Source organism: Mustelus asterias, unplaced genomic scaffold (assembly GCF_964213995.1).
Source record: "Mustelus asterias unplaced genomic scaffold, sMusAst1.hap1.1 HAP1_SCAFFOLD_2457, whole genome shotgun sequence".
NCBI lineage: Eukaryota > Metazoa > Chordata > Chondrichthyes > Carcharhiniformes > Triakidae > Mustelus > Mustelus asterias.
This window is the reverse complement of record NW_027592402.1, coordinates 1-55,185: the sequence shown is the minus strand read 5'-3', so window position 1 is coordinate 55,185 and position 55,185 is coordinate 1. Positions and strand designations below refer to the sequence as shown.

Here is a 55,185-nt window from a genome sequence, read left to right as displayed (position 1 = left end):
AGAGAGAGGGAGGGAGAGAGAGGGAGGGAGAGAGGGGGGGAGAGAGGAGGGGGGAGAGAGGAGGGGGGAGAGAGGAGGGGATAAAGGTCAGTGGGGGAGGGAGAGACAGAAGCTGGCATGGTGGCGAGACAGATATGCGGTCAATTTGAGTGTAACCCATTGCTGGGATCAGCTTAACTCAATCCAGTTAATCCGGGAGGAGCGTGTCGGGGAGGTCAGTGAGGGTCAGTACCCCGGGGGGAACGGCAGCTGGCACTCATTCCCTGCCCGCTATCCTCACGGCTCCCCTCATTAGGCAGTGTGTGATGTGAACAGCGCCTTGTGCAGAGAGCGCTGACATTTAGCCAGTAATTAAAGGCTGACGTGGCTGTGAGTTCTCACCCCGTGTGTGTGAATCAATGCTGCTTTTATAATAACCGCTGCAGCTCAGTGCCACCGTCACTCTGGGCTGCTTTTATTGCCCGTGACAGTGGTGTTCACAATGATACAAAGACCCCGTGATTCACGGCACTGACTGTCCAGACCCCTGCTCACCCCGTCCTCAGTCCCTGCAGCTTCACACCCAGCTCTGTGTCTATATCGCCCCTCAGCGTTGCATCATTGAATCCCTGAAGTGCACGAAGCCATTCGGCCCATCCAGTCTGCACCGACAACAATCCCACCCAGGCCCTACCCCCCGTAACCCCACCTATTTACCCCGCTAATCATCCTGACACTAAGGGAGAATGTAGCACGGCCAATCCACCTAACCTGCACGTCTTGGGACACTAAGGGGCAATTTAGCACGGCCAATGCACCCTGACCAGCGCGTCTTTCGGACTGTGGGAGGAAACCGGAGCACCCGGAGGAAACCCACGCAGACACGGGGGGAGAACGTGCAGACTCCGCACAGACAGTGACCCGAGTTTGGAATCGAACCCGGGTCCCTGGCGCTGAGAGGCAGCAGTGCTAACCCACTGTGCCCCCGCGCCGCTCATAGACCAAGTTAGACATAGATCAATTGTCTATGTAACAGAGGAAAAACCTCTACCTTTAGCAATGGTGGTTGAGAGAGGGGAGAGGGGAGAGAGAGGGGGGGGGGGTGAACCTCTCTCTCTCTCTCTCCCTCTCTCGGTGTAAAAAAAAGAGGGAGAGAGGAGGGGGAGAGAGGCACGGTGGCACAGTGGTTAGCACTGCTGCTTCACAGCTCCAGGGACCTGGGTTCAATTCCCGGCTCGGGTCACTGTCTGTGTGGAGTTTGCACATTCTCCTCGTGTCTGCGTGGGTTTCCTCCGGGTGCTCCGGTTTCCTCCCACAGTCCAAAGATGTGCGGGTTAGGTTGATTGGCTATGCTAAAAATTGCCCTTAGTGTTCTGGGATGCATGGATTAGAGGGATTAGCGGGTAAATATGTAGGGATATGGGGGTAAGGGCCTGGGTGGGATTGTGGTCAGTGCAGACTCGATGGGCCGAATGGCCTCTTTCTGTACTGTAGGGTTTCTTTCTAGAGGAGGGGATAAAAGTCAGTGGGGAAGGGGAGCGACAGAAGCTGGCACGGTGGAGAGACAGGTATGCGGTCAACTTGAGTGTAACCCATTGCTGGGATCAGCTTAACTCAATCCAGTTAATTGATTAAATTAAATCCTCTCCCTCATAAAACATTCCGGACGGAGTTTGCACATTCTCCCCGTGTCTGCGTGGGTTTCCTCCGGGTGCTCCAGTTTCCTCTCACACTCCAAAGATGTGCGGGTTAGGTGGATTGGCCGTGCTAAATTGCCCCTCGTGTCTGGGAGATGAGCAGGGTAGATGCATAGGGTTATGGGGCGAGGGCCTGGGTTGGATGGTGGTCGTTGCAGACGAGATGAGAGGGGCCGAATGGCTCCCTTCTGCACTGTGGGGATTCTATGAACCTTTCCTCACTGACTCTTTACTCTCCGCGACCCCCCCCCCCTGCCCCACCAACAACACCTCCAGCTGTCTCCCTCACCCTCTTGCTGACCGGGAGGCTGGGGTGTGGGGCAAGGCTGCCAGTGAAGGAGACGGGGAAGGTCAGACAGCTCACAGGACATTGGGAATAGTCATTGCTTCGCCTGTGACAACACCCAGGCGTGCGACACTCCAGCTTGCATTAGTCGAATTAAACCCCTTCACGTCTCCTGCGTCTGAGTGATACCCAGACACAAATCATCCCGTCTGCATTCATTCCAAAAATCCCGCACCAAGACGCAGTGCCAAGGTTAGCGGATGTGAGGGGGGGAGGGGGGGGGGGGGGAAGAGGATGTGTAACAGGAGGAGGTCATCCAGCTCCCTCTCTCGGGCCTGTTACACAAGAACAGGAGGAGGCCATTCAGCCCCTCTTGAGCCTGTTACACAGGAACAGGAGGAGGCCCCATTCAACCCCTTCTCCAGCCTGTTACACAGGAACAGGAGGAGGCCCCATTCAACCCCTTCTCCAGCCTGTTACACAGGAACAGGAGGAGGCCCCATTCAACCCCTTCTCCAGCCTGTTACACAGGAACAGGAGGAGGCCATTCAGCCCCTTCTCCAGCCTGTTACACAGGAACAGGAGGAGGCCATTCAGCCCCTTCTCCAGCCTGTTACACAAGAACAGGAGGAGGCCATTCAGCCCCCATCTCCAGCCTGTTACACAGGAACAGGAGGAGGCCATTCAGCCCCTTCTCCAGCCTGTTACACAGGAACAGGAGGAGGCCATTCAGCCCCTTCTCCACCCTGTTACACAGGAACAGGAAGAGGCCATTCAGCCCCTTCTCCAGCCTGTTACACAGGAACAGGAGGAGGCCCCATTCAGCCCCTTCTCCAGCCTGTTACACAGGAACAGGAGGAGGCCATTCAGCCCCTTCTCCAGCCTGTTACACAGGAACAGGAAGAGGCCATTCAGCCCCTCAAGCTGAACACACAAGATGCTGAGGGGGTGTGGTGGGTGTTGGACAGGGCGGATCTGGAGAGAATGTTGTCTCTGTGGGAAAATTTAGAACGAGGGGGGTCGGTCATTGTTTAAAAATAAGGGGTGACCCATTTGAGACAGAAAGGAGGAGAATTTCTTTCTATCGGAGAGCGGTGAGTCTCTGGAACTCTGCTGCCACTCCTTCCGAGTGAGTGCGTCACTGACGGGGACGGGGGGGGGTGAAAGGTTATTGGGGGGGGGGTTTGCAGGAATGTGGGGCTGAGGTTACAATCAGATCCGCCATGGTCTTATTGAATGGGGGCGGGGGCAACAGCAGGGCTGGAAGGGCCGAACGATTCATATGCTCACGAGTAAGTACAAGGAGCACACTGCACGACTCGCAATTCCAAAACAGCTGCGCCCCTCCTCAGGCCAGACCCTTCCTCCCTCTCTCTCTCCCCCACTTCAAGCCCTGGATGTCCATTTGACGAAGGCGCGGGTTTTCCCGAGGCTTTTAGAACAAAGAAAATTACAGCACAGAAACAGGCCCTTCGGCCCTCCAAGCCTGCACCGACCATGCTACCTGTCTGAACTGAAACCCCCTCCCCTTCCGGGGACCGTATCCCTCTATTCCCATCCTATTCACGTATTTGTCCAGACACCCCTTAAAACTCACTATCGTATCCGCTTCCACTCCCTCCCCCGGCAGCGAGTTCCAGGCACCCACCACCCTCTGTGTAAAAAATCTGCCTCGTACATCTCCTTTAAACCTTGCCCCTCGCACCTTAAACCTGTGCCCCCCTAGTAATTGACTCTTCCACCCTGGGGAAAAAGCTTTGGGGTGGCACGGTGGTTAGCACTGCTGCCTCACAGCGCCAGGGGCCCGGGTTCGATTCCCGGCTCGGGTCACTGTCTGTGTGGAGTCTGCACGTTCTCCCAGTGTCTGCGTGGGTTTCCTCCGGGTGCTCCGGTTTCCTCCCACAGTCCGAAAGACGTGCTGGTTAGGGTGCATTGGCCGTGCTAAATTCTCCCTCAGTGTGACCCGAACAGGCGCTGGAGTGTGGAGACTGGGGGATTTTCACAGTAACTTCATTGCAGTGTTAATGTAAGACTTGTGACTAATAAGTACACTTTAACTTGTTAAGCTTCTGACTATCCACTCTGTCCATGCCCCTCATAATCTTGTAGACTTCTATCAGGTCTCCCGCTCAACCTCCGTCGTTCCAGTCAGAACAAACCAAGTTTCTCCAACCTCTCCTCATAGCTAAAGCCCTCCATACCAGGCAACATCCTGGTAAATCTTTTCTGTACCGTCTCCAAAGCCTCCACATCCTTCTGGTAGTGTGGCGACCAGAATTGAACACTATATTCCAAGTGTGGCCTAACTGAGGTTCTATAAAGCGTCAACATGACTTGCCAATTTTGACTCATCAGTAACCCCTGGCACACTCCCTCTCCCTGCCAACTGGCTTGGATGTGAGCCTTGAGTGAAGCATCTCTCCTCTGCAGTGACTCCATCAAACTTGCAAGTCTGGCCTCTCCAGCTCAACCTCAATTAACCAACCTTCAAGGACACCCGAGTGGCCAGCTCCTCATAAACCTCCCTCCTCACCACGGACAGACAGCGAGCTTCTCGGAATTAGAAAACACCTTTCCCTGTTGTTTTCTCAACACTTCCTTCCAACAAGGAGAGACTAAGTCCCTCAGGATTATATTCACTGGAGTTTAGAAGAGTGAGAGGGGATCTCATCGAAACTTATAAAATTCACACAGGGTTAGACAGCGTAGATTCAGAAAGAATGTTCCCGATGGTGGGGGGAGTCCAGAACTAGAATCGTAGAATTCCTACAGTGCAGAAGGAGGCCATTCGGCCCATCGAGTCTGCACCAACAACAATTCCATTCAGGCCCTATCCTGGTAACCCCTGCCAGTCCCCCTGACACTAAGGGGCAATTTAGCATGGCCATTCCCCCGAACCTACACATCTTTGGACACTAGGGGACAATTTAGCATGGCCAATCCCCCTAACCCGCACATCTTTGGACACTAAGGGGCAATTTAGCATGGCCAATCCACCTAACCTACACATCTTTGGTGTACCGCAGGGCTCTGTATTGGGACCTCTGCTGTTTGTGATTTATATAAATGATCTGGAAGAAGGAGTAACTGGGGTGATCAGTAAGTTTGCGGACGACACAAAACTGGCAGGACTTGCAGATAGTGAGGAACATTGTCAGAGGCTACAGAAGGATATAGATAGGCTGGAAATTTGGGCAAGGAAATGGCAGATGGAGTTCAATCCTGATAAATGCGAAGTGATGCATTTTGGTGGGAATAATGTAGGGAGGAGCTACACGATAAATGGAAGAACCATAAAGGGTGTAGAGACGCAGAGGGACCTGGGTGTGCAAGTCCACAGATCTTTGAAGGTGACGTCACAGGTGGAGAAGGTGGTGAAGAAGGCATATGGCATGCTTGCCTTTATAGGACGGGGCATAGAGTATAAAAGTTGGGGTCTGATGTTGCAGATGTATAGAACGTTGGTTCGGCCGCATTTGGAATACTGCGTCCAGTTCTGGTCGCCACACTACCAGAAGGATGTGGAGGCTTTGGAGAGAGTACAGAGGAGGTTTACCAGGATGTTGCCTGGTATGGAGGGGCTTGGTTATGAGGAGAGATTGGGGAAACTGGGGTTGTTCTCCTTGGAAAGACGGAGGATGAGGGGAGACTTAATAGAGGTGTATAAAATTATGAAAGGCAAAGATAGGGTGAACGGTGGGAAGCTTTTCCCCGGGTCGGTGGTGACGTTCACGAGGGGTCATAGGTTCAAGGTGAAGGGGGGGAGGTTTAACACAGATATCAGAAGGACATATTTCACACAGAGGGTCGTGGGGGCCTGGAATGGGTTGCCGGGCAAGGTGGTGGAGGCGGACACACTGGGAACGTTTAAGACTTATCTAGACAGCTATATGAACGGAGTGGGAATGGAGGGATACAAAAGAGTGGTCTAGTTTGGACCAGGGAGCGGCGCGGGCTAATTGTTCCTGGTTTCTCGTTTCAAGGCTTCATTCTATGATCATCTTGCTGGTGCCAGTACAGAGTGAGACTGCGGATAGTTGGGAACCTGTCTCGGGGGCAGGGAATTCATATGGTGTTCGTGGAAGTGGAAATGACTAGGGTTGGGAAGCATTTTGTGATCAGGGCCATTGTGATCTCCTGGACTCGTTTCGATCGCCTCAGGGGTCGGAGAGGAATTTCCCAGATTTTTTTCCCGCATATTGGCCCTGGGGTTTTCACTCTGGGTTTTCGCCTCTCCCTGGAGATCACATGGTCTGGAATGGGGGGGTGGGGGTGAGTTAATAGGTTGTAATGAACAAAGCATCGTAGCTGTGAGGGACAGCTCGGTGGATAGGATATTGGTATGTAGATAGGCTGGAAAATTGGGCGGGGATCCTGGATTCAGGATTCAATCCTGGACCGGGGAGCGGCGCGGGCTTGGAGGGCCGAAGGGCCTGTTCCTGTGCTGTATTGTTCTTTGTTCTTTGGACACTAATGGGCAATTTAGCATGGCCAATCCACCTAACCTGCACATCTTTGGACACTAGGGGACAATTTAGCATGGCCAATCCCCCTAACCCGCAAATCTTTTGACACTAAGGGGCAATTTAGCATGGCCAATCCACCTAACCTACACATCTTTGGACACTAATGGGCAATTTAGCATGGCCAATCCCCCTAACCTGCACATCTTTGGACACTAGGGGACAATTTAGCATGGCCAATCCCCCTAACCCGCACATCTTTGGACACTAAGGGGCAATTTAGCATGGCCAATCCACCTAACCTACACATCTTTGGACACTAATGGGCAATTTAGCGTGGCCAATCCACCTAACCTGCACATCTTTGGACACTAGGGGACAATTTAGCATGGCCAATCCCCCTAACCCGCACATCTTTGGACACTAAGGGGCAATTTAGCATGGCCAATCCACCTAACCTACACATCTTTGGACACTAAGGGGCAATTTAGCGTGGCCAATCCCCCTAACCCGCACATCTTTGGACACTAAGGGGCAATTTAGCATGGCCAATCCACCTAACCTACACATCTTTGGACACTAAGGGGCAATTTAACATGGCCAATCCCCCTAACCTGCACATCTTTGGACACTAAGGGGCAATTTAGCATGGCCAATCCACCTAACCTACACATCTTTGGACACTAAGGGACAATTTAGCACGGCCAATCCACCTAACCTGCACACCTACGCAGACACGGGGGGAACATGACACACAGTCACCCGAGGCTGGAATTGAACCCGGGTCGCTGGTGCTATGAGGCAGCAGTGCTAACCGCTGTGCCACCGGGTTGGGTTAGGTGGATTGGCCATGCTAAATTGTCCCTTAGTGTCGAAAGATGTGTCGGTTAGGTGGATTGGCCATGCTAAATTGTCCTTTAGTGTAAGTTAGATTAATTAGCTGTGGGAAATATGTGGGGTCACAGGGAGATCGCGGGGGAGAGGGCCTGGTTAAGATACTGTCAGAGGGTCAGTGCAGACTCAATGGGCCGAATGGCCTCCTCCTGCACGTAGGGGTTCGACAAGAACCTAACAGCGGGGCTCAAAGTCTGGACAAGTGTTGAAGAGCAGCGCGGGCCATTGGCAGCGCTGAAAAGGAGGGGAAAGCAGGAACCTTGAGGAGGTTTAATTTGTCTCTGATATAAAGAAAGGGCAGAGATAGCGGGAAAGCGAGGGGTTGGTTACGAATAACTCCCGGCTGATATCTCCCGGATCTGACTGACTCCCTCAGCGCTCCAGAGATTGCTGGACTGCAGCGGTGATGATAAGGTGGCAATGAAAGAAGATGCCTCGATGTTATCACGGCCTGCCCAGCTGCTTATTCATGGCGGTCCGGTCACAGAGAGAGAGGCGCAGCAACCCGCCGGTACGCTGAATTAAAGAGTCGCTCAGACTTTCTCCCCGCGTCTCAGCTGGAGTAGTTAATTTCCTGCTCGGCCGACAGACAGCGCAATGTCACAGACGGAAAAGATCTGGCAGCCGTTACCATGGTGACGCAAGGGCAATTTTACCTCCCGTATCTCGAGCTATTTGCAAATCCCACCCCCCCCCCCCCCTGCCTCTCAGTCCTTTTTCATAGAATTCATAGAAACCCTACAGCACAGAAAGAGGCCATTCGGCCCATCGAGTCTGCACCGACCACAATCCCACCCAGGCCCGACCCCCACATCCCTACATATTTACCCACTAATCCCTCTGACCTGCGCATCGCAGGACTCTAAGGGGCAATTTTTTTGTTAATTAGTTAATTAATTCAACCTAACCCGCACATCTTTGGACTGTGGGAGGAAACCGGAGCACCCGGAGGAAACCCACGCAGACACGAGGAGAATGTGCAAACTCCACACAGACAGTGACCCGAGCCGGGAATCGAACCCAGGTCCCTGGAGCTGTGAAGCAGCAATGCTAACCACTGTGCTACCGTGCCATCCTTTCTGTACGGTCCACCTCCCCCTCGCCGACAAGCTTCGACCTCCCCACTTGTGCCAACCCCCGACAATTTCACCGCCATTTGCCGAGTGCCGTCGAGGCAGTGGAAGCCCAGAGGGGCTGGGCCAAGGCACACAAAAGCCTGACTCCCGGGCCGGGGAAGAAGGAAAGGGAGAGTGGAGGGCAGGGGGGGGGACCGGAGGGGGGCGGGGGTGGGGGAATGGGCGCCAAGGGGAGGGGGGCGGGGTGGTGGGGGCGCCGAGGGGGAGGGGGCGGGGTGGGGAGGGCGCCGAGAGAGAGGGGGTGGGGTGGGGGACGGGGCACCGAGGGGAGGGGGCCGAGGGGGGTGGGGGGGGGGGGTGGTGGTGGCCCCCAGAGGGAGAGGGAGAGATAGAGGGAGGGGGTGGCCCCCAGAGAGGGAGAAGGAGGGATGGCCCCCAGAGAGGGAGGGGAGGCTCCCAGAGGGAGGGGAGAGGGAGAGATAGAGGGAGGGGGTGGCCCCCAGAGGGAGGGGGGGGGAGGGAGGGAGGGAGTGGCCCCCAGAGGGAGAGGGAGAGATAGAGGGAGGGGGTGGCCCCCAGAGAGGGAGAAGGAGGGATGGCCCCCAGAGAGGGAGGGGAGGCTCCCAGAGGGAGGGGAGAGGGAGAGATAGAGGGAGGGGGTGGCCCCCAGAGGGAGGGGGGGGGGGAGGGAGGGAGTGGCCCCCAGAGGGAGAGGGAGAGATAGAGGGAGGGGGTGGCCCCCAGAGAGGGAGAAGGAGGGATGGCCCCCAGAGAGGGAGGGGAGGCTCCCAGAGGGAGGGGAGAGGGAGAGATAGAGGGAGGGGGTGGCCCCCAGAGGGAGGGGGGGGGAGGGAGGGAGTGGCCCCCAGAGGAAGGGGGAGAGGGAGGGGGCGGCCCCCAGAGAGGGAGAGGGGGGGGGGGGGGGGGGGGGGGAGAGCCCAGACAGGGAGGGGGGAGAGAAAGAGAGAGAGGGGGAAGGGGAGGCACAAGATGGCAGGATAGGTTAACTGGCCCACAGAACCATCTTGTCTGCAGCAAATGAGCTGTTCTTTGTCGAGTGGCTGCTCCAGCCGTGCGGAAGTCTGAAACAGTGACCGAGGTGCGTTGTGACGAAGGGTCACCCACCCGGAACGCTAACTCCGCTTTCCCTCTCCCCGGACGCTGTCAGGGATTCCCAGCGTCCGCTGTCCACGTGGTGTGGGCTGAATATCGAGCAGGGCAGCGGGGGAGGACGTGGCCCCGCTCTTCACAGACACAGCGGGACCTCAACCGCTCAGCTGAACCGCGCCACGCGGGCCTCACCAACACGTCTCGGCCCAAACGGCAGTGCGGCACTCCCCCAGCACCGCACGGCGGGTTCGGCCCGGGTTCGGGGGCACAGTTCCCCCGAGTGGACTGGAGCAAGAACACAGCCAAGCTGTCACTTCCCGCTTCTCCCGCGCTCACTCAGAAACTACGGCAGCCAAATAATAATAAAACCGGGACTGGGGGAGACTTACTCAAGATGTTGAGAACGGAATCCTTGCGAAACATGACCAGGTTCCCCATCATGATGTGACAGACCAGCTCCTGAAGCTGCAACAGAAACAAGCAACACCTTTCATTTAATGTCACGATCCAAGCTCGATTTCATTCCTTATTGTCACGTGTACTGGGATACAGTGAAACGTATTGCGTATGGGGCGGCAGGGTGGCACGGTGGGTTAGCACTGCTGCCCCACAGCGCCAGGGACCCGGGTTCGATTCCCGGCTCAGGTCACTGTCTGTGTGGAGTCTGCACGTTCTCCCCGTGTCTGCGTGGGTTTCCTCCGGGTGCTCCGGTTTCCTCCCACAGTTCAAATATGTGCAGGTTAGGTGGATTGGCCGTGCTAAATTCTCCCTCAGTGTGACCCGAACAGGCACCAGAGCCAAAGTGAATGTGGGACTCGCTCCCACAGAGAGTGGGGGAGAATGGGGGACTCGCTCCTACGGGAGAGTGGGGGAGAATGGGAGACTCGCTCCCACGAGGGAGTGGGGGAGAATGTGGGACTCGCTCCCATGGGGGGAGTGGGGAGAGAATGTGGGACTCGCCCCCGCAGGGGGAGTGGGGGAGAATGTGGGACTCGCTCCCGCAGGGGGAGTGGGGGAGAATGTGGGACTCGCTCCCACAGGGTGTGGGGGAGAATGGGGGACTCGCTCCCACGGGGGGAGTGGGGGAGAATGCGGGACTCGCTCCCACGGGGGGAGTGGGGGAGAATGGGGGACTCGCTCCCACGAGGGAGTGGGGGAGAATGTGGGACTCGCTCCCACGGGGGGTGAATGTGGGACTCGCTCCCATGGGGAGAGTGGGGGAGAATGTGGGACTCGCTCCCACGGGGGGAGTGGGGGAGAATGTGGGACTCACTCCCACGGGGGGAGTGGGGGAGAATGGGGGACTCGCTCCCATGGGGGGAGTGGGGGAGAATGTGGGACTCGCTCCCACGGGGGGAGTGGGGGAGAATGCGGGACTCACTCCCATGGGGGGAGTGGGGAGAATGGGGGACTCGCTCCCACGGGGGGAGTGGGGGAGAATGTGGGACTCGCTCCCACGGGGGGAGTGGGGGAGAATGCGGGACTCGCTCCCATGGGGGGAGTGGGGGGAGAATGTGGGACTCGCTTCCACGGGGGTGGGGGGAGAATGCGGGACTCGCTTCCACGGGGGAGTGGGGGAGAATGTGAGACTCGCTCCTGCGGGGGTGGGGGAGACCAAATGACCTGTATCTCTGCTGTTGACTGGAGATAAATCTTGTCTAACAGTGGAACAGAAGCTGTGACGGTCACAGTATAAGTGACTGATGAACGGTGAGGTTCGACTAGACGGCTGCTAGAATTGACGATATCACAGAGCCAGCACTGATCCATCCCTCAAAAGGTCCTCAGATTTACAACTGGCACAGAAATTATTACTCATGTTGTACCAACATCTGAATTCGGAGGAGGCCATTCAGCCCCTCGAGCCCTGCTCGCTCCCCCACTCAGTGAGACCATGGCCGTTCTGATTGTTAAACTTTATTTATTTATTCGTCACGAGTCGGCTTACATTGACACTGCAATGAAGTTACTGTGAAAATCCCCTAGTCGCCACACTCCTGTTCGGGTAACACTGAGGGAGAATTTAGCATGGCCAATGCCCCCTAACCAGCACGTCTTTCGGACTGTGGGAGGAAACCGGAGCACCCGGAGGAAACCCACGCAGACACGGGGAGAACGTGCAGACTCCGCACAGACAGTGACCCGAGGCCGGGAATCGAGCCCAGGTCCCTGGCGCTGTGAGGCTGTAACCTCAACCCCACATTCCCACTGCCCTCGAATAATCTTTCACCCCCCCCCCCCCCCCCCCAACGTTAATCGAGAATCTATCTCCCTCTGCCTTAAAAATATTCAAAGACTCTCTGCTCCCACCCTCTTCTGGGGGGGAGGGGGGGGGAGGGGGGGGGGAGAGTTGCTTCCAAATTGCTTTCCAGCCAGTTCGCATTCCTGTCCAAATTCAAGACCTTTCATCCTGAAAGCACGAGTGCAAATAGCTTCAACGTATCCCCTCAGTAAGCTCAGTATTTACCATGTTATTGTGCTGGACAAACTCATTTGGAGGAGGGGTTGTTGATATGATTCCAGTTCATTGCTGGATTCTGGGACAATCCGGGCTATCGTTCTGGGAAACTCGCTGAGCGAGTCTCTGACACTCACCATCAGAGGAGGGTGAGACCAAGGGGGATGAGGAGTTGCACAGTCCGACATTCCTCAAACCACAGAACCCCTACAGGGAAGAAAGCAGCCACTCGGCCCATCGGGACTGCCCTATCCCCGTAAACGCCATACATTTCGCATGGGTAATCCACCATCTTGGGTGACTAAGGGGTAATTTAGCATGGCCAATCCACCTAACCCGCACATCATTGGACACTCAGGGGCAATTTAGCACAGCCAATCTACCCAACCTGCACATCATTAGACACTAAGGGGCAATTTAGCACAGCCAATCCACCTAACCTGCACATCTTTGGACACTAAGGGGCAATTTAGCATGGCCAATCCACCTAACCAGCACATCTTTAGACACTAAGGGGCAATTTAGCACGGCCAATCCACCTAACCTGCACATCTTTGGACACTAAGGGGCAATATAGCATGGCCAATCCACCTAGCCTGCACGTCTTTGGACACGAAGGGACAATTTAGCATGGCCAATCCACCTAACCTGCACATCTTTGGACACTAACGGGCAATTTAGCATGGCCAATCCACCTAACCTGCACATCTTTGGACACTAAGGGGCAATTTAGCACGGCCAATCCACCCAACCTGCACATCATTGGACACTAAGGGGCAATTTAGCATGGCCAATCCACCTAACCTGCACATCTTTGGACACTAACGGGCAATTTAGCACGGCCAATCCACCTAACCTGCACATCTTTGGACACTAAGGGACAATTTAGCATGGCCAATCCACCTAACCTGCACATGTGTGGGAGGAAACCGGAGCACCCGGAGGAAACCCATGCAGACACGGACAGGGAATCGAACCCGGGTCCCTGGTGCTGTGATGCAGCAGTGCTAACCCACTGTGCTGGCCGGCCGGCTATGATCGGCAACACTGGGGCTGAACAGAGTGAGGCAGCAGCTGTGGCAGCGTGCGTTTTCTTCCGACAGAGCGGAATTTCCAAGCCGCGGCCCGTGACGGTGAAGACTGCGTTTTGCACGGATGCTTGCGGCAGAGGTGGGTTAATGAAAGGGATTGCATTGAGGACGGGCAGAGAAAGGGATTTTAAAGCAGGAAATCTGAGCTGCCTGTCAGAGGGAAATAACAGCCCACCTCTGCCCTTGCTGGCTATCAAGCAGCTAATTAAATATTCTATAGCGTGGCACTGAGCCCTCACTCATTGCGATGCAGACGGATCTGACAGGTTTGCTGAGCTGAGCCTCTGTGGTATTTGCATTTAACCCCGTCAGTGCCTCTGAGCGTCCAAGACAAATTGGGAAGCAGGAGAAACCAGGGAAAAGCCGGAGGGGCAGCAGTGCTCCTCAAATCCGTATCCAAGGAAGGATGTGCCGGCCTTGGAAAGGGTCCAGAGGAGGTTCACAAGAATGATCCCTGGAATGAAGAGCTTGTCGTATGAGGAACGGTTGAGGACTCTGGGTCTGTACTCGATGGAGTTTAGAAGGATGAGGGGGGGATCTTATTGAAACTTACAGGATACTGCGAGGCCTGGATAGAGTGGACGCGGAGAGGATGTTTCCACTAGTAGAAGGATGTGGAGGCTTTGGAGAGGGGACAGAAAAGATTTACCAGGATGTTGCCTGGTATGGAGGGCATTGGCTATGAGGAGAGGTTGGAGAAACTTGGTTTGTTCTCACTGGAACGACGGAGGTTGAGGAGTGACCTGGTAGAAGTCTACAAGATTATGAGGGGCATGGACAGAGTGGATAGTCAGAAGCTTTTCCCCAGGGTGGAAGAGTCATTTACTAGGGGGCAGAGGTCTAAGGTGCGAGGGGCAAGGTTTAAAGGAGATGTACGAGGCAAGTTTTTTTACACAAGAACTTGGGTAAAGCAACAGCCACTGTGCAAACAGAAAGACCCACCCCCCTCCCCCACAGCAGCAATGAGATAACGAGCAAATGCTTTCCCGTCACCTCACTGGGGAGAGAGATGTTAAACCGTTCACCAGGAAACTCTGTGGGATCTTTCACATTGAGCTGCAAGGGGAGGCCAGGAAATCAGCTCGAAGTCCCATGTGTCATGGCATCACTCCAGGTTACTGGTGGGGATGGGTCTGTCACTGTGTAACACTGGGGTACAGTACTGGTGGGGACGGGTCTGTTGCTGTATAACACTGGGGTACAGTACTGGTGGGGATGGGTCTGTCACTGTGTAACACTGGGGTACAGTACTGGTGGGGACGGGTCTGACGCTGTATAACACTGGGGTAGAGTGCTGGTGGGGACGGGTCTGTCACTGTATAACACCGGGGTACAGTACTGGTGGGGGTGGGTCTATCACTGTGTAGCACTGGGGTACAGTACTGGTGGGGACGGGTCTATCACTGTATAACACTGGGGTACAGTACTGGTGGGGACGGGTCTGTCACTGTATAACACTGGGGTACAGTACTGGTGGGGACGGGTCTGTCACTGTATAACACTGGGGTACAGTACTGGTGGGGACGGGTCTGTCGCTGTATAACAATGGGGTACAGTACTGGTGGGGACGGGTCTGTCGCTGTATAACACTGGGGTACAGTACTGGTGGGGACGGGTCTGTCGCTGTATAACACTGGGGTACAGTACTGGTGGGGACGGGTCAGTCGCTGTATAACACTGGGGTACAGTACTGGTGGGGACGGGTCTGTCGCTGTATAACACTGGGGTACAGTACTGGTGGGAATGGGTCTGTCACTGTATAACACTGGGGTACAGTACTGGTCGGAATGGGTCTGTCACTGTATAACACTGGGGTACAGTACTGGTGGGGACGGGTCTGTCACTGTATAACACTGGGGTACAGTACTGGTGGGGACGGGTCTGTCGCTGTCTAACACTGGGGTACAGTACTGGTGGGGACGGGTCTGTCACTGTATAACACTGGGGTACAGTACTGGTCGGAATGGGTCTGTCACTGTATAACACTGGGGTACAGTACTGGTGGGGACGGGTCTGTCACTGTATAACACTGGGGTACAGTACTGGTGGGGACGGGTCTGTCGCTGTCTAACACTGGGGTACAGTACTGGTGGGGACGGGTCTGTCACTGTATAACACTGGGGTACAGTACTGGTGGGGATGGGTCTGTCACTGTATAACACTGGGGAACAGTACTGGTGGGGACGGGTCTGTCACTGTTTAACACTGGGGTACAGTACTGGTGGGGACGGGTCTGTCACTGTGTAACACTGGGTACAGTACTGGTGGGGATGGGTCTGTCACTGTATAACACGGGTACAGTACGGGTGGGGACGGGTCTGTCACTGTATAACACTGGGTACAGTACTGGTGGGGATGGGTCTGTCACTGTATAACACTGGGGTACAGTACTGGTGGGGACGGGTCTGTCACTGTATAACACTGGGGTACAGTACTGGTGGGGACGGGTCTGTCGCTGTATAACACTGGGGTACAGTACTCGTGGGGACGGGCCTGTCACTGTATAACACGGGTACAGTACTGGTGGGGACGGGTCTGTCACTGTATAACACTGGGGTACAGTACTGGTGGGACGGGTCTGTCACTGTATAACACTGAGGTACAGTACTCGTGGGGACGGGTCTGTCACTGTATAACACTGGGGTACAGTACTGGTGGGGACGGGTCTGTCGCTGTATAACACTGGGGTACAGTACTGGTGGGGACGGGTCTGTCACTGTATAACACTGGGGTACAGTACTCATGGGGACGGGTCTGTCACTGTATAACACTGGGGTACAGTACTGGTGGGGACGGGTCTGTCGCTGTATAACACTGGGGTAGAGTGCTGGTGGGGACGGGTCTGTCACTGTGTAACACCGGGGTACAGTACTGGTGGGGGTGGGTCTATCAGTGTGTAACACTGGGGTACAGTACTGGTGGGGACGGGTCTATCACTGTATAACACTGGGGTACAGTACTGGTGGGGACGGGTCTGTCACTGTATAACACTGGGGTACAGTACTGGTGGGGACGGGTCTGTCACTGTATAACACTGGGGTACAGTACTGGTGGGGACGGGTCTGTCGCTGTATAACAATGGGGTACAGTACTGGTGGGGACGGGTCTGTCGCTGTATAACACTGGGGTACAGTACTGGTGGGGACGGGTCTGTCGCTGTATAACACTGGGGTACAGTACTGGTGGGGACGGGTCTGTCGCTGTATAACACTGGGGTACAGTACTGGTGGGGACGGGTCTGTCGCTGTATAACACTGGGGTACAGTACTGGTGGGAATGGGTCTGTCACTGTATAACACTGGGGTACAGTACTGGTCGGAATGGGTCTGTCACTGTATAACACTGGGGTACAGTACTGGTGGGGACGGGTCTGTCACTGTATAACACTGGGGTACAGTACTGGTGGGGACGGGTCTGTCGCTGTATAACACGGGGGTACAGTACTGGTGGGGACGGGTCTGTCACTGTATAACACTGGGGTACAGTACTGGTGGGGACGGGTCTGTCGCTGTGTAACACTGGGGTACAGTACTGGTGGGGACGGGTCTGTCGCTGTGTAACACTGGGGTACAGTACTGGTGGGGACGGGTCTGTCACTGTATAACACTGGGGTACAGTACTGGTGGGGACGGGTCTGTCACTGTATAACACTGGGGTACAGTACTGGTGGGGATGGGTCTGTCACTGTATAACACTGGGGTACAGTACTGGTGGGGACGGGTCTGTCACTGTATAACACTGGGGTACAGTACTGGTGGGGACAGGTCTGTCGCTGTATAACACTGGGGTACAGTACTGGTGGGGACAGGTCTGTCACTGTATAACACTGGGGCACAGTACTGGTGGGGACGAGTCTGTCACTGTATAACACTGGGGTACAGTACTGGTGGGGACGGGTCTGTCACTATAACACTGGGGTACAGTACTGGTGGGGACAGGTCTGTCACTGTATACCACTGGGGTACAGTGCTGGTGGGGACGGGTCTGTCGCTGTATAACACTGGGGTACAGTACTGGTGGGGACGGATCTGTCACGCTATAACACTGGGGTACAGTACTGGTGGGGACGGATCTGTCACGCTATAACACTGGGGTACAGTACTGTGGGGACGGGTCTGTCACTGTATAACACCGGGGTACAGTACTGGTGGGGACGGGTCTGTCGCTGTATAACACTGGGGTACAGTACTGGTGGGGACGGGTCTGTCACTGTATAACACCGGGGTACAGTACTGGTGGGGACGGGTCTGTCGCTGTATAACACTGGGGTACAGTACTGGTGGGGACGGGTCTGTCACTGTATAACACTGGGATACAGTACTGGTGGGGACAGGTCTGTCACTGTATAACACTGGGGTACAGTACTGGTGGGGACGGGTCAGTCACTGTATAACACTGGGGTACAGTACTGGTGGGGACGGGTCTGTCGCTGTATAACACTGGGGTACAGTACTGGTGGGAATGGGTCTGTCACTGTATAACACTGGGGTACAGTACTGGTGGGGACGGGTCTGTCACAGTATAACACTGGGGTACAGTACTGGTGGGGACGGGTCTGTCGCTGTATAACACGGGGGTACAGTACTGGTGGGGACGGGTCTGTCACTGTATAACACTGGGGTACAGTACTGGTGGGGACGGGTCTGTCGCTGTGTAACACTGGGGTACAGTACTGGTGGGGACGGGTCTGTCGCTGTGTAACACTGGGGTACAGTACTGGTGGGGACGGGTCTGTCACTGTATAACACTGGGGTACAGTACTGGTGGGGACGGGTCTGTCACTGTATAACACTGGGGTACAGTACTGGTGGGGATGGGTCTGTCACTGTATAACACTGGGGTACAGTACTGGTGGGGACGGGTCTGTCACTGTATAACACTGGGGTACAGTACTGGTGGGGACGGGTCTGTCACTGTATAACGCTGGGGTACAGTACTGGTGGGGACGGGTCTGTCACTGTATAACACTGGGGTACAGTACTGGTGGGGACAGGTCTGTCGCTGTATAACACTGGGGTACAGTACTGGTGGGGACAGGTCTGTCACTGTATAACACTGGGGCACAGTACTGGTGGGGACGAGTCTGTCACTGTATAACACTGGGGTACAGTACTGGTGGGGACGGGTGTGTCGCTGTATAGCACTGGGGTACAGTACTGGTGGGGACGGGTGTGTCGCTGTATAACACTGGGGTACAGTACTGGTGGGGACGGGTGTGTCGCTGTATAGCAGTGGGGTACAGTACTGGTGGGGACGGGTCTGTCACTGTATAACACTGGGGTACAGTACTGGTGGGGACGGGTGTGTCGCTGTATAACACTGGGGTACAGTACGGGTGGGGACGGGTCTGTCACTGTATAACACTGGGTACAGTACTGGTGGGGATGGGTCTGTCACTGTATAACACTGGGGTACAGTACTGGTGGGGACGGGTCTGTCACTGTATAACACTGGGGTACAGTACTGGTGGGGACGGGTCTGTCGCTGTATAACACTGGGGTACAGTACTCGTGGGGACGGGCCTGTCACTGTATAACACGGGTACAGTACTGGTGGGGACGGGTCTGTCACTGTATAACACTGGGGTACAGTACTGGTGGGACGGGTCTGTCACTGTATAACACTGAGGTACAGTACTCGTGGGGACGGGTCTGTCACTGTATAACACTGGGGTACAGTACTGGTGGGGACGGGTCTGTCGCTGTATAACACTGGGGTACAGTACTGGTGGGGACGGGTCTGTCACTGTATAACACTGGGGTACAGTACTCATGGGGACGGGTCTGTCACTGTATAACACTGGGGTACAGTACTGGTGGGGACGGGTCTGTCGCTGTATAACACTGGGGTAGAGTGCTGGTGGGGACGGGTCTGTCACTGTGTAACACCGGGGTACAGTACTGGTGGGGGTGGGTCTATCACTGTGTAACACTGGGGTACAGTACTGGTGGGGACGGGTCTATCACTGAACAACACTGGGGTACAGTACTGGTGGGGACGGGTCTGTCACTGTATAACACTGGGGTACAGTACTGGTGGGGACGGGTCTGTCACTGTATAACACTGGGGTACAGTACTGGTGGGGACGGGTCTGTCGCTGTATAACAATGGGGTACAGTACTGGTGGGGACGGGTCTGTCGCTGTATAACACTGGGGTACAGTACTGGTGGGGACGGGTCTGTCGCTGTATAACACTGGGGTACAGTACTGGTGGGGACGGGTCTGTCGCTGTATAACACTGGGGTACAGTACTGGTGGGGACGGGTCTGTCGCTGTATAACACTGGGGTACAGTACTGGTGGGAATGGGTCTGTCACTGTATAACACTGGGGTACAGTACTGGTGGGGACGGGTCTGTCACAGTATAACACTGGGGTACAGTACTGGTGGGGACGGGTCTGTCGCTGTATAACACGGGGGTACAGTACTGGTGGGGACGGGTCTGTCACTGTATAACACTGGGGTACAGTACTGGTGGGGACGGGTCTGTCGCTGTGTAACACTGGGGTACAGTACTGGTGGGGACGGGTCTGTCGCTGTGTAACACTGGGGTACAGTACTGGTGGGGACGGGTCTGTCACTGTATAACACTGGGGTACAGTACTGGTGGGGACGGGTCTGTCACTGTATAACACTGGGGTACAGTACTGGTGGGGATGGGTCTGTCACTGTATAACACTGGGGTACAGTACTGGTGGGGACGGGTCTGTCACTGTATAACACTGGGGTACAGTACTGGTGGGGACGGGTCTGTCACTGTATAACGCTGGGGTACAGTACTGGTGGGGACGGGTCTGTCACTGTATAACACTGGGGTACAGTACTGGTGGGGACAGGTCTGTCGCTGTATAACACTGGGGTACAGTACTGGTGGGGACAGGTCTGTCACTGTATAACACTGGGGCACAGTACTGGTGGGGACGAGTCTGTCACTGTATAACACTGGGGTACAGTACTGGTGGGGACGGGTCTGTCACTATAACACTGGGGTACAGTACTGGTGGGGACAGGTCTGTCACTGTATACCACTGGGGTACAGTGCTGGTGGGGACGGGTCTGTCGCTGTATAACACTGGGGTACAGTACTGGTGGGGACGGATCTGTCACGCTATAACACTGGGGTACAGTACTGGTGGGGACGGATCTGTCACGCTATAACACTGGGGTACAGTACTGTGGGGACGGGTCTGTCACTGTATAACACCGGGGTACAGTACTGGTGGGGACGGGTCTGTCGCTGTATAACACTGGGGTACAGTACTGGTGGGGACGGGTCTGTCACTGTATAACACCGGGGTACAGTACTGGTGGGGACGGGTCTGTCGCTGTATAACACTGGGGTACAGTACTGGTGGGGACGTGTCTGTCACTGTATAACACTGGGATACAGTACTGGTGGGGACAGGTCTGTCACTGTATAACACTGGGGTACAGTACTGGTGGGGACGGGTCAGTCACTGTATAACACTGGGGTACAGCACTGGTGGGGACGGGTCTGTCACTCTATAACACTGGGGTGCAGTACTGGTGGGGACGGGTCTGTCACTGTATAACACAGGGGTACAGTACTGGTGGGGACGGGTCTGTTACTGTATAACACAGGGGTACAGTACTGGTGGGGACGGGTCTGTCGCTGTATAGCACTGGGATACAGTACTGGTGGGGGCGGGTCTGTCGCTGTATAACACTGGGGTACAGTACTGGTGGGGACGGGTCTGTCACTGTATAACACTGGGATACAGCACTGGTGGGGACGGGTCTGTCACTGTATAACACTGGGGTACAGCACTGGTGGGGACGGGTCTGTCACTGTATAACACAGGGGTACAGTACTGGTGGGGATGGGTCTGTCACTGTATAACACAGGGGTACAGTACTGGTGGGGACGGGTCTGTCGCTGTATAGCACTGGGGTACAGTACTGGTGTGGACGGGTCTGTCGCTGTATAGCACTGGGGTACAGTACTGGTGGGGACGGGTCTGTCGCTGTATAACACTGGGGTACAGTACTGGTGGGGAAGGGTCTGTCACTGTATAACACTGGGGTACAGTACTGGTGGGGATGGGTCTGTCGCTGTATAGCACTGGGATACAGTACTGGTGGGGACGGGTGTGTCGCTGTATAACACAGGTGTACAGTACTGGTGGGGATGGGTCTGTCGCTGTATAGCACTGGGATACAGTACTGGTGGGGACGGGTGTGTCGCTGTATAGCACTGGGGTACAGTACTGGTGGGGACGGGTGTGTCGCTGTATAGCAGTGGGGTACAGTACTGGTGGGGACGGGTCTGTCACTGTATAACACTGGGGTACAGTACTGGTGGGGACGGGTGTGTCGCTGTATAACACTGGGGTACAGTACTGGTGGGGACGGGTCTGTCACTGTATAACACTGGGGTACAGTACTGGTGGGGACGGATCTGTCACTGTATAACACTGGGGTACAGTACTGGTGGGGAATGGGTCTGTCGTTGTATAACACTGGGATACAGTACTGGTGGGGATGCGTCTGTCGCTGTATAACAGTGGGGTACAGTACTGGTGGGGACGGGTCTGTCGCTGTATAGCACTGGGGTACAGTACTGGTGGGGACGGGTGTGTCGCTGTATAACACTGGGGTACAGTACTGGTGGGGACGGGTCTGTCACTGTATAACACTGGGTTTTCAGTACTGGTGGGGACGGGTCTGTCGCTGTATAACACTGGGATACAGTACTGGTGGGGACGGGTGTGTCACTGTATAACACTGGGATACAGTACTGGTGGGGACGGGTCTGTCGCTGTATAACACTGGGGTACAGTACTGGTGGGGACGGGTGTGTCACTGTATAGCACTGGGGTACAGTACTGGTGGGGACGGGTCTGTCACTGTATAACACTGGGGTACAGTACTGGTGGGGACGGGTCTGTCACTGTATAACACTGGGGTACAGTACTGGTGGGGACGGGTCTGTCACTGTATAACACTGGGTAACAGTACTGGTGGGGACGGGTGTGTCGCTGTATAACACTGGGATACAGTACTGGTGGGGACGGGTGTGTCGCTGTATAACACTGGGGTACAGTACTGGTGGGGACGGGTCTGTCGCTGTATAACACTGGGGTACAGCACTGGTGGGGACGGGTCTGTCGCTGTATAACACTGGGGTACAGTACTGGTGGGGACGGGTCTGTCGCTGTATAACACTGGGGTACAGTACTGGTGGGGACGGGTCTGTCGCTGTATAACACTGGGGTACAGCACTGGTGGGGACGGGTCTGTCGCTGTATAACACTGGGGTACAGTACTGGTGGGGACGGGTCTGTCACTGTATAACACTGGGGTACAGCACTGGTGGGGACGGGTCTGTCGCTGTATAACACTGGGGTACAGTACTGGTGGGGACGGGTCTGTCACTGTATAACACTGGGGTACAGTACTGGTGGGGACAGGTCTGTCACTGTATAACACTGGGGTACAGTACTGGTGGGGACGGGTGTGTCGCTGTATAACACTGGGATACAGTACTGGTGGGGACGGGTGTGTCGCTGTATAACACTGGGGTACAGTACTGGTGGGGACGGGTCTGTCGCTGTATAACACTGGGGTACAGCACTGGTGGGGACGGGTCTGTCGCTGTATAACACTGGGGTACAGTACTGGTGGGGACGGGTCTGTCGCTGTATAACACTGGGGTACAGTACTGGTGGGGACGGGTCTGTCACTGTATAACACTGGGGTACAGTACTGGTGGGGACGGGTCTGTCGCTGTATAACACTGGGGTACAGTACTGGTGGGGACGGGTCTGTCACTGTGTAACACTGGGGTACAGTACTGGTGGGGACGGGTCTGTCACTGTATAACACTGGGGTACAGTACTGGTGGGGACAGGTCTGTCACTGTATAACACTGGGGTACAGTACTGGTGGGGACGGGTCTGTCACTGTATAACACTGGGGTACAGTACTGGTGGGGACGGGTCTGTCGCTGTATAACACTGGGGTACAGTACTGGTGGGGACGGGTCAGTCACTGTATAACACTGGGGTACAGCACTGGTGGGGACGGGTCTGTCACTCTATAACACTGGGGTGCAGTACTGGTGGGGACGGGTCTGTCACTGTATAACACAGGGGTACAGTACTGGTGGGGACGGGTCTGTTACTGTATAACACAGGGGTACAGTACTGGTGGGGACGGGTCTGTCGCTGTATAGCACTGGGATACAGTACTGGTGGGGGCGGGTCTGTCGCTGTATAACACTGGGGTACAGTACTGGTGGGGACGGGTCTGTCACTGTATAACACTGGGATACAGCACTGGTGGGGACGGGTCTGTCACTGTATAACACTGGGGTACAGCACTGGTGGGGACGGGTCTGTCACTGTATAACACAGGGGTACAGTACTGGTGGGGATGGGTCTGTCACTGTATAACACAGGGGTACAGTACTGGTGGGGACGGGTCTGTCGCTGTATAGCACTGGGGTACAGTACTGGTGTGGACGGGTCTGTCGCTGTATAGCACTGGGGTACAGTACTGGTGGGGACGGGTCTGTCGCTGTATAACACTGGGGTACAGTACTGGTGGGGAAGGGTCTGTCACTGTATAACACTGGGGTACAGTACTGGTGGGGATGGGTCTGTCGCTGTATAGCACTGGGATACAGTACTGGTGGGGACGGGTGTGTCGCTGTATAACACAGGTGTACAGTACTGGTGGGGATGGGTCTGTCGCTGTATAGCACTGGGATACAGTACTGGTGGGGACGGGTGTGTCGCTGTATAGCACTGGGGTACAGTACTGGTGGGGACGGGTGTGTCGCTGTATAGCAGTGGGGTACAGTACTGGTGGGGACGGGTCTGTCACTGTATAACACTGGGGTACAGTACTGGTGGGGACGGGTGTGTCGCTGTATAACACTGGGGTACAGTACTGGTGGGGACGGGTCTGTCACTGTATAACACTGGGGTACAGTACTGGTGGGGACGGATCTGTCACTGTATAACACTGGGGTACAGTACTGGTGGGGAATGGGTCTGTCGTTGTATAACACTGGGATACAGTACTGGTGGGGATGCGTCTGTCGCTGTATAACAGTGGGGTACAGTACTGGTGGGGACGGGTCTGTCGCTGTATAGCACTGGGGTACAGTACTGGTGGGGACGGGTGTGTCGCTGTATAACACTGGGGTACAGTACTGGTGGGGACGGGTCTGTCACTGTATAACACTGGGTTTTCAGTACTGGTGGGGACGGGTCTGTCGCTGTATAACACTGGGATACAGTACTGGTGGGGACGGGTGTGTCACTGTATAACACTGGGATACAGTACTGGTGGGGACGGGTCTGTCGCTGTATAACACTGGGGTACAGTACTGGTGGGGACGGGTGTGTCACTGTATAGCACTGGGGTACAGTACTGGTGGGGACGGGTCTGTCACTGTATAACACTGGGGTACAGTACTGGTGGGGACGGGTCTGTCACTGTATAACACTGGGGTACAGTACTGGTGGGGACGGGTCTGTCACTGTATAACACTGGGTAACAGTACTGGTGGGGACGGGTGTGTCGCTGTATAACACTGGGATACAGTACTGGTGGGGACGGGTGTGTCGCTGTATAACACTGGGGTACAGTACTGGTGGGGACGGGTCTGTCGCTGTATAACACTGGGGTACAGCACTGGTGGGGACGGGTCTGTCGCTGTATAACACTGGGGTACAGTACTGGTGGGGACGGGTCTGTCGCTGTATAACACTGGGGTACAGTACTGGTGGGGACGGGTCTGTCGCTGTATAACACTGGGGTACAGCACTGGTGGGGACGGGTCTGTCGCTGTATAACACTGGGGTACAGTACTGGTGGGGACGGGTCTGTCACTGTATAACACTGGGGTACAGCACTGGTGGGGACGGGTCTGTCGCTGTATAACACTGGGGTACAGTACTGGTGGGGACGGGTCTGTCACTGTATAACACTGGGGTACAGTACTGGTGGGGACAGGTCTGTCACTGTATAACACTGGGGTACAGTACTGGTGGGGACGGGTGTGTCGCTGTATAACACTGGGATACAGTACTGGTGGGGACGGGTGTGTCGCTGTATAACACTGGGGTACAGTACTGGTGGGGACGGGTCTGTCGCTGTATAACACTGGGGTACAGCACTGGTGGGGACGGGTCTGTCGCTGTATAACACTGGGGTACAGTACTGGTGGGGACGGGTCTGTCGCTGTATAACACTGGGGTACAGTACTGGTGGGGACGGGTCTGTCACTGTATAACACTGGGGTACAGTACTGGTGGGGACGGGTCTGTCGCTGTATAACACTGGGGTACAGTACTGGTGGGGACGGGTCTGTCACTGTGTAACACTGGGGTACAGTACTGGTGGGGACGGGTCTGTCACTGTATAACACTGGGGTACAGTACTGGTGGGGACAGGTCTGTCACTGTATAACACTGGGGTACAGTACTGGTGGGGACGGGTCTGTCACTGTATAACACTGGGGTACAGTACTGGTGGGGACGGGTCTGTCGCTGTATAACACTGGGGTACAGTACTGGTGGGGACGGGTCTGTCACTGTATAACACTGGGGTACAGTACTGGTGGGGACGGGTCTGTCACTGTATAACACTGGGGTACAGTACTGGTGGGGATGGGTCTGTCACTGTATAACACTGGGGTACAGTACTGGTGGGGATGGGTCTGTCACTGTATAACACTGGGGTACAGTCCTGGTGGGGACGGGTCTGTCACTGTATAACACTGGGGTACAGTACTGGTGGGGACGGGTCTGTCACTGTATAACACTGGGGTACAGTACTGGTGGGGACGGGTCTGTCGCTGTATAACACTGGGGTACAGTACTGGTGGGGACGGGTCTGTCACTGTATAACACTGGGGTACAGTACTGGTGGGGACGGGTCTGTCACTGTATAACACGGGTACAGTACTGGTGGGGACGGGTCTGTCGCTGTATAACACGGGTACAGTACTGGTGGGGACGGGTCTGTCACTGTATAACACTGGGGTACAGTACTGGTGGGGACGGGTCTGTCGCTGTATAACACTGGGGTACAGTACTGGTGGGGACGGGTCTGTCACTGTATAACACGGGTACAGTACTGGTGGGGACGGGTCTGTCGCTGTATAACACGGGTACAGTACTGGTGGGGACGGGACTGTCACTGTATAACACTGGGGTACAGTACTGGTGGGGACGGGTCTGTCACTGTATAACACTGGGGTACAGTACTGGTGGGGATGGGTCTGTCGCTGTATAGCACTGGGATACAGTACTGGTGGGGACGGGTGTGTCGCTGTATAACACAGGTGTACAGTACTGGTGGGGATGGGTCTGTCGCTGTATAGCACTGGGATACAGTACTGGTGGGGACGGGTGTGTCGCTGTATAGCACTGGGGTACAGTACTGGTGGGGACGGGTGTGTCGCTGTATAGCAGTGGGGTACAGTACTGGTGGGGACGGGTCTGTCACTGTATAACACTGGGGTACAGTACTGGTGGGGACGGGTGTGTCGCTGTATAACACTGGGGTACAGTACTGGTGGGGACGGGTCTGTCACTGTATAACACTGGGGTACAGTACTGGTGGGGACGGATCTGTCACTGTATAACACTGGGGTACAGTACTGGTGGGGAATGGGTCTGTCGTTGTATAACACTGGGATACAGTACTGGTGGGGATGCGTCTGTCGCTGTATAACAGTGGGGTACAGTACTGGTGGGGACGGGTCTGTCGCTGTATAGCACTGGGGTACAGTACTGGTGGGGACGGGTGTGTCGCTGTATAACACTGGGGTACAGTACTGGTGGGGACGGGTCTGTCACTGTATAACACTGGGTTTTCAGTACTGGTGGGGACGGGTCTGTCGCTGTATAACACTGGGATACAGTACTGGTGGGGACGGGTGTGTCACTGTATAACACTGGGATACAGTACTGGTGGGGACGGGTCTGTCGCTGTATAACACTGGGGTACAGTACTGGTGGGGACGGGTGTGTCACTGTATAGCACTGGGGTACAGTACTGGTGGGGACGGGTCTGTCACTGTATAACACTGGGGTACAGTACTGGTGGGGACGGGTCTGTCACTGTATAACACTGGGGTACAGTACTGGTGGGGACGGGTCTGTCACTGTATAACACTGGGTAACAGTACTGGTGGGGACGGGTGTGTCGCTGTATAACACTGGGATACAGTACTGGTGGGGACGGGTGTGTCGCTGTATAACACTGGGGTACAGTACTGGTGGGGACGGGTCTGTCGCTGTATAACACTGGGGTACAGCACTGGTGGGGACGGGTCTGTCGCTGTATAACACTGGGGTACAGTACTGGTGGGGACGGGTCTGTCGCTGTATAACACTGGGGTACAGTACTGGTGGGGACGGGTCTGTCGCTGTATAACACTGGGGTACAGCACTGGTGGGGACGGGTCTGTCGCTGTATAACACTGGGGTACAGTACTGGTGGGGACGGGTCTGTCACTGTATAACACTGGGGTACAGCACTGGTGGGGACGGGTCTGTCGCTGTATAACACTGGGGTACAGTACTGGTGGGGACGGGTCTGTCACTGTATAACACTGGGGTACAGTACTGGTGGGGACAGGTCTGTCACTGTATAACACTGGGGTACAGTACTGGTGGGGACGGGTGTGTCGCTGTATAACACTGGGATACAGTACTGGTGGGGACGGGTGTGTCGCTGTATAACACTGGGGTACAGTACTGGTGGGGACGGGTCTGTCGCTGTATAACACTGGGGTACAGCACTGGTGGGGACGGGTCTGTCGCTGTATAACACTGGGGTACAGTACTGGTGGGGACGGGTCTGTCGCTGTATAACACTGGGGTACAGTACTGGTGGGGACGGGTCTGTCACTGTATAACACTGGGGTACAGTACTGGTGGGGACGGGTCTGTCGCTGTATAACACTGGGGTACAGTACTGGTGGGGACGGGTCTGTCACTGTGTAACACTGGGGTACAGTACTGGTGGGGACGGGTCTGTCACTGTATAACACTGGGGTACAGTACTGGTGGGGACAGGTCTGTCACTGTATAACACTGGGGTACAGTACTGGTGGGGACGGGTCTGTCACTGTATAACACTGGGGTACAGTACTGGTGGGGACGGGTCTGTCGCTGTATAACACTGGGGTACAGTACTGGTGGGGACGGGTCTGTCACTGTATAACACTGGGGTACAGTACTGGTGGGGACGGGTCTGTCACTGTATAACACTGGGGTACAGTACTGGTGGGGATGGGTCTGTCACTGTATAACACTGGGGTACAGTACTGGTGGGGATGGGTCTGTCACTGTATAACACTGGGGTACAGTCCTGGTGGGGACGGGTCTGTCACTGTATAACACTGGGGTACAGTACTGGTGGGGACGGGTCTGTCGCTGTATAACACTGGGGTACAGTACTGGTGGGGACGGGTCTGTCACTGTATAACACTGGGGTACAGTACTGGTGGGGACGGGTCTGTCACTGTATAACACGGGTACAGTACTGGTGGGGACGGGTCTGTCGCTGTATAACACGGGTACAGTACTGGTGGGGACGGGTCTGTCACTGTATAACACTGGGGTACAGTACTGGTGGGGACGGGTCTGTCGCTGTATAACACTGGGGTACAGTACTGGTGGGGACGGGTCTGTCACTGTATAACACGGGTACAGTACTGGTGGGGACGGGTCTGTCGCTGTATAACACGGGTACAGTACTGGTGGGGACGGGACTGTCACTGTATAACACTGGGGTACAGTACTGGTGGGGACGGGTCTGTCACTGTATAACACTGGGGTACAGTACTGGTGGGAGATGGTCTGTTATCGAGTGCTTCAGTTCCAGACTTCAGAAGATGATAAGACATAGTAGCAGAATTAGGCCATTTGGCCCATCAAATCTGTTCTGCTATTCAATCATGGGTTATAAGTTTCTCAGCCCCATTCTCCTACCTTTCCCCCTGTAACCTTTGACCCCCCCTTAGCAATCAAGAACCTATCTATCTCTGTCTTAAAGACACTCAATGACCCAGCCTCCTCTGTGGCGATGAATTCCACAGATTCACCACCCTCTGGCTGAAGAAATTCCTCCTCATCTCAGTTCTGAAGGGTCATCCCGTTACTCTGAGGCTGTTGCCCCTCGGATCCCGGTCTCTCCGACTCATGGAGACATCTTTCCCCACGTCCACCCTATCCAGGCCTCGCAGTGTCCTGTAAGCTTCAATGAGAAAGTTACTTCCCCTGAGGGAGTGGGCAAACAGAGGGGGTGGGGCTGACGCTTTGAAGACGGGTTTCGCTGTGAGGAAATGAGAAACAGAGGAGCGAGCACGAGGCCCGGCCCCCCCCCCTCCCGACACCCCGAGGCCCGCCCCCCCCCCCGACCCCCCCAGACCCCCCCGCCGCCCGGGACTGACCTGAGCCGAGTCGATGACAGCTACGATCATGTTGAGGAGTTCGCTGCTTCGCAAGGTCTCATCTGGGAACTGAAATGGGAAAGGCTTCATCATTCTGCATCCCTCCGGCATTCACACCCCGAGGTTACATTAGAACGCCACTCAGGTCAATCAAAGGTCATTAAACACTCCAACTTTGCCTCCTAATATCTTCAGCTGAAGTTACCAGCTCAGTCACAGCCTGGAAATCTTTGCCGTCTCAGGAGGCTGAGGGATGAGCTGGGATGGTCTTCAGGAAGATTACAACCTTCGAGAGGTTTCTGGGATCGGACAGAGAGAGAGGACATGTCCCCTTCTCTTCCAGCTCACGTCCAACTCTTGCTGCCCCGTGATGCCTTGCCCTTTTATACTTTGGCTTCTCCAGGAATGGTAGGCCTGACACACGATGAACGTCTGAGGATCGTGGGATTGTATTCATTGGAGTTTAGGAGGTTGAGGGGAGATCGAATAGAAACTTACAAGATAATGAACGGCTTAGGTAGGATGGACGTAGGGAAGTTGTTTCCATTAACAGGGGAGACTAGGACGCGGGGGCACAGCCTTAGAATAAAAGGGAGTCACTTTAGAACAGAGATGAGGAGAAATTTCTTCAGCCAGAGAGTGGTGGGTCTGTGGAATTCATTGCCACAGAGGGCTGTGGAGGCCGAGACGTTGAGCGTCTTCAAGACAGAAATTGATAAATTCTTGATTTCTCGAGGAATTAAGGGCTATGGGGAGAGAGCGGGTAAATGGAGTTGAAATCAACCATGATTGAATGGTGGAGTGGACTCGATGGGCCGAATGGCCTTACTTCCGCTCCTATGTCTTATGGTCTTATGGCTTGTGGTCTTCTTGTCTCCTTAATATATTATTCATCAGTTTTTGTTCTTGGGCGGGGTGGAAAAGGGGGGTGCCCTTATGTGGGGGAGGGGAAAAAAGGTGGGGTTTCTGGGGGCGGGGAAACCAGGGTGATGGTCTGGTTCTGCCATATTTTAGGTGGTTGCGGGGAGGTGGCTGTCAGGTTCGACAAGGTTAGGAGCAGAGATGATACCGGCACTCGTTTGGGAGAGAGTTAGGGGAGCCGTCAATGCAAGATCGTCACTAATAAATCCGATAGGGGATTCAGGAGAAACGTCGGGAGGGAGAATGTGGGACTCGCTCCCGTGGGGGGAGTGGGGGAGAATGTGGGACTCGCTCCCACGGGGGGAGTGGGGGGAGAATGCGAGACTCGCTCCCACGGGGGGGAGTGGGGGGAGAATGTGGGACTCGCTCCCACGGGGGGAGTGGGGGGAGAATGTGGGACTCGCTCCCACGGGGGGAGTGGGGGAGAATGTGGGACTCGCTCCCGCGGGAGGGGTTGGGGCAGAATGTGGGACTTGCTGCCGCAGGGAGTGGGGGAGAATGTGGGACTCGCTCCCACGGGGAGTGGGGGAGAATGTGGGACTCGCTCCCACGGGGAGTGGGGGAGAATGTGGGACTCGTTCCCACAGGGGGAGTGGGGGAGACTGTGGGACTCGATCCCGCGGGGGAGAATGTGGGACTCGCTCCCACGGGGGGAGTGGGGCAGAATGTGGGACTCGCTCCCACGGGGGGAGTGGGGGGAGAATGTGGGACTCGCTCCCACGGGGGGAGTGGGGGAGAATGTGGGACTCGCTCCCGTGGGGGGGGTGGGGGGAGAATGTGGGACTCGCTCCCCCGGGGGAGAATGTGGGACTCGCTCCCACGGGGGGAGTGGGGGGAGAATGTGGGACTCGCTCCCACGGGGGGAGTGGGGGGAGAATGTGGGACTCGCTCCCACGGGGGGAGTGGGGGGAGAATGTGGGACTCGCTCCCGTGGGGGGAGTGGGGGGAGAATGTGGGACTCGCTCCCGTGGGGGGAGTGGGGGGAGAATGTGGGACTCGCTCCCGCGGGGGGAGTGGGGCAGAATGTGGGACTCGCTGCCGCAGGGAGTGGGGAAAATGCGGGACTCGCCCCCGAGGGGAGTGGGGAAAAATGCGGGACTCACTCCCACGGGGAGTGGGGAAAATGCGGGACTCGCTCCCGTGGGGAGTGGGGAAAATGCAGGACTCGCTCCCACGCCGGAGCGGGGGAGAATGCATGATCCGCTCCCGCGCTGAGTGGGAGATAATGTGGGACACGATCCCACGGAGGGAGTGGGGGAGAAAGTGGGACTCGCTCCCACGGAGGACTGGGGAAGAATGTGGGACTTGCTCCCGCGAGGAGTGGGGGGGAAGAGAAGAGTGTGGGACTCGCTCCCACGGGAAGAGTGTCTTGCAGATGGTGAACAAGCTATAGGGAATCAGGAGGTGAGTTACTGACCGCAGTATTCCCAGCCTTTGACCTGGTCTGGTAGCCAACATGTTCATTTGCTGAGTCCAGTTAAGTTTCTGATCAATGGTCACAGCAAGAATGTTGATCGTGGGGGATTCAGCAATGGTAATACCATTGAATGTCAAAGGGCACTGGTTAGATGGCATGGTGGCACAGTGGTTGGCACTGCTGCCTCACAGCGCCAGGGACCCGGGTTCGATTCCCGGCTTGGGTCACTGTCTGTGTGGAGTCTGCACGTTCTCCCCGTGTCTGCGTGGGTTTCCTCCGGTTTCCTCCCACAGTCTGAAAGACGTGCTGGCTAGGGTGCATTGACCGGAAGAGGTGCCGGAGTGTGGCGACTAGGGGAATTTCACAGTAACTTCATTGCGGTGTTAATGTAAGCCTTACTTGTGACTAATAAATAAACTTTAAAAGTTTGTCTTTTATTTCTTGCTGAAATTGCCCGGAACCACTTTGAGAGTGTGGCTGGGGTCAGGGAGAGATGGCAGTAACTGACAAGAACATAAGAACTAGGAGCAGGAGGGGGCCATCTGGCCCCTCGAGCCTGCTCCGCCATTCAATAAGATCATGGCTGATCTTATCGTGGACTCAGCTCCACTTACCCGCCTGATCCCCTTAATTCCTTTACTGTTCAAAAATCTATCTATCCTTGTCTTAAAAACATTCAATGAGGGAGCCTCAACTGGGCAGGGAATTCCACAGATTCACAACCCTTTGTGTGAAGAAGTTCCTCCTCGACTCAGTCCTAAATCAGCTTCCCCTTATTTTGAGGCCATACCCCCTAGTTCTAGTTTCACCCGCCAGTGGAAACAACTTCCCTGCTTCTATCTTATCTATTCCCTTCATAATCTTGTATGTTTCTATAAAATCTCCCCTCATTCTTCTGAATTCCAATGAGTATAGCCCCAGTCTACTCAGTCTCTCCTCATAAGCCAACCCTCTCGACTCTGGAATCAACCTAGTGAATCTCCTCTGCACCCCCTCCAGTGCCAGTGTATCCTTTCTCAAGTAAGGAGACCAAAACTGTACACAGAACTCCAAGTGTGGCCTCACCAGCACCTTATACAGCTGCAACATAACCTCGCTGTTTTTAAACTCCGTCCCTCCAGCAATGAAGGACAAAATTCCATTTGCCTTCTTAATTCCCTGCTGCACCTGCAAACCAACTCCTTGAGATTACTGCACAAGGACACCCAGGTCCCTCTGCACAGCGGCATGCTGCAATTTTTTACCATTTAAATTATAGTCCAATGACTTACCCAGCCTCACCCAGGGGAGGGAGTGGGTAGGAGGCTCCAGCAAGCGGCCGGAGTGCAGAGCCCCAGGGTCACTGCTGCACACACTGCAATCCTGCATTACTCCCTGCATCATCTCGGTGAGACAGGCAGAGCGTTACTCACCGCACAGCATGGGGCAGATCCCACGCCCGCTCAAACCTGCACCAGGCTAATTCAGACTCTCCCCAAGTGCCCCCCTCCCCCCATCTCACCCACACACCACTCCATCAAACAGGGCCGTCGCTAAGGCAACCAGCAGGTACAATGCAGCAACTGAACAGCAAGGCTGATTGTGCCGCGGTCCCTGGAAACCAGCTCCCCGGCAACTCCGAGTCGTTGCAGACCTAATTACCCCTTGGACCAAATGCCTTTCCCCACCGTCTCAGAGAGGCTGAGAGTCGACCGCATTGCTGAGGCTCTGGAGTCACATGTAGGTCAGGCCCGGGTAAGGAGGGCAGGGGACACTAGTGAACCAGATGGGTTTCTATTTTAAAAAAAACAATTAATGATAGTTGCCATGGTCGCCGTTACCGAGACTAGTTCTCAATCCCAGATTTTCATAAGATCATAGAATCCCTACAGTGCAGGAGGCCATTCGGCCCATCGAGACTGCACTGACCACAATCCCACCCAGGCCCTAATCCCCTCACATCACACATTTATCTGAGCAAGTCCCCCGACACGAAGGGGCAATTTAGCATGGCTAATCCACCGAAGCAACACTGACCCTCCCACAGTGCGGCGCTCCCTCAGCACTGACCCTCCCACACAGTGCGGCACTCCCTCAGCACGGACCCTCCCACAGTGCGGCGCTCCCTCAGCACTGAACCTCCCACAGTGCGGCGCTCCCTCAGCACTGAACCTCCCACAGTGCGGCGCTCCCTCTGCACTGACCCTCCCACAGTGCGGCGCTCCCTCAGCACTGACCCTCCCACAGTGCGGCGCTCCCTCTGCACTGAGCCTCCCACACAGTGCGGCACTCCCTCAGCACGGACCCTCCCACAGTGCGGCGCTCCCTCAGCACTGACCCTCCCACAGTGCGGCGCTCCCTCAGCACGGACCCTCCCACAGTGCGGCACTCCCTCAGCACTGACCCTCCCACAGTGCGGCGCTCCCTCAGCACTGACCCTCCCACAGTGCGGCGCTCCCTCAGCACTGACCCTCCCACACAGTGCGGCACTCCCTCAGCACTGACCCTCCCACAGTGCGGCACTCCCTCAGCACGGACCCTCCCACAGTGCGGCGCTCCCTCAGCACTGAACCTCCCACAGTGCGGCGCTCCCTCAGCACTGACCCTCCCACAGTGCGGCGCTCCCTCAGCACTGACCCTCCCACAGTGCGGCGCTCCCTCAGCACTGACCCCCCAACAGTGCGGCGCTCCCTCAGCACTGACCCTCCCACAGTGCGGCGCTCCCTCAGCACTGACCCTCCCACAGTGCGTCGCTCTCTCAGCACTGACCCTCCCACAGTGCGGCGCTCCCTCAGCACTGACCCTCCCACAGTGCGGCGCTCCCTCAGCACTGACCCTCCCACAGTGCGGCGCTCCCTCAGCACTGACCCTCCCACAGTGCGGCGCTCCCTCAGCACTGACCCTCCCACAGTGCGGCGCTCCCTCAGCACTGACCCTCCCACAGTGCGGCGCTCCCTCAGCACTGACCCTCCCACAGTGCGTCGCTCTCTCAGCACTGACCCTCCCACAGTGCGGCACTCCCTCAGCACTGACCCTCCCACAGTGCGGCGCTCCCTCAGCACTGACCCTCCCACAGTGTGGCACTCCCTCAGCACTGACCCTCCCACAGTGCGGCGCTCCCTCAGCACTGACCCCCCAACAGTGCGGCGCTCCCTCAGCACTGACCCTCCCACAGTGCGGCGCTCCCTCAGCACTGACCCTCCCACAGTGCGTCGCTCTCTCAGCACTGACCCTCCCACAGTGCGGCGCTCCCTCAGCACTGACCCTCCCACAGTGCGGCGCTCCCTCAGCACTGACCCTCCCACAGTGCGGCGCTCCCTCTGCACTGACCCTCCCACAGTGCGGCGCTCCCTCAGCACTGACCCTCCCACAGTGCGGCGCTCCCTCAGCACTGACCCTCCCACAGTGCGTCGCTCTCTCAGCACTGACCCTCCCACAGTGCGGCGCTCCCTCAGCACTGCCGACGGGATTTTCGGCCTGTAATGTGAGCTCGAATCTGTTGACTGGGGGTTTGAGTACACAGACCTTTCCACTCAGAGAGGAGACAGTCCCACCCAGTGAAACACGGAATGCAAGCACAGACCCAGCAGGTTAGCGCAGGGTGGCCTTACCGACGTGTAGATGGTTGGGGTGAGGTAACAGAGTAACCGGATATCATCCTCCTGACAGGCTTTCATATCCATCATCAGACAGGTGTGGAGATCCCCGAGCTGTGTCGCCTGAGCGAAGGACTCGTACAGCCTCATCTTCCCCGACGCTGCTTTACTGAAAAGAACAAGTGGAGCCATGAAGGAAATGGACGGGATTGGGGGGATGGTTAACACACTCCCCTCGCTCACTCTCTCACTGAACTGAGGACAGGCGGCAGAGGCCGCAGCATCCATTTGTTAAATTGGTTTCAATCCATTTCACGGTGCGTCCCAGACCACCGCACGGAATTGTCGCCAGCCTCACCGAAAGATCGCACCAACACGAGATAGCCACGAGAAAATGTTACTGTGGAGTGTTTGATGGGGACAGTGTAGAGGGAGCTTTACTCTGTATCTAACCCCGTGCTGTACCTGTCCTGGGAGTGTTTGATGGGGACAGTGTAGAGGGAGCTTTACTCTGTATCTAACCCCGTGCTGTACCTGTCCTGGGAGTGTTTGATGGGGGAACAGTGTAGAGGGAGCTTTACTCTGTATCTAACCCTGTGTTGTACCTGTCCTGGGAGTGTTTGATGGGGGACAGTGTAGAGGGAGCTTTACTCTATATCTAACCCCGTGCTGTACCTGTCCTGGGAGTGTTTGATGGGGGAACAGTGTAGAGGGAGCTTTACTCTATATCTAACCCCGTGCTGTACCTGTCCTGGGAGTATTTGATGGGGGAACAGTGTAGAGGGAGCTTTACTCTGTATCTAACCCCGTGCTGTACCTGTCCTGGGAGTGTTTGATGGGGGACAGTGTAGAGTGAGCTTCACTCTGCATCTAACCCCGTGCTGTACCTGTCCTGGGAGTGTTTGATGGGGACAGTGTAGAGGGAGCTTTACTCTATATCTAACCCCGTGCTGTACCTGTCCTGGGAGTGTTTGATGGGGGAACAGTGTAGAGGGAGCTTTACTCTATATCTAACCCCGTGCTGTACCTGTCCTGGGAGTATTTGATGGGGGAACAGTGTAGAGGGAGCTTTACTCTGTATCTAACCCCGTGCTGTACCTGTCCTGGGAGTGTTTGATGGGGGACAGTGTAGAGTGAGCTTCACTCTGTATCTAACCCCGTGCTGTACCTGTCCTGGGAGTGTTTGATGGGGACAGTGTAGAGGGAGCTTTACTCTGTATCTAACCCCGTGCTGTACCTGTCCTGGGAGTGTTTGATGGGGACAGTGTAGAGGGAGCTTTACTCTGTATCTAACCCCGTGCTGTACCTGTCCTGGGAGTGTTTGATGGGGACAGTGTAGAGGGAGCTTTACTCTGTATCTAATCCTGTGCTGTACCTGTCCTGGGAATGTTTGATGGGGACAGTGTAGAGGGAGCTTTACTCTGTATCTAACCCCGTGCTGTACCTGTCCTGGGAGTGTTTGATGGGGACAGTGTAGAGGGAGCTTCACTCTGTATCTAACCCCGTGCTGTACCTGTCCTGGGAGTGTTTGATGGGGGAACAGTGTAGAGGGAGCTTTACTCTGTATCTAAACCTGTGTTGTACCTGTCCTGGGAGTGTTTGATGTGGGACAGTGTAGAGGGAGCTTTACTCTGTATCTAACCCCGTGCTGTACCTGTCCTGGGAGTGTTTGATGGGGACAGTGTAGAGGGAGCTTTACTCTGTATCTAATCCTGTGCTGTACCTGTCCTGGGAATGTTTGATGGGGGACAGTGTAGAGGGAGCTTTACTCTGTATCTAACCCTGTGTTGTACCTGTCCTGGGAGTGTTTGATGGGGGACAGTGTAGAGGGAGCTTTACTCTGTATCTAACCCTGTGTTGTACCTGTCCTGGGAGTGTTTGATGGGGACAGTGTAGAGGGAGCTTTACTCTGTATCTAACCCCGTGCTGTACCTGTCCTGGGAGTGTTTGATGGGGGACAGTGTAGAGGGAGCTTTACTCTGTATCTAACCCCGTGCTGTACTTGTCCTGGGAGTGTTTGATGGGGACAGTGTAGAGGGAGCTGATAGGAACTCCTACCTCGCTCGCAGGTAGTAGAGGAGGTGGTAACCGATCTTGGGCTGCTTCTGGTATAATTCAGATAACAGTTCCAGAAGCAACGAGAAGCTGCTGTTATCTTCCTGCATCTGACACAAGTTCCTGTAAATGAGAGAGGTGGTGGAATGATTCACTACATCACTCGTGTGACTTTTCATAGTTAAACAGCGTCTCACATTGCCCCACACGCTGACTCCGAGAAGGAGAAGGGCAGCAGATGCATGCAGTACAAATCATAGAATAGAATCATAGAATCCCTGCAGTGCAGAAGGAGACCCTTTGGCCCATCGAGTCTGTACCGAGCACAACCCCACCCCAAGCTCTATCTCCGCAACCCCACACGTTTCCCCCGCTAATCCCTCTGACCAATACATCCCGGGACACTAAGGGTCAATTTAACACGGCCAATCGACCTAACCAGCACATCTTTCTACTATGGGAGGAAACCGGAGCACCCGGAGGAATCCCACGCAGACACGAGGAGAATGTGCAAACTCCACACAGAGTGACCTAAGCCAGGAATCGAACCCGGGTCCCTGGAGCTGTGAGGCAGCAGTGCGAACCACCGTGCCACCCAACTGGTCAAGAGCTTCAGGTTTTTAGGTGTCCAGATCACCAACAACCTGTCCTGGTCCCCCCCATGCCGACACTATAGTTAAGAAAGCCCCACCAACGCCTCTACTTTCTCAGAAGACTAAGGAAATTTGGCATGTCAGCTACGAACTCTCACCAACTTTTACAGATGCACCATAGAAAGCATTCTTTCTGGTTGTATCACAGCTTGGTATGGGGCTCCTGCTCTGCCCAAGACCGCAAGGAACTACAAAAGGTCGTGAATGTAGTCCAATCCCATCACGCAAACCAGCCTCCCATCCATTGACTCTGTCTACACTTCCCGCTGCCTCAGGGAAAAGCAGCCAGCATAATTAAGGACCCCCCCCGGACATTCTCTCTTCCACCTTCTTCCTTCGGGAAAAAGATACAAAAGTCTGAGGTCACGCACCGACCGACTCAAGAACAGCTTCTTCCCTGCTGCCGTCAGACTTTTGAATGGACCTACCTCGCATTAAGCTGATCTTTCTCTACACCCTAGCTGTGACTGTAACACTGCATTCTGCACCCGCTCCTTTCCTTCTCTATGAACGGTATGCTTTGTATAGTGCGTAAGAAACAATATTTTTCACCTTATGTTAATACATGTGACAATAATAAATCAAATGAAACAGCACCACTTCCACATTCACAGAGTCCTCTGGCATAGAACGATGATCAGTCCTTCTGCAGTCATTGCTGTGTCCCCATCCTGGAACTCCCACCCCCCCCATCCCCCAGCAACCGGCACCGTGGGTGTACCGACCGCACCGACTGCCGTGGCTCAAAAGTTGACCCATCACCAACCCCCCTCCCTCACACACAGTGAGAGACACAGACAATAAATCCAGTTGACTCCACTGCTCAGTGGTTGAAGTGACGGGGGGTTCAATTCTCTCTGGACTTTGTGGTTAGGATTTTGCTGACTGCTGCAAATCTGTCGGTAAGTTAAAGAATGCAGAGAGACTGTAAACAGGGCGGCACGGTGGGTTAGCGCCGCTGCCTCACGGCGCCAGGGACCCGGGTTCGATTCCCGGCTCGGGTCACTGTCTGTGCGGAGTCTGCACGTTCTCCCCCCGGTGTCTGCGTGGGTCTCCTCCGGGTGCTCCGGTTTCCTCCCACAGTCCGAAAGACGTGCTGGTCAGGGTGCATTGGCCGTGCTAAATTCTCCGTCAGTGTTACCCGAACAGGCGCCGGAGTGTGGCGACTAGGGGCTTTTCACAGTAACTTCATTGCAGTGTTAATGTAAGCCAACTTGTGACACTAATAAACCGTTATTAGAATACATAGGGGAGAAGGCACGGAGTATATAGAGGGTGGCACAGTGGGTTAGCACTGCTGCCTCACAGCGCCAGGGACCCGGGTTCAATTCCCGACTTGGGTCACTGTCTGTGTGGAGTCTGCACGTTCTCCCCGTGTCTGCGTGGGTTTCCTCCGGGTGCTCCGGTTTCCTCCCACAGTTCAAAGATGTGCAGGTTCGGTGGATTGGCCAGGGTAAATTGACCCTTAGTGTCCAAAGATGTGCAGGTTAGGTGGATTGGCCATGCTAAATTGACCCTTAGTGTCCAAAGATGTGCAGGTTAGGTGGATTGGCCATGCTAAATTGTCCCTTAGTGTCCAAAGATGTGCAGGTTAGGTGGATTGGCCATGCTAAATTGCCCCTTAGTGTCCAAAGATGTGCAGGTTAGGTGGATTGGCCATGCTAAATTGTCCCTTAGTGTCCAAAGATGTGCAGGTTAGGTGGATTGGCCATGCTAAATTGTCCCTTAGTGTCCAAAGATGTGCGGGTTAGGTGGATTGGCCATGCTAAATTGACCCTGGTGTCAGGGGGACTGGTAATCATTTGCTACCAAATAAACCTGTTGGACTTTAACCTGGTGTTGTTAAAACTCTTACTGTGTCAGGGGGACTAGCAGGGTAAATATGCGGGGTTAAGGGCGGCACGGTAGCACAGTGGTTAGCACTGCTGCTTCACAGCTCCAGGGACCTGGGTTCGATTCCCGGCTTGGGTCACTGTCTGTGTGGAGTTTGCACATTCTCCTCGTATCTGCGTGGGTTTCCTCCGGGTGCTCCGGTTTCCTCCCACAGTCCAAAGATGTGCGGGTTAGGTTGATTGGCCATGCTAAAAATTGCCCTTCGTGTCCTGAGATGTGTAGGTTAGAGGGATTAGTGGGTAAATATGTAGGGATATGGGGGGAGGGCCTGGGTGGGATTGTGGTCGGTGCAGACTCGAAGGGCCGAATGGCCTCTTTCTGTACTGTAGGGATTCTATGATCAATCGATTAAGGAATAGGGGTGAGCAGGAAAACAGGGTTCGGGCCACAATCTGATCAGCCGTGATCTTATCAAACGGTGGAGCAGACCCGAGGGGCTGAATGGCCTCGTCTTTCTCATGATTCACGCACGCACGTGTCGAGAACGATTTGAGAACAAGTCCCAGTTTCGTTCTGCTTTCTGCCCCAGAGACACGGACTCTGAGTTCCCGTTTTGTGGTCCCGGTTTACACTTCGTTGCCTCAGATACGCTTATCTGCGGACACGGCAAGGAGCCACTCGTTGAGGCGAGCGGTGGGGTCTGCAACCCGCAGCTGTCGAGCCGCGTGAGTGGAGACATCCCAGGCCCAGAGAGGAGGGGTGCAGCCTGGGCAGAGAGGAGCCAGGCTCCTGGGACACTGCAGAACAGAGCGATGCAGGGGTTGGGGTCCGGATAGTACAATATCCACGCGAGCTGCAGTTACCATGCCTTAACCTACCTGAACGTAACATAAAGGGGTTTCCCCACCGACTCCTCCAGCGATCTGCAAAACATCCAGTTAACACGTTGTACATCAATCAACCGTGCATCGAAACATAGGAAAGCTTCAACAAGTTGTAACAGACGATCATCACATGAACAAAGAGGAGATATTAGGGACTGCCGGCAAGAAGCTCGCTCAGAGATGTCAGTTTAAAGGTGGGTCAGTGCTGAGGGAGCGCCGCACTGTGGGAGGGTCAGTGCTGAGGGAGCGCCGCACTGTGGGAGGGTCAGTGCTGAGGGAGCGCCGCACTGTGGGAGGGTCGGTGCTGAGGGAGCGCCGCACTGTGGGAGGGTCAGTGCTGAGGGAGCGCCGCACTGTGGGAGGGTCAGTGCTGAGGGAGCGCCGCACTGTGGGAGGGTCAGTGCTGAGGGAGCGCCGCACTGTGGGAGGGTCGGTGCTGAGGGAGCGCCGCACTGTGGGAGGGTCGGTGCTGAGGGAGCGCCGCACTGTGGGAGGGTCGGTGCTGAGGGAGCGCCGCACTGTGGGAGGGTCAGTGCTGAGGGAGCGCCGCACTGTGGGAGGGTCGGTGCTGAGGGAGCGCCGCACTGTGGGAGGGTCGGTGCTGAGGGAGCGCCGCACTGTGGGAGGGTCAGTGCTGAGGGAGCGCCGCACTGTGGGAGGGTCAGTGCTGAGGGAGTGCCGCACTGTGGGAGGGTCAGTGCTGAGGGAGCGCCGCACTGTGGGAGGGTGAGTGCTGAGGGAGCGCCGCACTGTGGGAGGGTCAGTGCTGAGGGAGCGCCGCACTGTGGGAGGGTCAGTGCTGAGGGAGCGCCGCACTGTGGGAGGGTCGGTGCTGAGGGAGCGCCGCACTGTGGGAGGGTCGGTGCTGAGGGAGCGCCGCACTGTGGGAGGGTCGGTGCTGAGGGAGCGCCGCACTGTGGGAGGGTCAGTGCTGAGGGAGCGCCGCACTGTGGGAGGGTCAGTGCTGAGGGAGCGCCACACTGTGGGAGGGTCAGTGCTGAGGGAGCGCCGCACTGTGGGAGGGTCAGTGCTGAGGGAGCGCCGCACTGTGGGAGGGTCAGTGCTGAGGGAGCGCCGCACTGTGGGAGGGTCAGTGCTGAGGGAGCGCCGCACTGTGGGAGGGTCAGTGCTGAGGGAGCGCCGCACTGTGGGAGGGTCAGTGCTGAGGGAGCGCCGCACTGTGGGAGGGTTAGTGCTGAGGGAGCGCCGCACTGTGGGAGGGTCAGTGCTGAGGGAGTGCCGCACTGTGGGAGGGTCAGTGCTGAGGGAGCGCCGCACTGTGGGAGGGTGAGTGCTGAGGGAGCGCCGCACTGTGGGAGGGTCAGTGCTGAGGGAGCGCCGCACTGTGGGAGGGTCAGTGCTGAGGGAGCGCCGCACTGTGGGAGGGTGAGTGCTGAGGGAGCGCCGCACTGTGGGAGGGTCAGTGCTGAGGGAGCGCCGCACTGTGGGAGGGTCAGTGCTGAGGGAGCGCCGCACTGTGGGAGGGTTAGTGCTGAGGGAGCGCCGCACTGTGGGAGGGTCAGTGCTGAGGGAGTGCCGCACTGTGGGAGGGTCAGTGCTGAGGGAGCGCCGCACTGTGGGAGGGTCAGTGCTGAGGGAGCGCCGCACTGTGGGAGGGTCAGTGCTGAGGGAGCGCCGTACTGTGGGAGGGTCAGTGCTGAGGGAGCGCCGCACTGTGGGAGGGTCAGTGCTGAGGGAGCGCCGCACTGTGGGAGGGTCAGTGCTGAGGGAGTGCCGCACTGTGGGAGGGTCAGTGCTGAGGGAGTGCCGCGGGAGTGCCGCACTGTGGGAGGGTCAGTGCTGAAGGCCAGGCTGTTGCATTCGGTACGGAGGAGTTTATTTTTGTTGAATGTTTGCATCAAGTCCAGAAATGTTTCATGTTTGGAGACACTGGGACTGACTTACACACTCAAATTGAGTTTCAAATTGAAACATGGACTCCGGCTGCAAGGGGAGTGGGGGCGGGTCCCCGGCCGCGAGGGGAGTGGGGGCGGGTCCCCGGCCGCAAGGGGAGTGGGGGCGGGTCCCCGGCTGCAAGGGGAGTGGGGGCGGGTCCCCGGCTGCAAGGGGAGTGGGGGCGGGTCCCCGGCTGCAAGGGGAGTGGGGGCGGGTCCCCGGCTGCAAGGGGAGTGGGGGCGGGTCCCCGGCTGCAAGGGGAGTGGGGGCGGGTCCCCGGCCGCGAGGGGAGTGGGGGTGGGTCCCCGGCAGCAAGGGGAGGGCGGGGTGGGTGGACTCTGGCCGCTGCAAGGCTGGTCAGCTGGTTCTGTACAGGTGCTGGTCATGGAGTGAATCCTATTCATCATCCTCGCGATTTCCAGCTCATTCCCAGTCTCTGTTCCCAGGCATTCCGTCACCCGGCAGCTCAATCGGGAGAGGCGGATATTGCAGATTAGGAGGAATACCCGTCCCCCGAGTCTTTACTCACTCCTCCGTGACTTCCTCTGGAAGGACCTCGCCCCGGAAGTGTCCCTTGAACAGTTCGACAAGACAGGACGCCAACGTCACCATCAGTTCCATATCAAAATCATCCTGCTCGGCGAGGGAGGGAGGGAGGGAGGGAGGGAGCGAGGGAGGGAGCGAGGGAGGGAGGGAGGGAGCGAGGGAGGGAGGGAGGGAGCGAGGGAGGGAGGGAGGGTATGAAAGGAGGGAGGGAGGGAGAGAGGGAGGGAGGGAGGGAGAGAGGGAGGGAGGGAGGGAGAGAGGGAGGGAGGGAGGGAGGGAGGGAGAGAGGGAGGGAGGGAGGGAGAGAGGGAGGGAGAGAGGGAGGGAGGGAGGGAGGGAGAGAGGGACGGAGGGAGGGAGGGAGGGAGGGAGAGAGGGAGGGAGGGAGGGAGGGAGGGAGGGAGCGAGGGAGGGTATGAAAGGAGGGAGGGAGGGTATGAATGGAGGGAGGGTATGAAAGAGGGAGGGAGGGAGAGAGGGAGGGAGGGTATGAAAGGAGGGAGGGAGGGAGCGAGGGAGGGAGTGAGGGAGGGTATGAAAGGAGGGAAGGAGGGAGCGAGGGAGGGTATGAAAGGAGGGAGGGAGGGAGCGAGGGAGGGAGGGTATGAAAGGAGGGAGGGAGGGAGCGAGGGAGGGTATGAAAGGAGGGAGGGAGCGAGGGATGGAGGGTATGAAAGGAGGGAGGGAGGGAGCGAGGGAGGGTATGAAAGGAGGGAGGGAGCGAGGGTATGAAAGCAGGGAGAGAGGGAGGGAGCGAGGGTATGAAAGCAGGGAGAGAGGGAGCGAGGGAGGGTATGAAAGGAGGGAGGGAGCGAGCGAGGGAGGGAGGGTATGAAAGGAGGGAGGGAGGGAGCGAGGGAGGGAGGGTATGAAAGGAGGGAGGGAGCGAGGGAGGGAGGGTATGAAAGGAGGGAGGGAGGGAGCGAGGGAGGGTATGAAAGGAGGGAGGGAGCGAGGGATGGAGGGTATGAAAGGAGGGAGGGAGGGAGGGTATGAAAGGAGGGAGGGAGCGAGGGATGGAGGGTATGAAAGGAGGGAGGGAGGGAGGGTATGAAAGGAGGGAGGGAGCGAGGGATGGAGGGTATGAAAGGAGGGAGGGAGGGAGGGTATGAAAGGAGGGAGGGAGGGAGGGTATGAAAGGAGGGAGGGATGGAGGGTATGAAAGGAGGGAGGGAGCGAGGGAGGGTATGAAAGGAGGGAGGGAGGGGAGAAAGAAGAAAAATAAATGACTGAGAGTGTGATACTGAGATAGTGTCGTGTGGTTTCGTTCACAGTGCAACTCGATTCCTATTGTTATCCAGACGGCACAGTATGGGCGGCACGGTGGCACAGTGGTTAGCACTGCTGCTTCACAGCGCCAGGGACCCGGGGCAGCACGGTGGCACAGTGGTTAGCACTGCTGCTTCACAGCGCCAGGGACCCGGGGCAGCACGGTGGCACAGTGGTTAGCACTGCTGCTTCACAGCGCCAGGGACCCGGCTTGGGTCCCTGTGTGGAATCTGCACGTTCTCCCCATGTCTGCATGGGTTTCCTCCCACGATCCGAAACATGAGCAGGTTAGGGGGATTGGCCGTGCTAAATTGCCCCTTCGTGTCCAAATATGTGCAGGTTCGGTGGATTGGTCTTTTGATTTGATTTGATTTATTCTTGTCACATGTATTGGGATACAGTGAAAAGTATTGTTTCTTGCGCGCTATACAGACAAAGCATACCGTTCATAGAGAAGGAAAGGAGAGGGTGCAGAATGTAGTGTTACAGTCATAGCTAGGGTGGAGAGAAAGATCAACTTAATGCGAGGTAGGTTCATTCAAAAGTCTGACGGCAGCAAACCACCTAACCTGCACATCTTTGGACACTAAGGGGCAATTTAGCATGGCCAATCCACCTAACCTACACATCTTTGGACATTGGGAGGAAACCCGGAGGGGAGGGAGGGGGAGAACGTGCAAACTCCGCACAGACAGCCACCTGAAGCTGGAATCGAACCCGGCTCCCTGGCGCTGTGAGGCAGCAGTGCTAACCCACTGTGCCACCGTGCCCCCGGGAATCGAACCCGGCTCCCTGGCGCTGTGAGGCAGCAACGCTAACCCACTGTGCCACCGTGCCCGCCCCAACATGACATGTAAGGGGGGGGGGGGGGTTACGGTTAGCCAATCGAAGTCTAGCCACTGCTGGAGCATAGGAAACACAGCAGCCAGTCTGTACACAGCAAGATCCCGCAAACCTGATAACAAACAGGTATTCTTTTTACATAACGACGCTGGCTGAATGACCCAGGAGAAATTCCGCTGCTCATCTTCGAGCCAGCGCCACGGGACCGTTAAGTGTCTCCCTGACCGGACCTGGGTTAACAGCATACAGGAGGCGGCAGGGTGACACAGTGGGTTAGCACGGCTGCCTCACAGCGCCAGGGTCCCGGGTTCGATTCCCGGCTTGGGTCACTGTCCGTGTGGAGTCTGCACGTTCTCTCCCCCCGTGTCTGCGTGGGTTTCCTCCCACAGTCTGAAAGACGCGCTGGTTAGGGTGCATTGGGCCGTGCTAAATTCTCCCTCAGTGTTACCCGAACAGGAGTGTGGCGACTAGGGGACTTTCACAGTAACTTCATTGCGGTGTTAATGTCAGCCTTGTGACTAATAAACACACGTAACTTTGCCAACCTTCAGCAGTGCGGACCCACCCCGGGGGAAACATGCTGCTGAATTTTGCTTTGTTGCTGTTCTGCTTGTTGACACGTGACAGCCTTGTAGATTGGTTTCATTTCCACCCCCCCCCCACCGCGTGGCTTACCCACAGCCGGACGATTTACAAGCTGCCCGCCGCAGTTGCCTTGCAAGCGGCCAAGAAGTGGGGGGAACATTAAGAAGGTGCGTCAACCCCGCAGTAATGCAAGCAGGACTCTGGAGTGGGACTTGAACCTGCTACATGGGAGAGGCGAGGGAGCGCGCTACCCACTCTGACACAGCCCACCTCCCCCCCCCCCCCTCCAGTTTTCTCTCTCTCTCACAATGCAGTCTGCATTTCACCGTGTGTCAAAGGCTCCCCTCGTTGACGTCTACCTGGGACAGACTGACGCAAAGAAACACTCTCCATCTACAGAAGGCTTTGGAGTGTGACAGATTAAACCCTCCACAGTTAATTAGTTCCTGGCGAGCGGAGACGGCGGCCCCTGTTAAAATGTAACCAGTGGATCTGCTGCAGTGTGTGGCCAGTGGTAACACTGGCTCCTCCCTCTGCGACTGGATCCTGAACTTCCACAGACCACAATCAGTAAGGATCGGCAACAACACCTCCTCCACGATCATCCTCAACGCCGGTGCCCCACAAGGCTGTGTTCTCAGCCCCCGACTATACTCCTTATACACCTATAACTGTGCGGCCAAATTCCCCTCCAATTCCATTTTCAAGTTTGCTGACGACACCACCGTAGTGGGTCGGATCTCAAACAATGACGAGACAGAGTACAGGAATGAGATAGAGAATCTGGTGAACTGGTGCAGCTGTATAGAACGCTGGTTAGGCCACATTTGGAGTACTGCGTCCAGTTCTGGTCGCCGCACTACCAGAAGGACGTGGAGGCGTTAGAGAGAGTGCAGAGGAGGTTTACCAGGATGTTGCCTGGTATGGAGGGCCTTAGCTATGAGGAGAGATTGGGTAAACTGGGCTTGTTCTCCCTGGAAAGACGGAGAATGAGGGGAGACTTGATAGAGGTGTACAAGATTATGAAGGGTATAGATAGGGTGAACAGTGGGAAGCTTTTTCCCAGGTCGGAGGTGACGATCACGAGGGGTCACGGGCTCAAGGTGAGAGGGGCGAAGTATAACTCAGATATCAGAGGGACGTTTTTTTTACACAGAGGGTGGTGGGGGCCTGGAATGCGCTGCCAAGTAGGGTGGTGGAGGCAGACACGCTGACATCGTTTAAGACTTACCTGGATAGTCACATGAGCAGTCTGGGAATGGAGGGATACAAACGATTGGTCTAGTTGGACCAATGAGCGGCACAGGCTTGGAGGGCCGAAGGGCCTGTTTCCTGTGCTGTACTGTTCATTGTTGTTTGTTGTTCCAACTGGTGCAGCAACAATAATCTCTCCCTCAATGTCAACAAAACAAAGGAGACTGTCATCGACTTCAGGAAGCGTAAAGGAGAACATGCTCCTGTCTACATCAACGGGGACGAAGTAGAAATGGTCGAGAGCTTCAGGTTTTTAGGTGTCCAGATCACCAACAACCTGTCCTGGTCCCCCCATGCCGACACTATAGTTAAGAAAGCCCCACCAACGCCTCTACTTTCTCAGAAGACTAAGGAAATTTGGCATGTCAGCTACGACTCTCACCAACTTTTATCGATGCACCATAGAAAGCATTCTTTCTGGTTGTATCACAGCTTGGTATGGGGCTCCTGCTCTGCCCAAGACCGCAAGGAACTACAAAGGGGCATGAATGTAGCCCAATCCATCACGCAAACCAGCCTCCCATTCATTGACTCTGTCTACACTTCCCGCTGGCTCGGGAAAAGCAGCCAGCATAATCAAGGATTCCACGCACCCCGGACATTCTCTCTTCCACCTTCTTCCGTCGGGAAAAAGATACAAAAGTCTGAGGTCACGTACCGACCGACTCAAGAACAGCTTCTTCCCTGCTGCTGCCATCAGACTTTTGAATGGACCTACCTCGCATTAAGTTGATCTTTCTCTACACCCTAGCTATGACTGGAACACTACATTCTGCGCTCTCTCCTTTCCTTCTCTATGAACGGTATGCTTTGTCTCTATAGCGCGCAAGAAACAATACTTTTCACTGTATCCCAATACATGTGACAATAATAAATCAAATCAAAAACATGCTGTCAGGGTCAACTGTGTAACCAATGACAAAATGACTTGATGTAAATAAGAGGAGGAGGAGTTTCTTCAGCCAGAGAGTGGTGAATCTGTGGAACTCTTTGCCGCAGAAGGCTGTGGAGGCCGGGTCATTGAGTGTCTTTAAGACAGAGATAGGTAGGTTCTTGATGAATAAGGGGATCAGGGGTTATGGGGAAAAGGCAGGAGAATGGGGATGAGAAAAATATCAGCCATGATTGAATGGCGGAGCAGACTCGATGGGCCGAGTGGCCTCATTCTGCTCCTATGTCTTATGGTCTTCTAAGAAGCGGCTGGGGGTTTGTGGGAGTTTGGAATGGGCAGGGTGAGGCCTCAAGTGTTGGAGTAATTAAGTTTCTTTATTCAACCTCTTTCCTTGATTTACAAGTCTTTTATTGCCTACAACTGGGGTGGCACAGCGGGTTAGCACTGCCGCTCACAGCGCCAGGGACCTGGATTCGATTCCCAGCTCGGGTCACTGTCTGTGCGGAGTCTGCACGTTCTCCCCGTGTCTGCGTGGGTTTCCTCCGGGTGCTCCGGTTTCCTCCCACAGTCCAAAGATAGAACAAAGAACAGTACAGCACACGAACAGGCCCTTCGGCCCTCCTGCGCCGATCACGATGCCTGCCTAAACTAAAACCGTACGCACTTAGAGTCCGGATCCTTCCGTTCCCATCCTATTCATGTATTCGTCTAGTTGCCCCTTAAATGCTGCTATCGTACCCGCTCCCACCACCTCCCCGGGGCAGCGCCTTCCAGACATTCACCACTCTCTGTGTAAAAAACCTGCCTCACACATCTCCTCTCAACTTTTCCCCTCGCACCTTAAACCTTTGTCCCCTAGTACTTGACTTTTCTTCCCGAGGAAAGAGCTTCTGACTATCCACTCTGTCCATGCCTCTCATAATCTTGTAAACCCCTATCAGGTCACCTTCTCAACCTCTGTCGTTCCAGTGAGAACAAACCGAGTCTCTCCATCCTCTTCTCATAGCTGATACCCTCCAGATGTGGTTAGGTGGATTGGCCGTGCTAAATTGCCCCTTAGGTGTCCGGGGGACGATCTAGGATAAATGCATGTGGGGTTATGGGGATAGGGCCTGGGTGGGATTGTGGTCGGTGCAGACTCGATGGGCTGAATGGCCTCCTTCTGCACTGCAGGGATTCTACGGTTCTATGAAGAGTTCTTTCTGGTGGATCAACACACTGCTGCCTCAGAAAGTTAAAACAGTTAACGGGCGTGGGGGAGACTCCCCTTTCCTGTCCTCTCCTTACTTCTCACCCACCCTCCCCGGCACCAGAGACTGACTGCAGGCTCCAACACCCTCGCAGTTACCCCGACAACTTCGAGAGAGGCCAGTTCAGCTTTGACCAGGTCCCCCTGCCAGCAGCTGACCTGCATGCTGGGCAGAAGCGCCCCAAAACGCCGTGAGTAGAGCCAGAATCAGCACCCGGCAATCTACAGGCCAACTGATTTGATTTGATTTATTATTGTCACATGTATCCAGGTCCAGAGGACTCTAAAATCGGCCCCGCAGGTGGAGGAGGCGGTTAAGAAGGCGTATGGTGTGCTGGCCTTTATCAATGGAGGGATTGAGTTTAGGAGTCCGGGGATAATGATGCAGCTATACAAGACCCTCGTCAGACCCTACTTGGAGTACTGTGCTCAGTTCTGGTCGCCTCATTACAGGAAGGATGTGGAAAAGATTGAAAGGGTGCAGAGGAGATTTACGAGGATGTTGCCTGGATTGAGTGGCATGCCTTATGAGGATAGGCTGAGGGAGCTCGGTCTTTTCTCCTTGGAGAGACGAAGGGTGAGAGGAGACCTAATAGAGGTATATAAGATGTTGAGAGGCACAGATCGGGTGGACTCTCAGAGGCTTTTTCCCAGGGTGGAAATGGCTGCTACGAGAGGACACAGGGTTAAGGTGCTGGGGGGTAGGTACAGGGGAAATGTTAGGGGGAAGTTTTTCACACAGAAGGTGGTGGGCGAGTGGAATCGGCTGCCGTCAGTGGTGGTGGAGGCAAACTCAATAGGGTCTTTTAAGAGACTCCTGGATGAGTACATGGGACTTAATAGGATGGAGGGTTATAGGTAGGCCTAGAAGGTATGTTCGGCACAACTTGTGGGGCTGAAGGGCCTGTTTTTGTGCTGTAGCTTTCTATGTTTCTATGTATTAGTATCCAGTGAAAAGTATTGTTTCTTGCATGCTATACAAAGCATACCGTTCATAGAGAAGGAAAGGAGAGAGTGCAGAATGTAGTGTTACAGTCATAGCTAGGGTGTAGAGAAAGATCAACTTAATGCGAGGTAGATCCATCCAAAAGTCTGACAGCAGCAGGGAAGAAGCTGTTCTTGAGTCGGTCGGTACGTGACCTCAGACTTTTGTATCTTTTTCCCAACGGAAGAAGGTGGAAGAGAGAATGTTTGGGGTGCGTGGGGTCCTTGATTATGGTGGCTGCTTTTCCAGAGGCAGCGGGAAGTGTAGACAGAGTCAATGGATGGGAGGCTGGTTTGCGTGATGGGACTGGGCTTCATTCATGACCTTTTGTAGTTCCTTGCGGTCTTGGGCAGAGCAGGAGCCCATACCAAGCTGTGATACAACCAGAAAGAATGCTTTCTATGGGGCATCTGTAAAAGTTGGTGAGAGTCGTAGCGGACATGCCGAATTTCCTTAGTCTTCTGAGAAAGTAGAGGCGTTGGTGGGGCTTTCTTAACTATAGTGTTGGCACGGGGGGGACCAGGACAGGTTGTTGGTGATCTGGACACCTAAAAACTTGAAGCTCTCGACCATTTCTACTTCGTCCCCGCTGATGTGGACAGGCGCAACTCGACCACTCGAGACAGCTGCTGCGGATCAGTGCATAGCCATCCATATCTGTGGTTTCTGGGGACAGGCCCCATGCCAGATTTACCAGGATGTTGCCTGGTATGGAGGGCATTAGCTATGAGGAGAGGTTGGAGAAACTTGGTTTGTTCTCACTGGAACGACGGAGATTGAGGGGAGACCTGATAGAAGTCTACAAGATTATGAGGGGCATGGACAGAGTGGATAGTCAGAAGCTTTTCCCCAGGGTGGAAGAATCAATTACTAGGGGGGCACAGGTTTAAGGTGCGAGGGGCAAGGTTTAAAGGAGATGTACGAGGCAAGTGTTTTACACAGAGAGTGGTGGGTGCCTGGAACTCGATGCCGGGGGAGGTAGTGGAAGCGGATACGATAGTGAGTTTTAAGGGGCGTCTGGACAAATACATGAATAGGATGGGAATAGAGGGATATGGTCCCCGGAAGGGTAGGAGGTTTTAGTTCAGTCAGGCAGCATGGTCGGTGCAGGCTTGGAGGGCCGAAGGGCCTGTTCCTGTGCTGTAATTTTCTTTGTTCTTTTCAGAGAAGCGCCCACAAAAGCTGACATTCCCATCTAGCTCCTGCTGGACAGAGGGCGGGGGGGGAATGTGCCAACTGGGATTGGGAGAGCTGGAGTGAGGGGGATGATATTCAATGGGAAAAAATAATAAATAAAAAATAGCAACAAAGGAACATGGTGTCAGACATAGAGTCCGAAAAGGCCCTTCGGCCCATCGAGCTTGCGACGACGATAGCTACCACCAAAGGCGCGCTAATCCCATTTTCCTGCACTAGTCCCATATCCTCGAATGTTTATAACAAAGGCAAAAAACTGCGCAATTGCCCTCCCAAGGCTAACTAGGGGATGGGCAATAAACCCTGGCCCAGCCAGCGACACCCATGTCCCACGAATGAATAACAAATCTCAGCCTCTATCGCTTTCTCCAGATCCTGTTGAGGACCCGTTCGACTCAACAACAGCTTCTTCCCTGCTGCTGTCAGACTCCTGAATGGACCGACCTTACATCAAACTGAAACAAAGACAGAAGGTGCTGGGAAACCTCAGCGGGTCTGACAGTATCTTTGGAGAGAGAATAGAGCCAACGCTTCGAGTCTGGGTGACCCTTCCTCAGAGCTCTGATACACTGATTCAAATTCATTTATTTGTTAGTGCCACATAGAGTCATAGAGGTTTACAGCATGGAAACAGGCCCTTCGGCCCAACTTGTCCATGCCGCCCTTTTTTTGTAAAACCCCTAAGCTAGTCCCAATTGCCCCCGTTTGGCCCATATCCCTCTATACCCATCTTACCCATGTAACTGTCTAAACGCTTTTTAAAAGACAAAATTGTACCCGCCTCTACTACTGCCTCTGGCAGCTCGTTCCAGACACTCACCACCCTCTGTGTGAAAAAATTGCCCCTCTGAACCCTTCTGTATCTCTCCCCCTCTCACCTTAAACCTATGCCCTCTAGTTTTAGACTCCCCTACCTTTGGGAAAATATATTGACTATCTCGCTGATCTGTGCCCCTCATTATTGTATAGACCTCTATAAGATCACCCCTCAGCCTCCTACGCTCCAGAGAAAAAAGTCCCAGTCTATCCAGCCTCTCCTTATAACTCAAACCATCAAGTCCCGGTAGCATCCTAGTAAATCTCTTCTGCACTCTTTCTAGTTTAATAATATCCTTTCTATAATAGGGTGACCTAAGTCGGCTTACATTAACACTGCAATGAAGCTACTGTGAAAATCCCCTGGTCGCCACCCTCGGGTACACTGAGGGAGAATTTAGCACGGCCAATGCACCCTAACCAGCACGTCTTTCAGACTGTGGGAGGAAACCGGAGGAAACCCACGCAGACACGGGGAGAACGTGCAGACTCCACACAGACAGTGAACCAAGCCGGGAATCGAACCTGGGTCCCTGGCGCTGTGAGGCAGCAGCGCTATCCACTGTGCCACCGTGATACAGTGACTGGAAACTCTCCGACAAGCTCTGAGACTCTAGACAGAAGACGGTACTGTTCTGACGCATCAGCGATCACTTACCTCCAATATCATATCCACAATTTCCTGCATCAGTTCACACTGAACCTCTGTGTCACTGGGAGGGAGAAAGAGAAACACAGATATAACCACAAGCACTCGTGCAGGAGGTTTCACAACAGAAGACAGCATGACGCGTGGCCCCTGTACTAAATACGGTTCTCTAAACCCATACCCCAGCCCCGGGGACTGAGATTCTCCACCTCTCCACCCCCCGGAATATCTGCGCTCATCTTCTCGAGGGTGACCGTCCATATGGTCTAAGCCCGTCCTTAGCAGCATTTAAAAAGATAAAGAGTGCATGTCACGTCAGAACCAGTGGCCCTTGGGCTCCGCACAGTAACTTGTTTAGCTTTTTTGTCCCCCCCCTCCCCCATCTCTCCTGAAAACTCGTGGGTTAAAAACTCCCCATGCGGGATACTGCCCTCCAGCACCTGATCCGAGAGAGCGTGCCGGACTCGAGAACCGCGGCAGGCTATTCGCCCGTGGGTGCGTCACACCAGAGTCCTCCGATGCAGCCTGACCCAGCATCGACAAGGGTGATGTGGAGCTGGGAGGCCGACCCCCTCCCCCGGAACGCTGCCCCTCTGCTCTCCCAGGCATTCCAATTGCAACCAATGTTCGACCCCCCCTCCCAGGAGGAGGTCAGGCAGCCCAGCACAGACACAGACAGAGAGACAGACAGAGAGACAGACAGAGAGACAGACAGAGACAGAGAGACAGACAGAGAGAGAGAGACAGACAGAGAGAGAGAGACAGACAGAGAGAGAGAGACAGACAGAGAGAGAGAGACAGACAGAGAGAGAGAGACAGACAGAGAGAGAGACAGACAGAGAGAGAGACAGACAGAGAGAGAGACAGACAGAGAGAGAGACAGACAGAGAGAGAGACAGACAGAGAGAGAGAGACAGACAGAGAGAGAGAGACAGACAGAGAGAGAGAGACAGACAGAGAGAGAGAGACAGACAGAGAGACAGACAGAGAGAGAGACAGAGAGACAGACAGAGAGACAGACAGAGAGAGAGACAGAGAGAGAGACAGAGAGAGAGACAGAGAGACACACACAGAGACACACACAGAGACACACACAGAGACACACACAGAGACACACACAGAGACACACACAGAGACACACACAGAGACACACACAGAGACACACACAGAGACACACACAGACACACACACAGACACACACACAGACACACACACAGACACACACACAGACACACACACAGACACACACACAGACACACACACAGAGACACACACAGAGACACACACAGAGACACACACACAGACACACACACAGACACACACACAGACACACACACAGACACACACACAGACACACACACAGACACACACACAGACACACACACAGACACACACAGACACACACACAGACACACACACAGACACACACACAGACACACACACAGACACACACACAGACACACACACAGACACACACACAGACACACACACAGACACACACGGCGCCCTGACGGAACGGGGAGTCATGTCTCAGTCTGGCCACAATGCTCCTCCACACACCCCCCCTCCACCGCCCCCCCCCCCCCCCCCCCCAACAACCTCCCCATCCCCTCCAGACAAACTATCTCGAGACACACAACAGCTAACCCAAGGGCCCGTACATCGCGCAGCGCAACCTGGCCTGGAATCTAACCAAGAAACCCGGTACGGATATTTAGGAGAATGATAGGAGTGAGCTGCAGACTGGGATCTAATTACGGACGGACGGGGGGGGGGGGGGGCAGAGAGGCCAGACTGAGACACGACTCCCCGTTCCATCACAGAACGACAGGGCGCGATCCCCCTGGTCTGCAACCCCACCCCCCCCCCCCCCCCCCCCCACCCCCCAACCTTCCGGGGTCGAGCATTCCAAACTGCCAAGCTCACCACGGAATATCTGGCACAGCAAGATCCCAGAAATGGTTCCCGGAGCAGAATTCCCTCCTTTCCCAAACTCTGGCCGATATTTTCCCCTCCCCGACTGCGGAGACCGATTGCTGAGTTGTTCCTGGGTGGGTGAGGGCCTCTCTGTCCGGAATCTTTGTCTTTTTTCTTTGTTATTCATCCGTGGGACATGGGTGTCGCTGGCTGGGCCCAGCATTTATTGCCCATCCCTAGTTGCCCCTTGGAGGGC

At 55.3% G+C, this 55,185-nt stretch overlaps 1 protein-coding gene across 1 annotated transcript; it reads right to left on the bottom strand.

Annotated features, from left to right (window-relative positions):
- Window positions 1-9,894: 9,894 nt before the first annotated feature.
- Window positions 9,895-53,150, bottom strand: LOC144489707 (integrator complex subunit 3-like; the record flags this gene model as incomplete). Its single annotated transcript, XM_078207563.1, has 7 exons — window positions 53,022-53,150; window positions 43,257-43,360; window positions 40,826-40,870; window positions 37,465-37,584; window positions 35,422-35,575; window positions 29,494-29,562; window positions 9,895-9,970 (listed from the first exon to the last, which is right to left on the bottom strand). Coding segments are annotated over exons 1-7 (697 nt in total), but the record flags the coding sequence as incomplete, so codon positions are not given.
- Window positions 53,151-55,185: the final 2,035 nt, after the last annotated feature.